At 38.2% G+C, this 60948-nt stretch overlaps 2 protein-coding genes across 7 annotated transcripts; one reads left to right on the top strand and one right to left on the bottom strand.

Moving 5' to 3' along the window:
- Positions 1-1742: 1742 nt before the first annotated feature.
- On the bottom strand, positions 1743-51761 carry serhl (serine hydrolase like). 6 transcript variants are annotated; one of them, XM_039765662.1, is made up of 14 exons: positions 51700-51761; positions 47694-47765; positions 44652-44795; positions 42689-42802; positions 41966-42007; positions 41798-41817; positions 40174-40245; positions 39984-40087; positions 32450-32529; positions 31193-31227; positions 30001-30077; positions 28661-28754; positions 21343-21449; positions 1743-1898 (listed from the first exon to the last, which is right to left on the bottom strand). In XM_039765662.1, exons 1-14 carry the CDS (start codon positions 51743-51745, stop codon positions 1826-1828), a joined length of 1080 nt encoding a protein of 359 aa, XP_039621596.1. In that variant the 5' UTR covers positions 51746-51761; the 3' UTR covers positions 1743-1825. The 6 variants fall into 6 exon arrangements, 5 of the variants coding, with proteins under 5 accessions (XP_039621596.1, XP_039621597.1, XP_039621599.1 ...); XM_039765663.1 differs by having other exon boundaries at positions 51665-51755; XR_005635256.1 differs by lacking the exon at positions 1743-1898 and adding an exon at positions 21666-21992 and having other exon boundaries at positions 21358-21449.
- Positions 4653-18819, top strand: rrp7a (ribosomal RNA processing 7 homolog A). Its single transcript, XM_039765667.1, has 7 exons — positions 4653-4820; positions 11073-11215; positions 12252-12377; positions 14747-14870; positions 15406-15503; positions 17096-17294; positions 17390-18819. The coding sequence occupies exons 1-7, from the start codon at positions 4760-4762 to the stop codon at positions 17473-17475; spliced, it is 837 nt and encodes a 278-aa protein (XP_039621601.1). The 5' UTR covers positions 4653-4759; the 3' UTR covers positions 17476-18819.
- Positions 51762-60948: the final 9187 nt, after the last annotated feature.

Raw genomic sequence — 60948 nt, 5'->3', positions numbered from 1 at the left:
ATTTCTTATTCTTTTGCATGTTTTTCAGACAAAATGTTTCTGATCATCAAACACATTTAACCATTAGTCAAATATAACACAAGTAAACACAAAATGCAGTTTTTAAATGATGGTTTTATTATTTAGGGAGAAAAAATCCAAACCTACATGGCCCTGTGTGAAAAAGTAATTGCCCCCTTGTTAAAAAATAACCTAACTGTGGTGTATCCACAATTTCCGTAGCCACCCCCAGGCCTGATTTCTGCCACACCTGTTTCAATCAAGAAATCACTTTAATAGGAGCTGCCTGACACAGAGAAGTAGACCAAAAGCACCTCAAAAGCTAGACATCATGCCAAGATCCAAAGAAATTCAGGAACAAATGAGAACAGAAGTAATTGAGATCTATCAGTCTGGTAAAGGTTATAAAGCCATTTCTAAAGCTTTGGGACTCCAGCGAACCACAGTGAGAGCCATTATCCACAAATGGCAAAAACATGGAACAGTGGTGAACCTTCCCAGGAGTGGCGGCCGACCAAAATTACCCCAAGAGCGCAGAGAGCGACTCATCCGAGAGGTCACAAAGACCCCAGGACAACGTCTAAAGAACTGCAGGCCTCACTTGCCTCAATTAAGGTCAGTGTTCACGACTCCACCATAAGAAAGAGACTGGGCAAAACGGCCTGCATGGCAGATTTCCAAGACGCAAACCACTGTTAAGCAAAAAACATTAGGGCTCGTCTCAATTTTGCTAAGAAACATCTCAATGATTGCCAAGGCTTTTGGGAAAATACCTTGTGGACTGATGAGACAAAAGTTGAACTTTTTGGAAGGCAAATGTCCCGTTACATCTGGCGTAAAAGGAACACAGCATTTCAGAAAAAGAACATCATACCAACAGTAAAATATGGTGGTGGTAGTGTGATGGTCTGGGGTTTTTTTGATGCTTCAGGACCTGGAAGGCTTGCTGTGATAGATGGAACCATGAATTCTACTGTCTACCAAAAAATCCTGAAGGAGAATGTCTGGCCATCTGTTCGTCAACTCAAGCTGAAGCGATCTTGGGTGCTGCAACAGGACAATGACCCAAAACACACCAGCAAATCCATCTCTGAATTGCTGAAGAAAAACAAAATGAAGACTTTGGAGTGGCCTAGTCAAAGTCCTGACCTGAATCCAATTGAGATGCTATGGCATGACCTTAAAAAGGCGGTTCATGCTAGAAAACCCTCAAATAAAGCTGAATTACAACAATTCTGCAAAGATGAGTGGGCCAAAATTCCTCCAGAGCGCTGTAAGAGACTCCTTGCAAGTTATCATAAGCGCTTGATTGCAGTTATTGCTGCTAAGGGTGGGCCAACCAGTTATTAGGTTCAGGGGCAATTACTTTTCACACAGGGCCATGTAGGTTTGGATATTTTTTCTCCCTAAATAATAAAACCATCATTTAAAAACTGCATTTTGTGTTTACTTGTGTTATATTTGACTAATGGTTAAATGTGTTTGATGATCAGAAACATTTTGTGTAACAAACATGCAAAAGAATAAGAAATCAGGAAGGGGCAAATAGTTTTTCACACCACTGTATATATATATATATATATATATATATATATATATATATATATATATATATATATATATATATATATATATATAGTAATCAAATGACAAAAAAAATGAAAAAGGTTTAGAGGATCCACCCTGTATATTAAAAGGCAACAACAATTAAATACAAAGAGTAGTCACAAAAGACTGAGTCTCAGTCGACTAACTGAAAGGTGGGGGTTTTTATAGTGGCTGTGCAGGAAGAGGCGGTTCCGCACCGGGAATGGTGGACGTGAGGTCAGTAGGAGGGTGTGGTCTGAATAGGAGGGCAGAAGTTGTTGCTGGTTTTATTGGGCTTCCCTTCTGCTGATCTGTGGAAAAGGGAGAAGAGATGTTAGTGCACTTCATCATTCCTCGAGCTGACATCTTACCTTGAGTTAAGCCCTTTGACTGCCTCCCATGCACACATGTGTGACAATACATATATTTATAAATGATATAAAGTACCTGCCAAATAATACAAAGAGTACACAACACGTGTTTCGCCCTAATTAGGGCTCATCCGGTGTACGCACTTTTGCTTCCCCGAACCTTGTACATCGGCACTAATGCCTCAGACGTTGTGCCACAGCAGCTGATTTGCTTACTTGATTGGGTGCCTCAGTCTTCTCTCTTCCAGAATGAGCTTGCTTCAGTCGCTGATCCACAGCCGCTGAATGTACCTGATGAGGAGGGCTATCTATTCTTTTAAAATGAACAAGAGAGCTAATACAGGATAACTGACAACATCACTGCTTGCTGCTGTGTTTGTCTGTGCTGAAGTGACAGCTCCCATTTGAATAAATTCTGAGATTGTTCTGTTTATACAACAAAATCCTGGACTTACCTCCTTCTCTCTCTAATTAAATATAGAATTTAAAGGAACCCTTTTGAATCCAAGTATAGCATCAAGTCAGTGAAACTTGTGGGCTATTGATCTGGTCACTTAAGTAGCAGAGGGGCTTGTTCATCAGTTTCAGCTGCTTTGGTGCACTAGAGGGGCAACAATGAGACGACCCCCAGAACAGACATGAATGGTTTAGCAGGTGGAGGCCACTGAAATTTTTCCCTCCTCATCTGTTGTTTCACTAGTTTTGCATTTGGCTACAGTCAGGGTCACTACTGGTAGCATGAGGCGATACCTGGACCTTACAGAGGTGGGACAGGTAGTCCAACTTCTCCAGGATGGCACATCAATATGTGCCTGTCTTTGCCAGAAGGTTTACTGAGTCTCCCAGCACAGTTCAAGGGCATGGAGGAGATTCCAGGAGACAGGCAGTTAGTCTAGGATAGCTGGACAGGGCCCATCATAGAAGGTCCTTAACCCATCAGCAGGACCGGAGGAACAGGACGAGCACTGCCAGAGCTTGCAAAATTACCTCCAGCAGACAGGCCACTGGTGTGAATGTCTCTGACCTTGGACAAAATGAAACAGACTTCATGAGGGTGGCCTGAGAGTCCAACGTTCTCTAGTGGGCCCCGTGGAGCTCGATTGGCATTTGCCATAGAATACCAGAATTGGCAGGTCCACCACTGGCGCCCTGTGCTTTTCACAGATGAGAGCAGGTTCACCCTGAGCACATGGAGAAGACATGGAGAACGTTATGCTGCCTGTAACATCGTTCAGCATGACCGCTTTGGTGGTGGGTCAGTGATGGTCAGGGGAGGCATATCCATGGAGGGATGCATAGACCTCTACAGGCTAGACAACGGCACCTTGACTGCTATTAGGTATTGGGATGAAATCCTTGAACCCATTGTCAGACACTATGTATCTTATGTCATGTCCAGGGCAACCTTCATGCTGTAATTTATAATATAATAATTAAGTTATCTTAATTTTATAATAATATAATCATATATCACAGCTCCAGCTGATTCAAAACTCAACTGCAAGAGTCCTGACACAAACCACTAACAGCAAGCACATCACAGCCATCCTATCACAGCAATCCTGCTGCACCTTCACTGCTCCCCGTGTCTTACAGGAATGAATATCAAATTCTGTTATTGACCTGCCCACTAAGGTCCTCTCATTCTGTGCCCCACACTAACCAGCACTCTGTGGGTGACAGCAGGGCCTTCAGCTGTATATAGCGCCCTGACTGTGTTATGACCTCCCTAAGTTAATGACATCAGCTGACTCACTTCATTTGTTTTTAACTCATTTGCTTAGGAGGACATTGAACAGACCTGACATTCTGACCCTTCTTTCAGTTTACCCCCTCTATCTGTCCAGGCACTCAGGGTTTGAATTTTTATCACAATTTATGTTATTTGTCAAGATTTTTTTGTAGTATTATATGTTGTATTTTAGTCTAAATGATTGTCTTTTATTCTATTTGAATGTTTTGTATATCCTGTATTTATCTTTATTTAGTGAGATATTATTTGTAGCCAATGTTATATCGGTCCTGTTGTTCTTTGTGAATTTTGGGCAGGGTGCTATATAAATAAATTGTGTTCTTATTAGTATTTTTATTTTTTTTTCTTTTGATGTCCCATCGTTTATAATAATAAGTGACATAAACTAGAGCTGTTCTATATAAGGCAATAGCACAATTCAGTGTAGAATATGTATTGCCGTTTTCTTCACATACATGTTTAAAAATATTAGATTGGCTTAAATGTTTATTCTAAATTGGTTTATGACAATATTGTACTGTACATTTTAAAAAACGTAATCACTTTTATTATTAACGTTTTACTAAACTCTAACGTGGTGCATTGTAATTATATTGTATATTTCGTTTTATGAATGTAAACGAAAAACTGTTTTCAATTAACACAGATCTTGATGATTTTAATTTTGTCTACATGTTAAATGGTTCCCACAGCCCCGAACACAATGTAAATGTTAATAGTGTATTTCACAGAAACTATCCGTATTGCTTAATTTAATGTATGACACGACGTGATGGCAGGAACCCTCTGAACTTCACAATGATACGTATTATTTGCTTTGATGTACTGTTTTTCCCTTCTCATTTTTATCACTTACTTTCTGAACGGGTCCTTGACCTAACGTTACTTTCCAGGCTCTGTCGATACCTTCCAAAAGTAAAGTTGGTCTTGAAACGACAGCGACGTCACTTCCGGGTCTGTAACGCCGGGTCTATTACTGTCCCGTTGAAAAAACCGGCCCACGTGTTCCGATGACGACTTCCACTTCCGGCTCAAACAACTGCGAAAAATGGCGGCCCCCGACGTGAAACATGCGATTGGTTTGCGGGAGATTCCTGGAGGGTTTACAGGTATTAAGAGAGCAATTGTGTAACTGTATGGCGTGAAGTGTTTTTGTGTTATCTAGCCAGGGCTGGGTTTTGGTAGTCCCGTGTGTTGTCAGCCTCAGCTCGGTAGTGCGACTTCCGTTTAAGTTTACATTACTTTAAAATGTAGTAAAAAGACGCATGCAGTTTCTTTAATCGCGAATACCACCCTTAACACATTTGAAAGTTTCCGTTATCCCCAGAATTTCGACTGTTGATTTTGCCTTGGCTTCAGTTTTGAAATGAGTACGGCTGTTAGCTTAGTTTTTGAACTCTTAACGCAAGTTAGTGCCTTTTTGTAGATCTAGTTTTAACTTGGACGGTTTTAGTGTGATGGTCAAGGCTTTGAAACGTAAACCACCCGGTTACGTGTTCAGCCCCCACCTCCGACTCACTGTGTGATCCTCAGTAAGTTACTTATCCGGTTTGTGTGAATGCTGATGTTGTATATGGCTTTCATTTAAGACGACGGTCAACTATTTAATAATAATATTGGCTCAGCAGAGTGGTCTAGCCGATTGGATAACAGAGACATAGGGCCACTGTTGAATATCTCTGTGTAATGGGCAGATTTTTTTCCTATTGATTTTATTAAAATCAAATAACATTCCATACATAACTCCAGTTTTACCAAAAAAAAAAAAAAAAAGGTTCGAAACCAACCAGACTGTTTCTAAAGTGTGACACAAATGTTGCATTGGATTGTGGCATGCAAAGCTCGGCGTAGCTCTGTGACGTTTCCCTGTCAATCACCGGTTCCGCCCCGCCTTATTTTTGCTCTAATATATTGGCTACTACAGTACCGTCTGCATGCACGACCACTTGTCTGTTTATTGTAATGTTGCTTGTGATTCACGTATGCATTCTTCTCAGCACGTGGTGCACTGGTCTTTATGCACCTGTCTTCAATCACACCAGCTGCTCCAGGAAAACCAGTGGTTTGTATCGATAACCTTTAACGTAAGATCCTGTGAAGTCCTGGCGTGGGCCAATGTATTAATCCGCATATTACGTCGCATGTTGTTAGGGTGTTCAAAGTTTGGTGCTAAATTTGAGAAATGATTGATTGTGACCTACTAAATCAATGCTATTGCAAAGCTGCATTTTCCCCCTTTGGCCAAAAATCCTAACGTTTCCAGTACTTTCATTATGGCTGACAGCACAGGGCTTCTCTGCATAGATGGATCAATCGCATGATGTTCAAAAGTTGATGTGAATATTATTCCGTCTATCAAGTAGGTATCTTTTTACAAGTTCATTGTTTGTCCATCGTTAACATAATGTCCACCTTTCCCAGGATGCCTCATTTAGTTACTTGAAATTTATTTCATCCTAGAAAATGTATAGGTTTATGGTGTGCATGTTGCCACGTGTACAAAGTACAATGAAATTCTCATTTGTTCTAATCAACACACAGCATGCTAGCATTCTCTTCTGTCATGATTAGTAAACAGAATTAGTGTTAACCTCTATTTATCCGATACTGATGCTCTGTGTAAGAAAGGTCAGAGCCGACTATACTTTCTTGGAAGGTTGGCGTCCTTCAACATCTGCAATAAGATGCTGCAGATGTTCTACCAGACGGTTGTGGCAAGTGCCCTTTTCTACAAGGTGGTGTGCTGGGGAGGCAGCATTAAGATGAAAGACGCCGCATGCCTGGACAAACTTGTTAAGAAGGCAGGCTCTATTGTAGGAGTAAAGTTGGACAGTTTAACATCTGTGGCAGAGCGACGGGCATTAAGCAAACTCCTGTCAGTCATGAAGAATCCACTGAACAGTTTCATCTCCAGGCAGAGGAGTAGCTTCAGTGACAGACTTTTGTCACCGTCCTGCTCCACTGACAGACTGAGGAGATCGTTCCTCCCACACACTATGCGACTCTTCAATTCCATCCGGGGGAGTAAATGCTAACATTACTCAAAGTTGTCTGCTTTTACTTGCATTTTTATTACTATTTAATTTAATATTGTTATTTGTATCAGTATACCACTGCTGGATTATGTGAATTTCCCCTCGGGATTAATAAAGTCTCTCTCTCTCACCTTAAATGGCTCTTCTTCCCTTGAGAGATCAGTATGACCAGTGACATATTTAAATTAATCTAGGGACCCAAATGCATTCACTTGCTTCTAAGGATTTACTTTCTTGTCTTCTTAAAATTAATTTTTCCACCTAGTTGGAAGGGTTTGCAATTTTTTCCACCACACAAGCTTCTCAAACCTCAAAGCAGTCATAGAGTAGCACCTTCAGAGTATAAAATGGAAGATGGTGCCTGTTGCTTTGAATTAGCGTAAGGTCGAGTGCCATAAAACAGTATTTATAGCCGCTGTCTTTTTTTCTGTTTTGCTGCTTATTTTCACAATGAGCGTAATGAAGATCAACACGGATGCACCACAGACGTTTTGAGCATGTAGGTATGTTGCCGCCAGACACTGACAGTTGGGTAGTAGAAAGTGTGTTGGTGAAAGCAGACTTGGCAAATATCGGAGGGATTGTGTCTCTCTGGATACTCTCAGGGATTACTGCTGTATGGTGCTTTATTTATCGATCAGGTGAAGTGTGAATTGACAGAAATCTGCATGTTTCAAATAACATTATTTGGTTGCTGATTTGATTAGTATTGCAAGTTTTAAGTACTGCAATTTATGATTTTTTGGGCAATTTGTTTTCTGTTCTTCCTGGAAAAAAAGAGAATCTTGCTTAAGACTTAAAGATGCAGTGCATCTCCAGAGTTTTGACATGTTTTACAGCTGAGTAATGCAACAGTGATGGAGACAAACATGTAAGTTAAAGATTTCATGTTTAAAAAATTAAGTGCTTCATTACATTTTCTTTAAGAAAAGAACTCTGCAACATTTGCAATATACAAACCTTTTTGGCGTTAAATCACTGGAGGTTTATAACATTTCTGCAAGCATTCCAGTTACTGTATAAACATGTAAAGTGTATGCTGTAAGGAGCCAGCCCAGCATTTAAACATCTGAATTCACTTTAAACATGCTTTAGCACAAATGCATAACTTTGAAGTTAACATGGGCTGAAAAACTTCTGTTCTAAACACACTGCATGTGAGCCTGGTACTTGAAGATAGCTGGTCAACATGGTCTGAAGCGAGTCTGCTTGTTTGGTCAGTTAAGTGCCCCCCATAGTGGAGAGCACACGCTCTGCAGAGACACTTGTTGCTGGTACACACAAATATTGTTTTACCATTCTTTGGTTAAGTGATGTGATGTTTCTATGACATAAGGCTGCATTGCATGGTCCTTAAAGTCCACGCTTTGCATTTCAGAGAAGCTCTGTCAATAGTGCTGAGTGACTGCCTTGTTTCTTACCCTGTTTAATTGTAGACTACAGGAACCACTGTATCAAAGAAAAAATGGCGTAATTTACCTCCTCTTTAATGTACAATATTTGTCTTGTTGCAGAAAACATTTAAGGTCCTTGCAAATACAACTGAAATATGCAATGGTCTCTCATTATCTGGTTTATCTTGTCACTATTACCAGGATGTTTAGTGTTTTTTGTCTAATCGGCTTTGCCAGAGCTTAACTCCAGGTCATGTTGAGTAAGATGTTCATGTACAGTTAGGTCCATAAATATTTGGACAGAGACAACTTTTTTCTAATTTTGGTTCTGTACATTACCACAATGAATTTTAAATAAAACAACTCAGATGCAGTTAAAGTGCAGACTTTCAGCTTTAGTTCCCTCACATTTTTATGCAATCTTTTTGTTCATCCCACTGAATTAAAGTATTTTTTTAACACAATCTCTTTATTTCAGGGGCTCAAAAGTAATTGGACAAATTAAATAACTGGAAATAAAATGTTCATTTCTAATACTTGGTTGAAAACCCTTTGCTGGCAGTGACAGCCTGAAGTCTTGAACTCATGGACATCACCAGATGCTGGGTTTCCTCCTTTTTAATGCTCTGCCAGGCCTTTACTGCAGCGGCTTTCAGTTGCTGTTTGTTTGTGGGCCTTTCTGTCAGAAGTTTAGTCTTCAACAAGTGAAATGCCTGCTCAATTGGGTTAAGATCAGGTGGCTGACTTGGCCATTCAAGAATTTTCCACTTCTTTGCTTTAATAAACTCCTAGGTTGCTTGGCGCTGTATATTCTGAGTCATTGTCCATCTGTATCATGAAACGCCGCCCAATCAATTTGACTGCATTTAGCTGGATTTGAGCAGACAGTATGTCACTGAAGAGCTCAGAATTCATTCGGCTGCTTCTGTCACATCATCAATAAACACCAGTGTCCCAGTGCCACTGGCAGCCATGCATGCCCAAGCCATCACACTGCCTGACTCCACCGTGTTTTACAGATGATGTGATATGCTTTGGATAATGAGCTGTTCCACGCCTTTTCCATACTTTTTTCTTGCCATCATTCTGGTAGAGGTTCATCTTGGTTTCATCTGTTCAAAGAATGTTTTTCCAGAACTGTGCTGGCTTTTTTAAATGTTCTTTAGCAAAGTCCAATCTAGCCTTTCTATTCTTGAGGCTTATGAGTGGCTTGCACCTTGCAGTGCACCCTCTGTATTTCCTTTCATGCAGTCTTCTCTTTATGGTAGACTTGGATATCAACACACCGACCCCCTGGAGAGTGTTGTTCACTTGGTTGGCTGTTGTGAAGGGGTTTCTCTTCACCATGGAAATGATTTTGCGATCATCCACCACTGTTGTCTTCCGTGGACGTCCAGGTCTTTTTGCGTTACTGAGTTCACCAGTGCTGCTTGCTTTCTTTCTCAGGATGTACCAAACTGTAGATTTTGCCACTCGTAATATTGCAGCAATTTCTCAGATGGGTTTTTTCTGTTTTTGCAGCTTAAGGACGGCTTCTTTCACCTGCATGAAGAGCTCCTTTGACCGCATGTTCACAGCAAAATCTTCCACATGCAAGCACCACACCTCAAATCAACGGCAGGCCTTTTATCTTTTTAATTGATAAGACATAACGACGGACTTGAACACACCTGCCCATGAAATAGCCTTTGAGTCAATTGTCCAATTACTTTTGAGCCCCTGAAATGAAGGGATTGTGTTAGAAAATGCTTTAGTTGCCTCACATGTTTATGCAATCTTTTTGTTCAATCCACTGAACTAAAGCTGAAAGTCTGCACTTCAACTGCATCTGAGTTGTTTCATTTAAAATTCATTGTGGTAATGTACAGAACCAAAATTAGAAAAAAGATGTCTCTGTCCAAATATTTATGGAACTAACTGCATATCTGTGGTGTTTCCACAATAGCTTATGTTTCTGTGGCCGATTTTACGTAGCAGTGTTAATATCATTATCTGTGAGGCCAAGCTTTAGATTTGATTCTAGAAGAGACTGCAACATAATTCCTTTGTCACTGTGACACAGAGAGCACATTTATGGCACCCAATAGCCAAAGTCAACTAAGTGCATTGCATCAGTAAAATCAAATCTTGTACAACAGAACATCAATTATTCATTAGAAGAGCAGTGAAAGTGATAAATTGTGCAACCATGTATTCATTTTTGCTGGTGCGGTAATAAATTAATAATGAAATTCATTACAACAATTTTAATAATTCAGTTTGATCAATTACATATTCTGATCAAATAATACATGGTTTGTCTTAATCAAATTCCAGACTTTATCTGCAGAAAGCGTGGTGGACAGAGAGAGCTCTTACCCAGCCGGGAGGCCCAGAGTATGGAAGTACCGGGGGAGAAAGTATTATCAAGACCCTTTGTCCCCCAGGTCGACAGAGGGCAGCCCTCTTAGTTTCCAGCGGGGCCACAGGTCATGAGCATAGAAGCTCAACCCTGCTGAGGTCCATGGCCACCAGGACTTTTACATGACCCTATTTGTCAGCAAGTACTGTAGGAAGAAGCTCGCTAGGAACCTGGAGTCCTTCTGGGTGCCCTATAAAAGGAGCCAGTTACCACCACTCAATGGCCAGAATTGGGAGGAAGAGGACAAAGCTACACAAAGCCGTCTGGATGATTGTATGATATGGCGAGTGAGTGTGTAGAAGAATGTGATGGAAGTCAGATTTGTAGTCTTTGGTTTATACAGGAATTTTGTGGCAACATGTGTGTCTTTGGCTTTAGCACATTTGCATTGAGAGTAATTATTCTGGATGTACAGTATATTTATTGAGGTGTTTTGTTACCTGCTGATTGCTTTACTTCTTTATTTAACAATTTCTGTTACTGATTTTTCTTGGTGTTTGATGTTGTTCAACTCATGTGTTTCCTTTGTAGCAATTCCTATTTGCTTCCAGAAAACCAGTAGATCCCACCATTACTTGTATGTGAAGGAGCATAAGGTTAGAACAGAAGTTCACACCACCAGACCACTCGACAGAACTCTGTTAGTTCTCAATGTTCCTCCATATTGTGATGAGGTAATTTAATAACTTTTGTGAAATTTGTTATACCAATAAAAAGGGGAGAGCCTATCATACCAAAAGAATTTTATGAAATCATCTATTGAAGAATACACACAGGACAATATTGTTTTTAATTAGTGTCTCCATCAATTAGAAATAGTTGATCTTGCATACTTGAAATTCTATGGAAGCTCTGAACCTCACAGTTATGGGATAGCCTTTATCTCGTATATATATACGTTAAAATATCTTGTACGAGATGTTTTCGCATACATACGGGACAAGTTAGACTAAGAGTTACAAAAGTGCACTTCAGGTTAGGGTTAGTGCTACCTAATTACGCCTTTACCAAGTCCATGGTGCTTCAGTTTGACGTCACATTTCTTGTCTGAATACAGTGGGAATTAAAGTGGCCCGATTTGAATTTAACTCTTTAGATGCCTGTTAAATCCCACTGTCCATCAGTGTAGATAAGCGATCAAGCGATCAAGTGTGCCAGGTTTATTAGAGAATTAAATTAGTGTACCCACATTGGACTGGGTAAACTTCAAATGCATTCAATACATGAAATATGAATTCCTTTTGTAACTTGTGTGAATAAAAAGCTGCAGGCTAGTCAGTAGAAGGCTAACTAATCATTTCCTTTTACTATAAATTAGTGCAATGGTTAGCGGTGCTGCTTCTTGGATCCAACGATCTGGGCATGAATGCATAGCATTCTTTTATAAACTTGCCAATATCCAGTTCTGTGGAATGTAACTGTGTTAGGAAAACATCAAACTGTTTATTGATATTTCCTGTTTCCTGAAAATGATGTATAGTAGCACATGATGGAATTTGGTGCACATGCAGTATTAGTACTGTGAAAACATCTTGTACGTACGAGATAAGGGCTATCCCATAGTTTTTTCCATTGTGCAGTTCAGAACTTCCGTAAAATTCTGTATGAGCAAAATGCTAAGTTTAGGCCACTTTATTTAAGTAATCTAACATATGTTTTTCTCAGACTATTTGCATATAAACCCTTTTCTGTGAATTACTTTGCACTCAGGCTTGCTTGAAGAGGATACTGTCTCCTTGTGGACATATTTGCTCAATAGAAATGAGGGATAAACCTGGACCTGTAGAGAAGGATGACTCTGAACAGTCCAAATTCTTCAAAGCCCCACAGCCCCAGGTTTGTAGTTTTATATGCTTCTACTTATTGGGCACCATGTCCTTGTGTCCAGTACCCATGTAATAAGCTACATATGAGGTATCAAATGTAAGATTAATTGTTATCTTTCCAATGGTTACTGTATGGAGTTTAATCTTGTGTGTGCATATAGGAGTAGTCTTAGAGGAAATCCTGAACCTGGGCAGTTTGTCTTTGTGGCAGTTCTGGCATTTATCCCATCTTGTAGTGACAAGGGAGTTTGGGCCGGCATTGGCTTGGAAAACAAGAAGAGGTCAGTTGGCAACCATAACAGGGTCAAAATTGGGAAAGGAATAGTGAATTAAGGATGCAAAGAAGAACACACTTTGTTTGGGGTTGTGGATTAAAAATAGTATTTGGATTATTTTTTAATTTGGATTTATGTAGTCACTGTACAAAGGGAGTTGTATGCTATCTTTTACTTGGGGATCTGGTTGCTGGCTGCCTGTTTGGTGATCATCTCGTGCTGGCATATTAATTCAATCACAGATAATATAAAGAACTAAACAGAACATTTATGTTTAAGGTAATTTGTGTGTTAAGTAGTTTCTCTTGTGGTTTGCTTGTTTGTCTTTCTTGTTATGTTTGAAATTTTTTTTATTCCTTTTATTTTTTTCAATGCACCAATTGAGTTTGCTTTATTTAAATACGGGTAGTTTTCTGCACGTTTTACCTGAAACCCCCAATCACATTTAAAGGCTTATGAAATGTAAGTGTATGCATGGACAGAGTTTAGAAGCAGGCTGTTACAAAGTATGTGGCTGTTGTATGTCACAAATACTGATCAGGCCCTATGAAGAAGTGTCAATTTTGGTGTTCTTTTGCATCTAAAAAATAATAGAATTTGTTGATCACTGGAAGTAAATCTCAAGGACACAGAGTCTGTGTTTCAGTGACAGCTGGGATTCCCATTTATGAGGTGTTATGGGGTGTTTATAAAATAAGTGCTTATAGATGAAAAACATTTTTTCAGAATGCTGAACAAAGTAGTTCATGTGACATAACTATATGTCTATTACCTTGTATTTTTAAAAATGACGCTTTCCATAACTGCAATCACAATGTGAGTGGACATGTACCCAGTGTTGGAATAAGAGGGTTCAAATTAATTTATATACACTAAAGAAAATGTGAGTCACAATAGTGCAGTGTTTGATGCTTCTGCTATACATCATGTGCCAGGTTGCCCACTTCTCTGTGGATCTTCCTCCAGGTGCACTGCTTTAGCATTTCTGCATCCCCAAAGATGTCAGTGTTAGGTTCACTTATGACTCCAAGTAGGCTTCTCTATGGATGTGAATGTGTGCCATGAGTAAGCTCTGCAATGGATAGTTGTTCTGTCCATGGCTGTTTCCTGCCTTGCATCCAGTCCTGTCCAGATATGCACTGACCACACAAACCCTGATGGGGATTAAGTAGGTGATGTTATTAATAAATAATACTTGCCCATTAATAACTAAGTACTCTCACTTACTGCAAGCACACTTGGGCCTATTCACATTTTCATGCCCAATGAACAGCATCTGTTTTAAAGCATTTGTCATTATTTTTTAGTCCTGCTACTGAGCCCTCAAGAAGTGATGTGCGAGCTAGTTTACAAAACATTCAAGATCATAAAAGTTAACAAACTGAACATTTGTCTGAATTTCTTTGCATTTTCGTTGAATGCCACTTTAAACACTTTAATTCATTCTTCATAAATGGAAATTTATAGGTGAAAGCTTTTAGTGTATTTCTGTTTTTTTGAGAAATTGTATTTATATTAATCACATAGTGCAGTGAAGAAAATGTTAAGCGGCGGCCATATTTGCTGTGGATAAATACATACAGTATTGTGTGTGTGTTTTTTCTTTCAAATAGTTATCAAAACAATGTACTGTACATTGTTAGGGGCCATAATTCATTTTGAAATAACAAAGGTTTAATTTCAAATTTGTATCTGTTCAGTGTACCAATTGGGCTTCTGGACCCTTGAATGTAACTGCTGTTCCTCCCTTTTTTTAAGTAAATGTTCTTTTTATTAATATATATACTGTAGATATGTGTATGCATTATAATTGATTTGTTTTTCCAAATATGAAGAGGAGGAAATTTCAAACTGTAGGCTAACATGTTTGTCTTAACTTGGGGTTGTGTGACTCCTTAGTTTCCCACTTACTGCCATTAAATTACCCAGTGACCGTGATATAAGACCAAAAATGTCATTTCTTCAGAACACAACACAGTATTTTTTCCTTCGTGCACAGTTCCGGTATACTGCATACTTAGGCTATTTGGTATCCATTGTCTATCTTCTTAGTTACGTATAATTGAATTAAGAGAAACTGTTTTCTTTTTTGCTTTCTCTGCAGGGTTTCAGTGTGGCCTATGTAGTGTTCAGAAAGGCATCTGGTGTAGCAGCAGCCAAAAAGCTGCACCCTAAAAAACCAGTAGTGCTGTCCACCGATGATCATCCAATAAAAACCGGAATCAAGAGTGAGTACTTTGCGAGATAGCTTTTTTCTTGCATGGTATCAGTTATGAGAGTCCAGATCTTCAATGACAACAACTGATGGCAAAAGTTCTAATCCAGTAGTTTGACTAATAATCACTTTGTGTTTACATAATCCATATGGAGTGTAGATTAATAAATAGTGACTAGCAAAAATATTTAAGCACTTAAACACAAGTAAAAATTACCAAATAATGCATACATGCACCTTGTTCTATCCTGCATTTGTTTTTTAAAATTTCATGATCAAGGGAAAAAAAAGTGAAGGACAAAATTCCTCCATTTTCAGCACATACCTTTAAATTTGAATACTTTTGCGAGGCTGTGTGTGCACATTCACACAAGTGTTTTGAAAACTCTGTGTATTCACAAACAGAAAGGTTAGCTGACTAATGAAGAATGTGAAAAAGTCAGTGGATTTAAGATTCTGTATGCACATGGATGATAATTTAAGAGCTGTGGTGGCCTGACTGTGTGGTGAAATTTCACTATCATTTAACACTTTACTGTTTTTTTTAGAGTGGATTTCTGAATACAGAGACTCCCTGATTAACACAGAAGAGCTGCAAGCTGAAGTGGATGCCTTCATGCAGGAGTACGATAAGAAAGAAGCTGAGGTAGAAATACGTTTGTCTAAGAGTGAAAGTTTAGTTTTGGGAGTTTTAAGGCTAGAGAAGACGCTTGGTTCTCTGGAGCGTCAAGATTGACCCATCAAGGCAAATACAATTTATTTTATTTGTTCAGAATGGGAAAGCCGCAAGCAAACCATTCCAGTTATAAATCCCATCTTGCATTTGGACCCTCCAATCAGCACACGCAATATTACTCGTAGAACTCAATTTCAAAATAAACAAGTATTCGTGGAACATTTTACAGTGCCAAAATTTCTCAGATGATACGTGGAAAACGGCTAAAAGGTTATTATTGTCCATGAGATGAAGATCAGTGGCAATCAACAGAGGCCACGAATTAAGTAAACTGTTTTTTTTGTACTAGTGATTCCAAAGACTTTATTGGATTATGATGTAGTCTTTAGTGACGCCTCTTACCAGATGTTCACTCTGTAACGTTCCCAGTATTACTGGTGGATTTTAATGGCAGGTTTTCACTGCTCTGGTTTGATTGGGGGGAAAAAATACAACTCTTCACTGCACACTGACCTTCAACTCGCTCACATACTTGCGTTCCTCTTTCTTGATGAAGTTTCACATTCACTCACCCATAAGATTCATTCATGTCTGTCTTATTCAGCACTGATAGCCTAGTCGTCTACATACAGAGAGGGAATTACACTGGAAAAAAAAAATCACAGTAATGACGTACTGTTAAGCCCTGTCATGGTAGCTGATTATGCCTTTTAATTACTTGGATCAATAATTTCACTTATGTTTAGCCAAATTAGGTATTTATTTGACCTACAGTCGTGTGAAAAAGTAATACACCAAAGAAATGTTTTTATTCTTTTTTAACATGCATATAGTAAGATTTGATCTTCATTTAAACAGTGTCTATAGATAAAGGTGATATAATAACGTACATTATGCCACATTTGTATTTTGTAGTCTGTTCTATAAATTTAGTCCAACCCTACATTTATCACTACCTCAAACGCCTAAAATTAGAATCCGGTGCAAATGATTAGAAAATTATTAGAGAGGAACTCTGTCTGAACCTATGTTATTTGAAAAAGAAAGAAATGGAGGCTTCTGGAATGGCCAAGTCAAAGCCTAGTTTTGCCGTGCACGCCAGACACCCCTTGAACATCACAAAGCTGAATAAATTCTGCACGGAGGAGCTGATGTCAGGGACTGGTAGACAATTGGAGAAAATGCCTACTTAAGGTTGTCTCCATGTCTGCCAGAGGGGACATCCAGCTATTAGAGTCAAGGGTGTACTTCCTTTCCCCACTGACTGAAATGTCATTTCTGTTCATTTATTGGTTCAATAAAATATAGCAAAGTAATTTTTTTTTCGTTTCAGTTATGTAACCTTTATCTAATCCTGCTTTTTAAATGAAGAACAAATCTTTATATGTCCTCTTTTTTTTTTTTAAACATATTTCATGGGGTAGGTGTACTTACTTTTTCACATGACTAAAGTTTACTGTGTTATGCATTGGCAACAGTACTTAAACTGTGGTCAGAGGCTTTCATGTCCTAGTCTGTCTGTTGTATAACTAAATGTTAATGAAGACTTGTTCACAAAAAAGGAGAAACAGCGTGCAGAGGCTGAAGATGGTGTACCTGATGAAGAAGGCTGGATCAAAGTGACCAGACATGGAAAGCGGCCAGTCATGCCACGAACACAGGCAGCAAGCCAGAAAATCTTGGCACGTGAGAAAAAGAAGAGAGCAAAGAAAGAGCTGCTGAACTTCTATGCCTGGCAGCACAGAGAGACCAAGCGAGAACGTGAGTTTTTCTACTCTCTATGCTTTTGACTGAACTCCAGATATTTTTGACCTGCCAGTTGTGCTCTGAAACCTCATTCTTTTTTCCCCCCTTAGATATCGCTGAGCTGCGGAAGAAATTTGAGGAAGACAAGCAGCGGATTGCATTAATGCGTGCCCAGAGGAAGTTTCGGCCATATTAGCAGAACTGATCAAGTTAACATGGCAACCTTCAGCCGGTACTGAAGAACCCTTTCTGAGGATCAGAAATAGGATCTGCCTAAATAGGATTTTCAGTCCTTTAAAGGCAAACTTCAGATGTCATTTTGAACCGCAAAAGCCATATTTTTATTGATACTGACCAGCTGCAAGGCCCTGAAAATCTTAAAAGCAGAAGTCTGTAGTTGGAGTCTGCCTAAGGCACAATGAGCACATACAAACTGCTATGCCACAATTTCTAAGTGGTTTTTAAAACACTGTAGTAGTTTAAAGCAGAAACCATAACCTTACCTTTACAATCGTTTTTTTTTTTCAACTGAATAAAAAAGGAAAACCTTTTATAACAGTACAGATTTTTGTAAGTTTGCATTGAAATGATTGTGCTATGGATGGAAAACCATTGCTTTTTTGAGCTTGTGATGAAGATGAGTTTTATAAACGAGAGGAGAACATTCCCTTCATGAAGCTCGTTTGGTTATTTGATAGTTAAGCTGACCGGCGTGACATCTCATCCAGGCACTTTTTAGAAAGCCTTCTGCTTCATCTCCATGTCTGTCCTTAATGTAAAGAGGTACTTTGTGGCTTCAGTTTTAAATGCACTGTGTGCTTCTTTATTAACTGGAAGAACTCAGCTGTGTCAATTCATGGATACCTTTTGAAATTTTGAAAACTGGATTGGGTCTCTTGTGCACCTTCTCTGAGTTTCTCAGAGTAGGATACGATCATCTGTTAAGGTAACTTAGTTGCGTTTGTGTACAGCATTTTTTTTGTAGAGATGTCAATAAGACTACTGGAAGAATTCCAGATACAGTCTGAGGAGAACATCAGTTTCTTTCCATTCAAAAATGTTTACAAAACAAACTACAGTAAAAATGCAGACTGTACCCCCAAATGAATTTTAGAGATTGGTTTCTCTTGGTCTCTCTTCAGTTGATAATTAGCGTTCTCGGAGTGTAGCACTCTGCACATGTCTAAACTAAACTGCAGGTTTCCAAGTCTCCACTCAGTTTTGAAGACTGGCCAAGTCTTTTTGTATTATTTTTGCTGTCTGATCAGTACTCGGTACCCCCTAATATGAATTAGAAAGACTGAGTCCTAGCACAGACCCCCGAGGCACTCAACTGATAACTTCAAGACCCTGTGTAGCATTTTCTACTTACCTATAGTGTTTATCTTAGGCTTGTTAACCAGCTTGAAATCCATTTTTATTTAAGTTACCTTTGATGTCAGAGCCTCCTTATTGAAGGATTAATGATCAGTTTGGAACTGTATCAAAGGGTTTTTGAAAGTCTAAGTAAAATTTGTAATTGGATATATTTGTTATTCCAGTTGCCTGTCTACCTGATTTGTTTCACAGGATCTTCGCTGTCAATAACCATATTTTCATGTCAGTAGGCTTCATAAGTTATTTCTCCTGATAATTTTGATAATTCTGCATGGGACAGATGTAAGGCTTATTGGGCTGTAATTAACTGCTAGATTTGGCCTCCCTTCTTGTGGATTCGAGTCACACTGGAAACTTTCCAGTTATGGGATACTTCTCACATCAGAAGTGATTGCCAGAATATGTTTAAATAAAGTTTTAAGCATACTTTATTATATTATAATCACAGATGTTAAAGTGAGATTCTTCAGTTTTCCTTGTTGATGACCCTGCATATCATTTTCAGCAAACAACCTGTGGAGTCCCTTTTTAAATGAGAGATTTTTCAGATTCTTTAAGAGAAATGTTGCCCACTTGGATCAGGTTTTATTTGATTAAAATGTTCTGAGAGTTGGCAGCACAGTGCCTCAGTGTACTCTTCAACCAAATTCAAAAAGGTTTTCCAAGAGTAGGTTCTTTGATTAGATGAACACTTGGTTAAACACTGACACATCCTAACAGGGTCTCCTTATGTGAAATGACTGAATTAGACTGCAGTACTGCAAGCCATGTTATTCTTTCGCGATTACATCAATCCCAAGTCATTTGATTTACTGTCTTAAATCCTTCCTTTGATTTTATTGCACTTGTCTGGTAGAAGAAGCAGCAGGATTGGAACCTCACTGAAAGGACTTTCAGTGCTTAATTATAAATGGGTTCAATCAGCCTTGGGGACATTCTCTTAAATTGGAAATTCTACAAAACTCAAAAATTGATTTTGAATGTTATGTGGTTTAGTTGTAGTGCCAAAGCAATATCAGTGATGCCAGACAGTGCACAGCCGAGCTTAGTGCTGTCTGTACATGATAAGAGTGGCAGAGTCACACCGTATGTTCTGTGGTGTTTATAAGGCAAACTGGTGTGGGTGGGTTTTAGATGGGGGATCTTCAGGACAACTGCAAACTCCTTCCTGAAAATTTGGATTCATTTTAATTAAGTTTGCACTAGTTAATATTACACTTTTTACTTTAATGTTGGATAACATTACAGTAGTTATGTGCATTTTGAATGCCACCTCTTAATGGCTCCCACAAATGTAGGTGGATGTGTAATCTGCACACCTGAAGAAGCCGCTACACAGTTTGGACATGCGTGTTTGGAGTGCGCCACTAAAGCATGAATGTTTGTCGGAGTGTGTGCACTCATCTGGATTGATGTAAAAATAACTTGGTTCTCTCTGTGTGTGTGTGTGAGTGAGAAAAGTGTGCTCCATCCCCATATTTTGTGTGTGTTGTACACCACTTGCAGTTTGGGACCACAGCAGAATGCATATGGCTGATTTAAGCATCACTTGAAACTGTTTCTTGCGGATTCAATTAAGGAAGAAAAGTCTCCTATATGTATGTTTTAAGGATGTGGCCATAATCCCTTACTGGAACTGTTTCAGACTCTCAAATTTTGAAACCCATCTGTTGATGGACTGGGGTGGAATCTGCACGGCAGCGGTTTATTTCTGACAGGGAATACGGCGAAAAGTCTTTCAGAGCTGATAACTTTTGTCAAAATTGAGGGGTAGAGGACGGTAATTGGCTGTAAACTGTGACAAAACTCGCCCTTATGTTTTAGTTAGACTCTCATTGCTTGAAGGAAAGGTACGTAGCTTTGCTGATTTGACCTCGATTCCCTGCATATGCAGGAGTATTGAAGAGCAAACAGCCTCTTAAATGGCATCGACATCTGGTGAGACTAAAGCAAAATACGACATGGATGTTTTATTTATTATCGCTGAATCGGACTCTGAGTTTGATGGAAGTGATCTGGAGATGGATATTGAAAATGAAAATGTCAGGTACCAGCAACAGCCTATCGGTCCCCAGCTGATCATTTTGCTGAACACATCTGTGCAGCTGATACGCGTACAGCAGCGTTTGCCTAGGAGGACCACCGCTTATGATGACAAGACTTACAAACCATATTGCATCACACTGCGATTGCCACCTGCCGTGCATTCCTCCTAGCCACCGAGATGCCCCTGCACACCCACTGCTGCCAGAAATGCCAAACAGGTGCCAACAGCAGCCACAGCACGTAGCAACAGACGCTTTATGTTGATTTATGTGTTAAACCAGTGCATTGTGTGCTTTTCAGAAAACAGTTCTTTGGAAAAAATATTCAGCCCTCAAAGACTTAAAGCAGTCATCTTAAGCATCATGGAGTTAAGTAAAATATATTGCACAACAAAGCTGGCTTATACTGGAAGACATTTGTTTTACTGCAGTAAGGATAGGTTCTTACATGAATATAAATCGATAACCACATTTAGAATTTTACACTCATGTTTTAGAAATTAAAATTGCCACTCATTTGCTATTTGAAACAGAATATATACACACGCACTCGCACACAGAGTTCCATGTCTTGTCTGCATTTAGGCAATTTAAAGAGAGACAGGATTTGAGATGATGCTTTTCCTTGAAGGCCAACTTACAACTTGGCGGGCGTAGGGGTGTTGAGAAAAGAGGAGATGATTTCTGCTACATTCTCTGGGCTGTTCAGATGGACGTGGTGATATCCAGGAACCATTTCTAAATGAAACTGAATAAAGAATAATCAACTTGAGGCTTTTACTCAAGAAGATGCCTTACTGTTCATGCATCACCCAAATTCGCCTCACATTAATCCACTTTAAAGTTTTTTTTTTAATTCACTACTTTATTACTTTGAGTCACTAACAACCTGATATGAGAAATATCTTTTTTTGGCAAAATTGAGGATTCTGGTGTGTTTTGTTTATTTTCATGACTGCATTACCTTTCCTTCTGTGTGTACGTCTGTACTCGTCTACACATTCTTGTGCCTTTCTGTCTGCTTCACTGAGTCACAAATTGTGTCAAAAGAATGCATCACTTCCAATGGTCAATCCCAAATTAGTCAGTAGACATCACCGAATATTTACTATTTGCCTCCTTTGTTCATCCACATATTTAAAAAATATCTAAGGCTGCCGTGATAGCAGCATAGCTCCAGCATCCTGGGTTAAATGCCAGCCTGGGCACTGCTTGTGTGAAGCGTGCATGTTCTCCCAGTGTCTGCCTTGTGCCCAGTGCTGGGACAGGGTAATGGCTCTTGCAGTCAGTCCTAAAATGGATAAACAGATAAGAAGCCAGATGGATGGATACAACATTTACCTCCTAAACTTTAGTTTTCTGCAACAAATATGCGCTCGCTACCTACATTTGTATATTTTTGGCATAAATATAAAAATGTGTACAAATTTACTGAATGTAGAATTAATACCTAATAAGGTGAGAGGTTTGTTTATCATGTCGGATACAGTTATTTATTAGTACTCCGCATCATAAGGCAAACTCTGAGCAGGTGAACAGTACTAGCAGAAATCCAGGAAGATGACATCATAACTTCCAGAGTTCCGCTTTTAGGTTCCTCCATTTTAGGGCTGTGTCTTTGACGCCATTTGGATTCCCTTATGTAGACTTGTGCTTTCCAGTCCCAATCCTTCCTATGATGGCAGTTTTTGTTACCACCATTTTTTACACGAGGGGAGTCATTTTACCTGAAGGTGATTTCTTGTTTAGGGAAGATTTTTGCTGTGAGACAATGTGTATTTTTTTTATCAGTGTTTGGGGAATAATTGCCCTTAGGGGCAAACAGAGTCAACAGAGTTGAAGAAATGCATTTGTGGAACTGGGTCTACAAAGTGTACTAACCGGACGGCGTGACAAAGGAAAACAGAAGTGTTTTGAAAACTTCAAAACATAGTTATTGGGATATATATATATATATATATATATATATATATATATATATATATATATATATATATATATATATATATATATATATATATAATTTACAGAATTTGGAATATTATAGAAATACATACAATTGGAAATTACTATGTTTCAATTTTGAGGCCAATGTGTAACTATTGCGTTAAACACCATTTCGATGATATTTCAATGCCGTCCGTTTAGTACACAAGTAGCGAGAATGGTCCTACAGTAGCCTGGAGTATTAATGACAAATTGTAAGTTTCAGTACAAAAGAATAGAAAAGCATGATATTTACTTTATTGTTGGAGAATGGGCTGCACACCTCCAAATTTGGTTCAATATTTTTTCTGTATTAAGATATGAGTGGTAGTTTCACAGCAGCTTTCATAGCATCTGGGACAGTCTGAGCACTCCCACTGCTTTAGTGATGTTTGAAGCTTTGGACGTCCTCAGTCATATGGTTGTAATGCTCCAATAAACTGGCACAAGCTTCGAAACCTCAGTGTCAAATGTAGTAGTGGGAGATTTAGATTCATAAGAAATTCAGAAATACTTCCTCTCTTAAGAGTTCTTAACTCTCATTTTCCTATTAATTCACATTTTTTGTGTGGAGATTACTGCTTTAATTGGAAGCTAAGAGTGAACAAAGTAGACACTGGATCAAACAATGCTGAATGATGAAAGGTTTGACACCAGCAATGTCTACGCTGGGTTTGCTAAATTTTATTTGAACATAGCAAGCATTTGTGTAGACTACATGGAGATCACTTAGTGGTTTATTTTATGTTGTCCTAGTAAACTTATCAGTAACATCATTGATATTTTCATTCCAGTGTTTTAGTTATTCATAGTTTTTTCCTAGTGATCAAAGTAGTGGATTCGACACCGACAGAACTGCATCATTCTGTATCGTTTGCCTGAGTGTCTGCTGTGCTTGTCTTGGTCATTACGAGGATACAAGTAAGTCAGTTAACTCCACATAAAAGGTAAATGAATAGGACATTGGAAAAAAGCTATTTAAAGCCACGGCAAAAATACAAATGAATGTTAATCTCACAGTACTGCGCTTCTCAAAAAGCAGACTTAAGAGAAGAAAATCAGACCAGCTAATTAAAGCATGAGATCAATCAAGGCACAATGAATCATTGATTGAAAATCTGGTTGAAATAAAACACTATGGGGTCCTTGATACTGAACAAGGAAACCACTGACCTTTGGAGGACTTTCAAAAATTATACTTTATGGTTAAATAAAGAAACAGAATGTGGACAAAGAGGAAAGCTGTACCAATGCATACAGATGTAGTAAATCTAGTACCTTGAAAAAGTATGTCAGCCTCAAAACTCTCTTCACTTTTTTTTAATCAGATTCTAAATTTACTGTAATGTATTGTAAGAATTTTTTCCAGAGTGCAGACCATGCTAAATCAACAAAAACAAACTGTAAAGTCTTCAAAAGCTGAATATACTTAAAGTAATTTCTAGATGATGATGTGATCGAAAGAATTGTTGAGACGAACAGTCATGGTGAACAGTGTTGGTTAAATGACCGTACACCTAAGCTAGGGTTGCCAGACGTGCCTTATATATGGGGCATGTCCCATATTTGATCATTTTGTCCCCTATTCTGTAATGATCACCCAAATGTCCCTATTTAGTTCATTTTCAAATTTCATAATAAAAATATATTTTTACTACCTTCTTACGGTACTTAGTTGTAACTTTATAAGTAATTATACTTTCTTTTCTCAGATTCTCTTGATGAAAATAACCCAAATGTAACGAGGAAACGACTGTTTGCAACTTGTTCAGTTGCTCTCACCGTTTTGCTCTCCAGCTGCACTGCTGTGCACTTCTGTATCAGCATTGCAACATACAGTGACTGTCAACAAAGGGTGTTGTTACTACTTGACACGGCCCACTTCTTTTTCTAACTGCCTGTATTAAATAATAATAATAATAATATTTCTCTGTTGTCTGTATTAAATAAATATTTTCAAACGATTTCACTTTTACAGAATTTTTTTTTAGCTTGTATTGAATCATTTTCAAATGATTTTACTTTTCTTTTTTTCATAATCCATTAAAATCCTTGCTTTATGTTTTTAACTTTATGTCTCTACTTTTATATAATACTAGCGACTGGGAGCCAGATTGAATCAGGCTACAAATTCTACGTTTGTGAAATCCATACTTTCTCTGCAAAGATTTATTTTTTTAAGTACTTGAAATGATTTTGTTATCATGGCACTGATTTGTGCTTAAAATAGACCTTTTCGGCTGATGTAATGAAGAGCTTCCTGTTTAAACGTGAACTCAGCTCTTTGGCGCACCTAATTTTATTTTTTCTGGCAAACAAATTTTCAAAACAAACCGTATTTTACGACTCTAGTCAGAGTCGGAGTAATAATTATGTTGGCGTAGTCATTTTAGATCTGAGATCAGCTAAAATTTAAACAATGACCGTTGTTAATACCCAGCTGCCATTACTCAGTTTGCCAATAGATGTCAGAAGGACAAAACCGAACTGCCCAAAGATAGATTTCGACGTACCAAGCAAATGCCGATACGTTCTAAATTACTTACGGTTCATGAGCTGTCAAAGGGTTTAATCAGTCGACAATGTTAGTACTGGAAAGTACGCCCCACCAAACCAACATACCAAAAACCAACCGAACTTACTGTTATCTGTTCGAACCAACACCGACTTACTATACTCAGCCGTCCAACGGCGCCACTGAAGCATTCGAACATTCTTAGCCAATCATGCAATACTGCGTCCACATTTGCCACGTTATGTTCTAACTACACAGGCAGAGTCCCATTGCATGGTTCTAACTTGTATTGAGTCGAGGTATTCATGCAAACACCATACTGGGTATTGACGCGAACACCATACATACAGATAGTATCAAATTATATACAGTGGAACCTCGGTTCACGAACGTCCCGGTTCACGTACAACTTGGTTCACGACCAAAAAGCTCGCCAAACTTTTGCCTCGGTTCACAACCACACACTCGGTATACGAACAAGCCAGTTTCCCTTGCCTGCCTGAGCTGAGCTGAGAGAGAGAGAGGAGAGCAAGAGCGAGCGAGCACATGCCTGCTGGGGAGGGGGAGGAGGAGATTGCTGCACGTGTTGGTCTGCCTATTTGCAGGCTGTACCTGCTAGCGCACCATCCCCCCAGCACAGGCAGCCTGAGAGAGAAAAAAAGAGAGAGAAAGAGAAAGCGAGCGAGCCGCGTGGCTGCAACAGCTCTCTGTTCATTGTTCTCCTTCCATTGGCTTCGAAGCAAGTGAATAGTGGTGAAAAGAAAATTGAAATCGAAGTAAAGAAAGAAATTACAAGAGGTGGAAAAACTGTTTACCAGTTTACTCATTTACTAATCTGAGAACCCTCGTGCTTTCAAGCAGCACAATGTAAACAAATCCAGACTGCCAGTAATGTGGAGGGCAAACACGAAGGATTGGGTCACAAGGAGTTTGTTTTTGGAATGGCTGCATGAGGCTTTCACTCCCACCAGCTAAACAGCTAAAAACACCAGAAACCCAAGAAATCACAAGAGAGAAAACACCTGAAGGGAAACACTTCATGCCAGAACTCGACTCATGCAAGGTTAGTTTTCTTGGTGGTTTGTACTGTACTGTACAGTAGTTTTTGTATTACGGATTTTTCAAAAGTTAGTTTTTCAGATCATGCTGTGATTTGTTGCAGTGTTACTTTTCTCTTTTTTCAAATGTTCGGTTTTTTCCCTGTGCTTAAAACTCATTAAAAAAATTGTTTACATGGAGGACTTCATCGTGTGATTTGTTGCAATGTTACTTTTTTGGTTGCTTGTGAGTTGGTTTTTAAATGCACTTCAGATTTGTCCCTTGTTCGTTTTTTTCTGCTGTGCTTAAAACTCATTTTAAAAACAGTGTTTACAGCGATCAGGCTTTAAGTTTAATAGCGTGATCTCCTGCAATCTTTCCTTTTTGGTTGCTTGTGAGTTGGTTTTTGCATGCACTTCGGATTTGTTTTAATGTTCGTTTTTCTGCTGTGCTTAAAACTCATTTTAAAAAAAATGCTGCTGACACGTGCTACAGAGAGATTAGAGAGGCGAGCGAGCAAGCAGAGAGAGAGAGGGCAGCTGACAGGGAAGGGATGGGGGGAGGATAGGGTGGGTGTGTGTGTGTGTGTGTGTGTGTGCGCTACAGAGAGAGAGAGAGAGAGAAAGCGTGTGAGCCAGGCTGCTCCTGTAGCTGAGGGAGGGAGGGAGGGGCTTTGGTGGTGTGTGTGCTACAGAGAGAGACAGAGCGCGATCGAGCCAGCTCGTGCAGCTGAGCAAGGAGCCTGGGTGTTTTGTGTTAGTGTTATTCAATGTTTTTACATTAGTTTACTATTACACTGTGCATTCTATGGTGTAATTAACTATATTTGTGCTTAATCTTTACATATTTTTACATATTTACATACAGTTTGTACGGTCTGGAACGGTTAATTGTATTTACATACAATCCTATGGGGCAAACTGCTTCGGTTCACGACCAACTCGGTTTACGACCAAAGTTCTGGAACGAATTACGGTCGTGAACCGAGGTTCCACTGTATAAGGATATTGGTCTGGGTGTGTAGGGGCATGTATAAATTTATATATATAGTAATATAGAGAGAAATTTTAAGAGTGTCCCGTGTTTCAAATTTTGTAATCTGGCAACCCTAACCTAAGCAGTTTTCCTGTTCAAATATACAGTGTACCACACAAAAGACATATTTTGACAGTACATAAGGAATTGGCATTCTTCTTCTTTCGGCTGCTCCCGTTAGGGGTTGCCCACAGCGGATCATCTTCTTCCATACCTTCTTGTCCTCTCACACCACATCCATAAACCTCCTCTTAGGCCTTCCTCTTTTCCTTTTTCCTGGCAGTTCTATCCTTAGCATCCTTCTCCCAATATACCCATCATAATCATTATTATTATTCATTTCATATTATTATTTGTATCATTATACTTTTTACACTTCTGAAATTGTACTTTCAGTGTTTTACATTACAAAAGATGAGATTTAATAAAAATGTAATTTCTCAAGCCAAGAAATGCCATGCTTTTTACATTTACTTGAGAAGAAATGTAATGCTAAGGAGATTAAAATCCAAGCTCTGCATTGTATTTTGATATTTATGAATGCCAATACTAGTTTGCTTAAATGCTAGTGGGGTAACTTCTTGATGGATATACAACTATGTCAAGGCTTTTGTTACTGTTAGCATTTATTTTATATTCTATTACAGAAAAAGGCACAATATTGTTCACTTGGGAAAACGAGGTAGGTTAAATAAAGCATCATTGAATGGGATTTCCATTTTTGCAATTGTATATCGAGCATCATGTAATCTGACTGCTACTAATATCGAAAAGAGTACAAAAATGATTTCCCTACCTGGCACAACCTAAGCAATTCTGCAAAGAGGAACGGGCAAATTTTGCTCCATTACATCCCTCAAGAAAAAGAACAGAATGGGGGGTGAGTACCGTTAAACTTTTGAATGTCACTTGTTAGAATAGAATTTTTTAATGGCTTGTAATTGTCCTTCTTTTTTGTGAAGCACAGGCCTTCCCCCCAAAAAAAAGAATGATTTCCAAAAAAAAAATTCCCATCAAATCAATCAAAATTTCATATTGTAACAATCATTTATGTGATGAAAAATTTGGGGGCTGAATACTTTTTCAAGGCACCACAATTGGCACATACCGTAGCTGACACTTTTTGTTCATTTCTATTAATGACATACACGGCCTTTACATTTCAAATGTGAAAATTTGCTAATAACGTGTTAAGAGTGGATGATGGTGCTTCTGTTTCCAAAAAGGCCAAGACCTGGACTAGGTTTGGACATTAACACTGTACATTTTTTTTTGCAGTCACATGCATTATTTTCTGTATGAACTTCTTTGTTGTAAATGTTTAACATTACTTACAGTACACTTGGTAGCTTTTTTTTTTGTCACTTTTATCTTCCCAAACTTACCTCTCTGACACTTTCTCTGTAGCCGTTAAGCATCTTGTCCACATCTGATTTATCAAGCTGCATCTCCTTTATTTTGACCATCCCGTCATTGGCTCTGTAATAAACATGAGATGAATTAAAAAGATAATCTGAGCTGTTTAATGCCAGTATGTGTAATGGATGTTACAAGCTATTAAAGTACTGGTGACATTTCTGCTCAGTTTGCTGGTGTGAATACATGGGTGGGTAGAGCTTGGTGTCACCGCTCTTTAACTTATGGTTTATACACTTGTGAGGTGTTTATGTGGGCAGAGACTTCAAAGTCGTGAATTCTTACGATTTCATTTGAGCTTCCAAATATTGCAGTCCTTGGATATTGAGCCTTCTAGCTGCAACACCCACCATCATCCTATTAGTATCAACAATTAAATATGATTTATGAAAAACATAACTTTGCTACATTTTGCTGCTAAAACACTTTTAATATTATGCAGCTACTGATTTAAATGGCATACTTTCAATGTGAATAACTGTTTAAATATTCAAAATGTTTAAGTTGGAGTAAAGCTCCTATGTTTTATAGTAAAAGGTTTGCTTGCAGCGGTGTGGTGGCACATTGGGTTAGCACGACTGCCCCTTTGCTCCAGAAGTTTTAGCTTGGAGTCCTGGTCTGGCACAATCTTTTTAGAATTTGTACTTTCTTCTTTTGTCTTAGCAGGCAGCAGAGTCGAGCTGCAGATCTTCACACCTCTGTTGCACCTATTTGATAATGTTTAGCTGCCTCTGCATCACACGTCGGTCACGTTACGAGACGCACACAATTGCAGGCTTACCTTGCCCGCCACTCTCCTAAAACACTATGCCTAAAGTTATGCCTGTGGGATGGCTGCCTTACTCAGGAGTAATGTTAACTATCGAACAGGTGTCAGGTGGTATGCTGCTAACCACAGTAGCAACAAGCAGGACATTTCCATCCCAGAATAAACGACAGACCCAATTCTTGAACGGTGTTCAGAGGGCAATAGTGATGCTACCACATTATGGGCTGGTTTTTGCACAATGATGCTAGGTTGTCTCCAGTGTCCTCCACCCTGCAATTCTAAACTCAAATATGTAGGATCAGAAAATGGATTGTATGAAAACGTCAGAATAATGGTGACGTTTTTCACAAGACACCATAAATGTTGCCTTAATCACAGCTATCAGATGTTATGCTTCACTCTTCAGTTAATAAAAGACCACCTCCATCATTATCATCATCTGTAGACTTACTATATTTCACGTAACTAGAATAACTAGGCTATGAGGCGGTTGCTGCTTAATGCACAGTTAGCAAATAATTTTAAAGGTAAAGTCCTCACAAGATAATCAGTAGTTTGGCTGTTATTCTCTTCTGTAATTCCAGGACCTGTTCGATAGTCATGCGTACAATTCCAGGCTGCAACAAAAAAAACATGTATACACTGAACCGGGGTTAAAGATTTGTACAGGCACACACACACACACAGTCAGTTTACAATCAAATAATCAAACACATATTTTTGTGATTTGCTAGGAAAACCAAAGTACCTGGGGAGAAACCTATATAGACACACACCACAATTAAAGCACAAAAGTCAATAACAGGAAGTTGGATCTGTTAGGCACTGAATCATCATGCCACCTACAGTGCCTATAGAAAGTAACTGCCCCCTTTGTAGTTTTCACATTTCATTGTTAAACAATATTGAATCATAGTGGATTTCATTTTTGTGTGTGTGTGTGTTTTTTTATTGATCAAAAGTAAAGGACACTTTCATGCCAAACTGAAAACAAATCTCTGCAAACTGCTTATAAAGATGAATTATTTTGTGTTTTATCACATAAGTATTCACGTTCACCTTTGTCAGGTAGGACAGCCTTGTGTCTGTGTGCACAAGTCTTTCTCTATGAGCTTTGCACATCTGGACACTTTTTCCCATCAGTTTTTGCAAAACAGCTAAGGCTCCGTCAGTTTGCATGGAGATATGATTGAACCGCCATTGACAAGTTCAGCCAGTAATCTCTGAAACTCTGAACTGGCAACTCCATGACATAAACTTTGTTGTTATTAAGCCATTCCTGTGTGGCTTTGTCTTTATGCTTGGTGTTGTTGTCTAATAAATGGAAAACAAATCTTCTCCTAAGGTGCAGATTTCTTGTGGGCTAAATCAAGTTTTCCTGATGTGACTTTTAAAACCAATTGGCTGCACCAGTGGGTACTAATACCGTTAATTATTTTATGTTTTAGATTTGTAATTAATTTAGACCACTTTGCACAGATCTGTGTTCACTTTGACATTAAAGGGTCTTTTTCTGTTGTGTCAAACCGCCAAATTAAATCTACTGAGACTCAACATTGCATAACAATAAAATGCAAAAACGTTCAAGAAGTGAGTACTTTTTATAAGCAGTGTGTGTCACAAATGTATATCATTTAAATACGTGAATGTGTTTTACTGAAACTTATATTTCTTTTTACTTGATTTCCGTTTTACAGTTGTTTAAAACTGAATGGAATAAGAAAGGACTCACCAGATTAATCCGAAAATCTCTGTTGAAATGGACACCTGAAACAAGTGTAAAAACTCCGTAAACACAAGGAAATGAGAGCACCTTTGCATAGTAAATGAAAATAGGATGGTCTACTGAAATGAACGTGAACTCAGAAAAAAAAAGTGTCCACACATTTCAAGTGTATTTCTACATTACTTGCCTTTTATCATTATTTTATATACTGTTGCTCCATTCACAGTAATTACATCACAAGGCATTTTACAGAGCCAAAAGATTAAAGCTTTGATGGACTGTGCAGGACAAAATTCTGCATTGTGTTCACTGCTTCCACAGACAAAGACTAGCCTGTTCAAAGGAGTACAATACATAGTAAAACACTCCATTCATCATATGACCTGGTTAAACCAGTTCACGGGTACAGGTGCCAATAAACTTTAAGGCACATTAATGCACACATCCACATATACCCACTCTCTAGTCAGAACCCATCATGCAACATTGGCAGGTGCTAGAAGCAGCTTGAAAAGGACAACGGGATTAGCAGCAGAGCAAAACTAAACTGTAGATACAGAAGAGCAGCTGAACACAGTCATGAGAGAGTATGGTTAAACACTTAACGGAAAATCCTGCATAGCAAAATTTCAGATGGACAGCTGAATAAAGAATAACGAATCAACACTTACTTTATGTCCTAACCTCAATATAACTATTAATGGAAGCACACAGGAAAATGAAAACTAGAAAGATTCAGATAACCAGCTGCATTTATAAAATGCCATTATCCACCCATTTTCTGATTTCACTTATTCCCATTTCAGAGTTGTGAGGAGTGGAGCCTATCCCAGCAGAATAAAAAAAATGATGGTGGAATCAGCATCTAGGCAGGAACCAACCTTATATGGGGCGCCAGACACGACACTAATGAAGAGTGACCTATCAACCTAAAATACTACTCAATTGGATGTGGAAGAAAACCAGAGTAATGTAGCATAGCATTATTGTACCTGCATAATTCAATTCAGGGTTGCAGGAGCCGAAAGCCCATCCAGGCAGCACTGAGAAAAAGGCAGAGAGTGCCAACCGAGTATGGGGCTCTCTCACACTCCAACTGGGACAATTCAGAATCATCAATTATCCACACCATCACATCTTTAGGGAAGTGGGTGGAAAACCCATGCATACCCAGTGAGAATATAAGAACTCCACAAAAATGAGTTACTGGGCACAGAATTCAAACTGAAATAAATATGAAAAAAGAAATAATTGCAGCTTTACCTCCGTCCACCTTAGTGGTGCCTCTTTCCAATAAGATATGGGCAGAGCTCTCAGACAGAGATGGGTTAGCACTCATCAACCTAAAAAACAAAAGCATGATGGAATCCATACTATAAAATGAACACTCGAAAACTTGACTAATTGGAAAAGTAAACTGCCGCTGCCTTCTTTAATATCCCCATATTACCATAACTAAGCTCAAAATAAATTAGAAACAGAAGTTTAGTTTAGTGACAAGTGAGCTAAAGTAACAGTCATAAGGTCACAGTTCCTCCTGTGGTTTACAATGCCTTTTAAGAAAGATTGGATTCATTTCTAACGTTAAATTGGCCTGGTAGGAGTGTGGTTTTGTGTATGAAAGGACATTAATAAGGGCCTGCTTCTCCATGACCCAAAATTTGAGAATCTCATAAAATATTTTCCACTTAATCAACACTGGTGATAGTTGTAGTCTCACTAACATTTAGCCATTTTAAGATTAATGTTATATAGTGCTTCCATTTAAATTTAGGGGGATTGTCAGGGCCTGAATTTCCTTTGGTGTGGGAGGTGTGGTCCGATGTAGCAAGAAATGTTAGGATGGTATTTGGGGAGGGAAGATTTCAGCCTAAGGTTTCTGAAGAATTATGTGATCATCATCGACTACCAGATTTATCTTGCCAAGTTCACATACTCAAATTTATTCACTGAAATTTTGTGTTCAGTAACTAAAAATAAATCATGCTTAAAATACATCCATCCACTCAAACCCTCTTATGTAGGGCAGAGCTGTGGGGCAGCTGGAGCCTATCCTAGCAAGCACTGTGCAAAAACAGGAACAACACATGGACAGGGCACTAGCGCATCACAGGTTGTGCTTAAAAGCAATATTAAAAAAATGAAAATTTTCTTATTACATCATTGCGACATAAAGTAGTGAATAGCAAGATTTTTCAGAATATTTTCATTCACACAAATCCTTTAATGCTGTTTTTATAAAAGACTTTTAAAATCAGTTTTGTCAGCAAGTCCCTTTGTCAAGTTTGTGTTTGCAACAGTGTATGGAGGAACCATTAGCGGGTTATTAGCACTTACTGAAGAGTAATAATTAATGCACAAGTAAAATTTCAAATATCACAAATGAATGATGCTTTAATTCTCCCAATATTAGAGCTACATACCGTACAGTATGTGAAATCAAACTGGTCAACTAAGGATTGATCCATTATTTCAGAATATCTATAAAATGACCTTTGTTGTTGTATTTTTAAGGAGCCTCACATAAGTGCTCAGACTTTATTATTGCTTATGTCTACGTACTTATGATTCAGAATTAGTCAATGAATTGGTCTGACAGATCAAGCCATTTAATTACTCCTAACTGGAGCCTTCATCCTGTTTAGTCCTGTCCCATTAAAACATGTGTCTTATAGTATGCGCTTTGACCGTATTTGTCAAATTTTAGTTGCTATACTAATGACCATTAATTTGGCTTCAAATACCCAATTGACAGCACAAATATAGCGTTTACTGATCTAATTTCAGCAATGAGCTGTTCTGTTTCAGCAGCCATCGTGGCCTATGCATTTCTGCGATTCCGGTCTTCTGTTACCTATCATTAGAAATTTGCTATGTCCTTCAAAGCATTATGAGCTGAGCCACATGGATGACCTACTAATGTGGAAGTTCTGAAACCCTGACTAAACATATTTTACTTTGGATTGAACATACAGCTGCTCATCTCATCACTAGTGTAGACTAGCCACAGGTACAGAGATAGCAACTTCATTTGAAACCTGCCTTAATGTTTAACTGCTAAAACTGTAGCAGTCGTGGCTTGTGTATTTAGCCTCCTCAGGATACTCTAGTTTTCCTTCAGCATCTTAAAGTCATGGATGGTAGATTTTCTGGTGACTGCTTCCTGCCTCGCACTAAGTACACTGGATAAACTGGGCAAAAATGGATGGAAGGTTGAAAGAACAACTATAGATATGCCTATTACACAACAGAATTAAAGCCTCCATTCATTTATTTGGCTATATTTGTAGATGTATTAAAATGCTATTAATCTTTCAAATTCCTGACACGACAGGGTAAATGATTGCAACTCACAGGTAACTACTTACATCATTATGCTCTCAAAGCAAGCACAAATCATGTAGTTTTGTTTCTGAACTAATTTCATCATAGGATACAGTGGCAATGATGAAATTATTTTCTTACCTCGAAGGAGCAGTGGTAGTATCCCTCTTTATCAAGTTAAACCATATACAGCTTTTAAATACAAACCAGATTCCAAAAAAGTTGGGACACTATACAAATCGTGAATAAAAACTGAATGCAATGATGTGGAGGTGCCAACTTCTAATATTTTATTCAGAATAGAACATAAATCACGGAACAAAAGTTTAAACTGAGAAAATGTATCATTTTAAGGGAAAAATATGTTGATTCAGAATTTCATGGTGTCAACAAATCCCAAAAAAGTTGGGACAAGGCCATTTTCACCACTGTGTGGCATCTCCCCTTCTTCTTACAACACTCAACAGACTCTGGGGACCGAGGAGACCAGTTTCTCAAGTTTAGAAATAGGAATGCTCTCCCATTCTTGTCTAATACAGGCCTCTAACTGTTCAATCGTCTTGGGCCTTCTTTGTCGCACCTTCCTCTTTATGATGCGCCAAATGTTCTCTATAGGTGAAAGATCTGGACTGCAGACTGGCCATTTCAGTACCCGGATCCTTCTCCTATGCAGCCATGATGTTGTGATTGATGCAGAATGTGGTCTGGCATTATCTTGTTGAAAATGCAGGGTCTTCCCTGAAAGAGATGACGCCTGGATGGGAGCATATGTTGTTCTAGAACCTGAATATATTTTTCTGCATTGATGGTGCCTTTCCAGACATGCAAGCTGCCCATGCCACACGCACTCATGCAACCCCATACCATCAGAGATGCAGGCTTCTGAACTGAGCGCTGATAACAACTTGGGTTGTCCTTGTCCTCTTTGGTCCGGATGACATGGCATCCCAGATTTCCAAAAGAACTTTGAATCGTGACTGCCTGACCACAGAACAGTCTTCCATTTTGCCACACTCCATTTTAAATGATCCCTGGCCCAGTGACAACGCCTGAGCTTGTGGATCTTGCTTAGAAATGGCTTCTTCTTTGCACTGTAGAGTTTCAGCTGGCAACGGCGGATGGCACGGTGGATTGTGTTCACTGACAATGGTTTCTGGAAGTATTCCTGAGCCCATTCTGTGATTTCCTTTACAGTAGCATTCCTGTTTGTGGTGCAGTGTCATTTAAGGGCCCGGAGATCACGGGCATCCAGTATGGTTTTACGGCCTTGACCCTTACGCACAGAGATTGTTCCAGATTCTCTGAATCTTCGGATGATGTTATGCACAGTTGATGATGATAGATGCAAAGTCTTTGCAATTTTTCGCTGGGTAACACCTTTCTGATATTGCTCCACTATCTTTCTGCGCAACATTGTGGGAATTGGTGATCCTCTACCCATCTTGGCTTCTGAGAGACACTGCCACTCTGAGAAGCTCTTTTTATACCCAATCATGTTGCCAATTGACCTAATTAGTGTTTATTGGTCTTCCAGCTCTTCGTTATGCTCAAATTTGCTTTTTCCAGCCTCTTATTGCTACTTGTCCCAACTTTTTTGGGATTTGTTGACACTGTGAAATTTTGAATCAACATATTTTTCCTTTAAAATGATACATTTACTTGGATTAAACGTTTGATCTGTCATCTACGTTCTATTACAAATAAAATATTGACATTTGCCATCTCCACATCATTGCATTCAGTTTTTATTCACAATTTGTTTAGTGTCCCAACTTTTTTGGAATCCGGTTTGTAGTAGGTGTGATTTACACATTTCCTTGCTGATATTCAAGCGCTGATTATGACTACACAATGATTAGTGCTACAGCTCCAACAGCATCCTTGACCCGTCACTCACTGTATGAAGTGTGCATGTTCTCTCTGTGGCCATATGGGGTTTTCCTCTATATCCTAAAAGACATACATGTCAGGTTAATTAGTATCTACCAACAGGCTTAGTGTGAGTAAGTGTGCCCTGTAGGAGACTAACACTCAACAGGAAGCTTACACATTACACCAAATGCTGCTGGGATGGGCCCTGCTCCTGTGACTCTGAACTGGATTAAATGGGTTAAAAAATAAACCAATTTTAATTCAGTAATTAGGGCATACTATTATAATTAGGATTTTCTTTTATTATTAAGAGTAGATAGTGTTGCATTTCATCTATCACTTTCTTATTAACATCCGTAATTAACACTTTCATATGATGTACGGCTTGCATCAATTTCTCTGTATACAGTACACACATTACCTCCTTAAAAAGTGAAAGGAGTGCCCTACTTGTATGCAGCACCACGAATCTTACACAGTTTAACGTAACATTTTCAGACTAACTTGATTGATTTCAGGGTCGCTGTCAACATCAGCAATTCATTGTTGTGGGAATGACGAGTCTATTCCATCAGCGGTGGAAGGCAGTGACAAAAACACTAAAGAGGACACCAGGTTATCACAGGGTCCACTTCGCACACACCAGTACGCACCAAGCCAATATTCAGCAAATAATTAACCTAACATGCAAATTGGCATAAGGAGATACTTCTCATTGATACAAGGTCCAAGGTTTAAAAACCTTGTTTGTCCATGATTGTAGCGATGCATGAAATGTGTATCCCATTTGTGCACTGAAATTTAGATCTTGCTATGTTATCTTTAACACTAGAATTCCTGAAGGCTATGAAAAAACTCATAATTCCGGCCCACCTTAAAGCCCTTCGTACCACTCCATCAAAAGTGACTTTAGCTGCAGATGAAAGTCCTATTTTAGTTATGGTGCCAAGCAGAGTTGTGTTATGGTGCAGCAGAATATTAGCCGGAGAAAGCACTATGAAGAATCTGTCTATTGCTACAGTCCTGCCTTTGTCCAGTCTGATAGCGGTCACAGGACATTGTATCGTTGATTGCTAGTACAACAAATAATTCTGAGCAGGCATCAGCCACAGTGCTGTTCTTGTGAAAAGAATGGAGATAAATGCCATCAACTCAGAGAGGGAGAGGTAAGTTCATTGTACTACGTGAATGCCACTGAAAGAATAAAACTGAATAATAAAAAAAACAAGCGCTAACTTTTACAAGTAGCCAAAATTTACACCAGGTGTTACAGACTCAATTCAAATGTATGTTTTTATTATATTGTAGAGATAATAATAATAGCAGCTCACTACTCAAAACACAGAGCACTCGGTCTTGAACCCGGGACCTTCAGGTTATAAGACAGCAGTTCTTACCAGTACACCATTCAAGAACATGTATAGAGCTCCCTGCAGACTGTCAGTTGGCGTTGAGTTTTTAACTCATTGACAGCCACATGTAAAATGCTTTTTTATTTCCTTTGGTTATATTCTTGAATAAAAGCGCACATGTTTATTTGATATTTGGACTAAAGTCTTCACACAATATACACTACTCGTCATTATTAGAATAACATGGAAAAAGGTTTCTGCTTTAGGTATGTGTTCAGCATTTCTTTTCATCCTACACTTAGCCAGATCTTTGTAGATGATGGAACACACATGAAATGCATGTATTCCAAATAATGATATACTGTATTATTTACCCTAAACAACTCCAGGCACCTCACATGCAGATAAAGAGCCTTGGCTTGAGTTGGGAGAATTTTTTTGCCAGAGCTGAACTCCATCAAGGCAGGGGATGGGACAGCAGGCAGCTTGCTGCTTGTGTTCATTGACACATTTACAAAACAAAAGACGCTGATCGAGGGGTGCGAAGGAACTTAAGGTGGGCTGGGATTACAAGTTTTTTTTATAGGCTTCAGGAATTCTAGTGTTAACATTCACTAAATGTAAAGGGGTCAATATTCTCAATTCCTGCCACTAAAGTTTTCTTATAAATTATTACAACTACTTGTACGTTTAGCCCCAGGACTTTTCAGACTTTCCACCATTGACCGTGAATGACATATAGTTGAAAGCTGAAGTGTTGGAAGAATGAGCAGTACATTTCTTGTAATGTTAAAGTGGACCTTTAAAAATGTTATAATAAGCCTGTTATGATAAAAGCAGCTTGTCAAATATACTTTGTCCACAAATGCTTTGGTGTTTGCTTAAGACTTGTCTGAATGTTTGATAATTAGTATGATTAGTGCTGCTATTTTGTGAATAAAACTGAAAAAGCTGTTTGAGTAATAAAAACATGCCGTGTTGATGGCTGAAATTTATTATGTCAGAACCCTGAGCTAAAGCTGCCCAGATTTTAGAAATAAAAATACGATTTTAGTTTTATGAAATTTGGATGCACACAAAGAGCGTTTTTTACAAGTTCTGTTTCTACTTAAACATGCATGCCACACAATATCCTCTTGACTCTAATGACAGAAGTGTGAGCTCTGAAAGCACGTTGGGAAGACATTTAATTCTAAAAAAGGCAAATATGTCTTTGAAACAGGATGACCACATCATGTCCACGTTAGCTTTATAAGATCAGTACAATTGCTGATCTGGGAAAAGTCATGACAAGAATGCATACTCTCCACTGATATTTTAAGCAAGGTAAGAAATGTACCACCTGGAAAAGACTAAGCTTTTAGCAGTACATGTTGTATGGTGTTCACTTTTTATTTCGCTTTTGGTTTTATGGCACTATCTATTTGATCTAAAACACATTAATAAATATATAACTTTTCTCCTGTCTGTTATGGTGCTCTGTCTAATTGATTGGGGTTACAGTAAGGGGGAAATGCTGAACTACAGTACCTGACAGTGTGGTAAAAGTTTGGGATTTGAGGCATTCTGTTAAGGTCTGCATAATAAAGAGAATAAAGGGGTACAGGGTTACCCTACGACCCTCCCACTGCAAACATTAAGTGCCAGTCCAGATTATCTTTTGAACTTCTTTTTGCAATGCGATGAGCAAAATAAAGCAGAATTGAGGTGACCATACTATGTTTAACTGCTGTCACACTCTGCACCATTATTATTTGAACAATAACCACAAACTGTATTACTTCTCTTTTTTTCACTAATTAGATCCATGAAACTGAAATACTGGGCTCCACTGACATTTAAAAGTAATTTCAGGACTTGCTGGTCCTCCATTTCCATCGAGCAGGCAATCTCTATTGGGTCAGACTGACTCACTGCTCTCACATAACTGGTTTCAAATTTTAAAAGCTACACTGTGCGTATCCTTACATTTTACTCCTCAGTCAATGGCAGTGGAGTGGGATAATTACAAGGGAACAATTTATTGAATTGAAAAACTTTTGGTTTAAGTGTTCAGTCTTGAAATTTACTTAAATTTCACTTAATAATGACACTCATTAGTATGTACTCTATACACATTTAGCAAAGGAGTATGTTGTGGATAATTACAGTATTCCTCATTTTTGTGTTTAATATAGGCCACTACAATGAAAGCCACTTTAACCCACCACTCCCCATACCTACTACTGCATCTCTGAAGTTGGACATACCTTTCAATGGCTGCTTGCTCGCTGTACACTTTGTTTGGCCTTTTCTGTTTTTCATATTTCAGTAATTCTACAATTCCTTTCTGTACTACATCTGGTAGGCTTGCCTAGGAAAAGGAAATCAACTAATAATAATAATAATAATTAAATAAATTAAATGCATGATGTTAAAGTACAGCAAGATAACAGGTACCTTTGTGGGTAAAAATCCATAGGAGTCTATGAGAATTACTTTGTCTACCATGTCAGGAAACAGAGCACTGAACTAGTGAGACAAAGATGTAAAGATTAAAATTCACATCGATATTTAACAATTAAGTTTAACATTTTTTTAATTATAAAAGAAGACATTGCCTCTTACTTCCTGTGCAACATGAGTCGTTCAAGCCTGGCTGAGATACAACTTTAAAGAGACAGATAGGAACGAGGTGGCAGTCATCTTAGAATTGGCTGTCTTAATCTCCGACTCTCAGTCTCAATACCAAGGTTGTGAAAATTGTGGCCTGTTAGGGCCTCTCTTCTGTCCCTCAAATCATGTTTTGAATATGAACAATGTAATAGAATTGTTAGGCCACGATCACAAGATATTTTTATGCAGTACTCTTAAAATCCACTAGGGGTTAATATTCATGACCTGCTCTTCCGAGTCTTCTCAAAGGGACCGACCCAGCAAAGGTCATAAAGAAAATGGGGCAGGATGAAAGGAGCCTCTTGGACAATAAAAATAATTGGTTTAAAGAAAATAAGCACAGGTTTAAAAGTGTTGTAATTATGTAGCCTGTATAATCTAAAATGCTGTGCACCGCTCCTTACACGTTTGTGGAATTATTATATGTGCAAGTAGAGCTAACAAGTGCGTAATATAAGGATGTACTTTCTATTAGCAGCCTTTAGAATGAAAGCAGAGAACTAGAAAATATGAAAGAAATTAAAATTACCCATATGCTAATAAAGTAAATGTTTTCTAACACATTTGCTTATTGTGAAGATATGTGAACATCGAAGATACGTCACAGCACACTGCATAGCAGAAAAAGGACAACACTTGCATGACTGTGACGAGCAGATACTAAAATGACAATTGTCAATTTTTGTCACTCTTCTGAGTTGAACTAATAAGTTACTCAATTTATTGGTGTATTTTAACAAAGAAATGAAATAACAATTTGTAAAATTTGCCCAATGCACCGTTTGATTGATCATTAAAAATCTATTTTCATATGACCTTCAAACGAGTACCTTGAACAAATAAAAAGACAGAACCGTGTTCAAACAGAAAACACAGCTCAACCTCTGTTTGACCATTGCAGATTTCATTTTGGCTAATAAGGTCAGAAACATTGGGCAGTCTGACTTTCAGCTCCATAGAAAGTCTTGTGTTATTTACAAGTCACCAGAATTATGGTCAACCGTTGTTTTAACTCAGGTCAAGTCCATGTTATTGTATACTTTAGTCACTGGCCATTTCAAAACACTGCTGAATCAAGGTATACTTTTATTGTTGTCCATTTAACAATTCTTGAATGGTTAGTGTATAATTAGTGTTGCACTGTGGCTTTTATGTTTATGTATTACATGGTTTCCCTTTACTTTTGTTTTGGAGTACAGTAATTCCACATTTCAGACAAACTTGGTGGATCTGCCTTGAAATCATCACATCGTTCCACTTTGGTATGTCTTCTTACCTCAGATACTGATCGATTGGATCATTTTCATAGTTTCACATGGTATATAAATCTGCACACCCAAACAAGGAATTCAGGTTACAAAAATGAGTGGACAGGACTGTAAGGAGAATAAATTGAAACAAAACTTACCAGACAGCCAACACTGCCACCTAAATAAAAACAAACCAAAAACTAATTTACTACTAAAATCCACTTACACACTAATCAAACAATCCAGAAGATCTAAAGGTGATAAGCATCATTTACAACTGAGAGGGCATTAGCATTGTAAAATAAACACAGAAAGCTGCAGCTTACCCATGCTATGGCCAATCACAGAAAATCGTTCCCAACCTAAAACTATAAAACCAAAAATTAAGAACAGAAATTTTAGTTCAGTAGATATATCAGCATTTGATAAGTATAAACAATTTTAACTCGGTGGGGCTAATAACACAACAATCTGCCACTTTGGGTCTTCCTAATATAGCATTTTGTACCACTTTCTATGGGGTTAGCGTGTTTACTTTTCCATTTTCTGTACTATTATCTGAAGTCTCAATCTGCCTAAAATCTTCTTTTTCAATTCATTTGAGGGATTCTGTTCCACTCATCACACCTTCACAGTAAAATAGGTACTAGCCAAGAGAAGTTTTAACTTTGCCTCATCCATTAAGGAACTCCATGATACAACAGGCTTTTCTTCTTCTCTCTCAATATATAAAATAAATAAATAGAATCGTCTTTCCTACAAGGCAGATCTACAATTATTTTCTTTTCAGAGACTAAATGTTCTGAGGATAGACACCCTCTGGAATATACCTGTAGTCTGAGAGTTCTATTATTTAAATTCTCACCTTTAAACTTTTATACTTAAAAGCACATTCTCAGTTACAGACTGTTATTATGTCAGCATTAAATCCACTCGCATGAAAAACTTACTTCATGCTTGGAAAAAGAATGGTGTACTTTCACCACAATCTTTTTAAACAGCATAATAATCACAGAGAACAACATGGCTTCATGCCTTGACTCACTTACCATTTGTCACTCTGCATATATCACTGATGTACTTTGGGAGGATATAAAAAGTGCCTGCTGGTCTGTGAGATGACAAGCCATGGCCTGGGAAATCAATGGCCACATAATGTCGATCTACCAAAAAAGGAAACTGGTAAATTTTATAAATTGACAGATTTAGCACTGCAAGATCAGGTATTTTTAAGATAGTGGTTTGGGAACAAGGACTGATACTGTTTTCATTTTTTTATATATATAAATGTGGTTAATCAAGCTCCAGATGAAGACACTGGAAAAAACTATTTGCAAAGCTTACAATTTTTCATGCATGCAATTAATAAAAAAAGAAAAAAAGAAATCACAACACAGATGTATAGCAGTTAACCAATATTTATTTTATACTGGGCTGAATAGGTTAGATGATTGAACTGTTTCAGGATGGTGACTACATTCTTCATCAAGAACACGGGGCACTTACGAAATCTGTGTAGGGGTAAAATACAGCATATACACACGAGAAATGTTTTATGCACAGACAGAGAACCACAACCACACAAAATAAGTTACTAAGCAGTGGTAGTTAATAATTAAGATGCCATCAAATCTCACTTTCACCTTTTTTATATATACTTTGTTTTTTAAAATCAGTTAGGAGCATAAAGACTGGTAAACTAGGTTAGGCTGAGTAGTTATGCATAGAATCATCAGTTTTTGATGGGTTGAATTAAGTAAGGCCATTCATTTATTTCAATTGATCGGCTTTCAAGTCCTGTAATTACTGGGCAACCTAAAATGCACTTGTATACTATTGTCAGCTTGGAACTGGAACTGTACCATTAAAAAAAACAACAACAAACAAATCATAACACAAATAATTTATATAAAACATATAGACTGTCCAACAGCTCAGCCCAAAAACTTTCCAATTCCAAATATGTGAAAACAAAAATAACACTTTTGATCTTTTCTTTACACATTTATTTAAAAAGAAAACGAAACACAATTACAAAATAATCTAAAATATACATACAGTATACAAGTAAATGTTATGTGTGGGTTTAGTCAGTCAAGTTTTGGTTTGAGGCCCAAAGTATTTGCCTCAGGGAATTTATTTATTGACCACACCTGCACTTTATTCCACCCTGGCAGCATGGGGTAACCCTTCTAGTCTTAAAATAAATAATAAGAAAACCAAAGTAAATGTTTGCTGAAATAATCCTTACTTACTCAGTGAAGAGCTTACTATGTCATCAAATCACAAGTTCAGAGACTGTTGTGACTGGAACATGGACATTTAAGACCCTGAAGCAGCAAGACCTCATATACTTTTGAGATCAGTAAGAGTGTAACATATAGCACATTCATTTCATTTTAAATTGAAACACATACATTTACAAATATTTTATGTTTTTACATACACTTTCACCTCAAGAAATTATATTTTAGATGACAATACCAGCTGGCCCCTGCACTAATGCTTTCAGTGACTTAAATGGAAATGCAACACCAATTTAGCATCACTATAAAGACGACACTGTCTCCTCGGTGCCTGATGTGAAATTTGGTCATGTTTTGCAAATATACAGGGTGGGCAAAAGTAGGTTTACAGTTGTGAGTATGGGAGGCCGGCAATTTGAGCACTTACCAAATTGTACCTAAGTGTGCTGTGCCACTGTCACATGCTTTTCAGTTAATAAAGCTATTGAGTTAATAATCATAACCTGCATGTCCCTTTTTCCATTAAAATAACTGTAAACCTACTTTTGCCCACCCCTATATATATTAATAAACACCAAAAAAAAAAAATACTGTTGGTTTACACATTAATTTGTACCAAAGATATAAATTGTTCCATAACATGGCATCCACATAGTTTATATATACAGGTATACTTAATATATATGTAATATAAATAATGTATATCACACCAGACTGAGCTAGCAGTGTGAAATAGAAAAACAGAAAGTATTTTTAATGACTCTACCTTGAGGAAGCAATGGGATCAGTCTGCTGAAAGAGTTGGCATTATCTAACCAGCCATGAAGGCAAAGTACAGGTAGACCATCTTTACTACCCCAGGACTTGGCTGCGATGTGACCCCATGGGACAGGAAACTGGCACTCTTTTACTGTTGAGAAGGCAAACAGCACATAACACATCTGGAGAAGCAAAGTATCCCAGGAACCGATCACCCTAATTATGCAAAAATAGCTTGCCAAAAGAGAAAAATGTTAATTTTGATTATTGATATTAGTCTTTAAATATGAAATATTTAGGTTTATCTCATCAGTAGCAACAGATGTTTTGATCACTGAAATGCAACCATATACGTGGTTTACACTTTTTACATAAAAGACAGTGTCAGGGATGCCAGGGGCAACGACCCGGCCGGGATGCCTTGAGGGACCGGAAGAGGGGGTATGCCCGCCCTGGATCACGTGGGGGCCGCCATCCTGGTTGCTTTGGGGGCCACGGGTAGAGGGCATGGAAGCCCAACCCTGTAGGGACCCATGGTCACCGCCGGGGGCGCCCCAATGCCTTGCGGACCCTGGACCTCTGGGGGAAGAGGAGCAGGGACACCCGGAGAGCTTCCGGGAGAACAGCCGGCACTTCCGCCACACTGGGGTGTGTCCAGGGAGGATTGCCGGGAAACACCTGGAGCCCATCCGGGGTGAAATAAAAGGAGCCGTCTCCCTTCATTCGAGGCTGGAGTCGGGTGGAGGCAGGACAAGGCAAGAGAAGAGAGAGTGGAGGCAGCCCAAAGAAAGGCGTTGTGTGGCCAGGACTTTGGGGGGTTTGTGTGCATGGGAACTTGTAAATAGTGTAAATAAACGTGTGGTGGTGACTTAACAACATGTCTGCCTGTCTGTGCCCGGGCCGCGTCCACATCAGCTAGAAAAAAGTTTAACAGGGACAAAAACCACTAGACGAGCTAAACACCAGTGAGCACCAGTAAGTACTTCAACAAAGCTGTGTGTGCCTAGCGAATTCCTCAGTCCTCTTCTGGCTGCACTACATTTTCAAATGCAACAATAATCAATATCAAGAGAGATTTAAATGACAATATTTAAATCTGTTTGTTAGGTTTAGAAAATGTGTTAGAAAATGGATGGAAGGATATTACGACATTTTCTGAACTTTTTGGCCCAGTGATCAGTTAACAACAAGGCCAACCAAGCACAAATAAGACAATGTAAAAAGTGTTCAATGGCCTTTTAACAAAAGTCATATTATGTGTGTCAATATGATAATTCAGTTTTTTTTATCTACAGTACGCTTGCTGGGATAGGATCCAGCTCTCCCAGGACCCTGCCCAGGATAAAGGAGGTTTAGAAAATGGATGTGTGGATTTTTAATGCATTTGCAAAAATTTCTAATATCTTTTTCATTATGCCATTCTGGAGTGCTGAATTTTGCTTGAGAAGGGAGAAAAATAAATTCAAATGATTTTCAGCACAAGGTTACAACATAAAATGTGGAAAAAGTGGAAAGGGTCTGAATACTTGTGACAAGGGGATATTTCAGTTTTTTATTTTTATTAAATTTGCAAAAAATTTCTAAAATCCTGTTTTCACTTTATCATTCCCAGGTACTGAGTGTTGCTTGATGTGGGATTTCAACCACTTTAGCGTAAGCCTGCAACATAATAAAATGAGGAAAAAAAGAATACTTTTTTTCTGAATGCACTAAATATTTAGCAAAAATACTTTTACATATAGTGGTTTGGGGTTGCTACAAAAAAATCCTTAATCAAGAACTGAACTGGGAATCAAGTTTAAAGTTTGAAAAATTCATTCCTACTGAGGACGAAGACTCTGAATCCTATCAGACAGTTTCAAACTGGACTGCTAAGTACACAGAATTTTACTACCTGCACTTGTGTGATTAATAAAAACTACAACAACTTTTATTTACAGGGCACATTTTCATACAGGAAAGTAGCTCACAATGCTTTATAAGAATAAAGTAGAACACTTTTTGATAACAAGAATAATAAGAAATACATCTCAGTAAATATCCTACTGTCCATTTTCAAACCTGCTTGAACCAAGCTGGGGCCAGCTATTTGGGCATCATTGTGCGCAATGCTGGAGGCAACCATTGCAGGGCATTCTCACCACATTCACCCACCTAGACAAATCATAACACATAATGGCAGAAATGATTTCAAACATGTTTTTTTTTTTCCCTCCACATGTACAAACTAGCTGGATGAATCAAGAAGGGTTGCATCTCTTTTTGCTTTGTGGAAGATGCATGTTCATGTGGAAGCATGGCTTTCCATCCAGTTTCAAAGATATAATGTGAGTGCATACAGATATGAGTTTGACTATGTATATTTCAAGAAAGACATTTGGCTCAAGGTGAGTGCTTGTCTGCCCTTTGCCAATAACTGCACCAGTAGAGTTCAGTTCATACAAGACCCCCAGCTGTAAAAAAATGCATGTGAAACGGCTGGATATGTAATGTAGAGTATACAGTTGTCCTCACAAAAAGCTGTGAAGCTTACCTCGAAGAGACTGAAAATGCAAGAAAGCCATAGTACATTAACTGAGAAACGTGAAAATTGGATCAAAATGTAAGCATACAGTAAGAGCATAAAATCATTTAGATAGCACCGTTCAGCGTTGCTAGACACACCACAGAAGCTGAAAAGCATTGAAATTGTAGCATCACAGAAGCAAACTGATTTTTATTAAAACAAACAGAAGAAGGCTGAGGCTCAAGCATGGTGAAAAAATCTTAAGCTCTTGTCTTTTTGTAAGTCAAATGACATTGAGATCAGATTGCACCAACGAGCCTACAATAGTAAGACTTCAGCTCATATAAGATGCCAGCTGGAAGAAACACATGGAAAATGGATGGGGAAGTAATCAAGAGTATACAGTTTTTCTTACAAAAAGCTGTGAAGAAACTTCCAAGAGACAGAAAATGCAAGAAAGCCATAGTAAAGTAACAGGGGTATACGATAACTGTATACAAATGTGAGCATGGAGTAAGAGCATAAAATTATTTAAAATAGCACCTTTTATCATTGCTGGGCACACCACAGAAGTTGAAAAGCGCCGGAATTGCAGCATCACAGGAGCAAAGTGACCTTCATTGAAAGAAGCAGAAAAAGGCTGAAACATTTTGAAACAGTGTTAAACTTCTGTATATTTGCAAGTCACAGGACATTGAGATCAGATTGTGTAACGCACTAATGAGCCCACGTCAGGAGTACTGTATGTCCCTCTCGTCACCATGCTACCAAAACAAAAAATATGGAAGCTCTCTAGTGGAAAGTTACCAAGTTCATCTCAGGGCTTAAAGGGATTCTTTGCTCTGAAAGGCTTAAGGAATTCAACCTAAGGGAAGGTGGCGGAAGACATGTTTGCTGTTTTGTCCTGATGGACGCTGAAGAATGGTGGTCGGGATGACAGCCAAAAGATGCTTATCCTTGTTGAGTAGAGCTCAAAGTAAGTAGAGTGGACTGGTGAGAGACAGAGAAAGAGCACTGGAGTTCAGTAGCAGGTCTGATTCAGATTGGTTTTAGCTTTTATCTCTTTTAGAATTAACTTCCTTCTTCAATTTTAAGATCCTTCACTAGGGTTTTTCTTACTTATTTATTGAAGATTTTTGCTCCTGCACTTTGAACACTGTTTTGAACTATTTGTCAATAAACTTCCGCTAAGCTCGCTGCTTATGTCCTCACTGAACTAATCACTCCCAGTCATGACTATCAGTGTCCCAGGTTCAAGAAGACTCCAAGGCTACGAGCAAACTGGGGCATAACAATGAACAACAGAAAAACGTTAAAGTCAAAATGAAAAACCTACAAATTATTGTTATTTAATTATATATATTTCTAAAACAAAAAACAGCTGGACACTGCAAACTTCGCTTGTTATTTGAAAAACTGCCTAAGCTCAGTGAAGGTTGATTGGTCTACTGGTGAATACCAATTGAGCTCTCCTTTCAAATATTCTTGGCTTCATTAAAAAAAAAGCTCTCTTTTAAGCCACTGTCCTGTAATTTTCAGTGCATATTTTGAATCCTTGCTCTGTCCCAAAACAAACGTCCTGCCAAGCCCCGGGTCTCTAGTGCATTCCAGCTCTTTATTCTCCAAGATTTTGGTATTGATATTTTCATCAACTATCATAAATTCTTCAGCCCATGGCATATGGAGACCTTTTAATACAAGCATGGTTTCATTGAGTGAAAATGAATTGTTCCGGTGGTGTTTCACAATTTTACATTTATAACAAATACGGAAATCAAAGACATTATCTTCAGACCACACACTTGTCTTTCACAAAGTATAGCGCAGGGATATACAGCACTGCTGTGGCTGCAGGTTTTCATTCTACCCCTTTCTCTTAATTAGTGACCAGTTTCTGCTGCTAATTAACTCTCTGACTTTACTTTTAATCTACTTGCTATTTAATTATTTCTTTTCTCCTTGTTTAGGAGCCTACAAACATGAAATACAAAATGAGCCAACACATGACCAGAAACCTGTGCCCATCATACAATATCTGAAAATAAAGAAAGGTGAAGGTCTCATTATTGTTAAACTGCTCAGGTCCACAAAACATTTTGATGGCATTCTTTGAAAAAAGAATCAACAGTTTTGTCTGCTGTGGCAGAACGAGAGCACCAACAAGCCATAGAAATAAATGATGGGTTTAGCAATGAGAATCGGCTTCTAATTAAAGAGACCGGCTGGAGCCTGAGGTCCTGACTGAGCTGGTCATCTGTTGACTCGCTTCACGTCTCCTTTCTATTTGGGTGCCGTTTAAAGAAAAAATGAAGCATTTTGGATGACTGAATCTTAAAAAAAAAAAGGAAATTAAAATGAATGGGTAGAGAAGTTAATTGGTAGCAAAATATGATCACCAATTAAGAAGGGGGTTAGAATGAAAACCTGCAGCACAGAAACACTCCAGGAGAGGAGCTGAACGCTCCTGGTTTAGTGTCTTGCAAGTTGCTGAAGTGTAATGCGGCTGGTTATGCTTTTCCCCAGTCTCATGAAGTCTATTCTTCTGAAGCAGTTTATCCCCCTCTGCTCTGGAAGTGTGCAAGATCTTAGAAATTAAAATAGGCTTTTTGGCCTGGCTAACTCCTTATCACAACGTTACACTTATCACCAAATGTTTTAAAGGACAGGTTTCATTTTTCAAAATAGATTTTAATGTACTTTTGCATATGAAAGTTACTGGAGTGGTTCATTTCAGTTACATCTTCACACTTTTCGTTTAAATTTTGTAAATTTTATAATACATAAATTATTAAAACCAGTATAACAAAAAATCCCAGAAATAACATTGGTGTACTTAACATAAATTCATGCAAAACCTATTTGCTGTGTTGGAGTCGATTCAACTTGTTATTCTACTTTTAAAAATCAAATGTCTACTTAAGGGCCAGGGCTTTACAAATGGTTACTGGACAACCATACCCCTAAAGAATTCCTAAATAGATGCTTTCCATCAATTAATTTTGTGACACAATTAAGTGAAGACAAATCTTCCTATCAAAAGGATATGTAAGATCTACAAGATATTTCTGGATTCACCTCTATGGTATCTCTCTAAACATGTTGTGGGCAGAGTGGTGGCTCTGAGGCTAGGGATCTGCACTGGCAATTGGAAGGATGCCGGTTCGAATCCCATAAATGCCAATAGGGACTCTGCTCTGTTGGGCCCTTGAGCAAGGCCTTTAACATGCAATTGCTGAGCACTTCGAGTAGTGAGAAAAGCACTATATAAATGCAAAAGAATTATTATGTTTTAAACAATTATTATATGATCCTTCCATTTTCAAAATGTGCTTATTTCAATTCTTGATCATAACAAGACAGAGTCTATCCTGCAACATCAGGTACAAAGAAAAAGGCAACCCTGAACAAGATCTGTATGTAGTTCTTAGTTCCAATTCAAGCTAACAAGTGCATTCTTGGGATGTGGGAGGAAAAATATAAATGCCAAAAAAAAGTTAAGCACACACAGAACAACATGCAAATTTCATTGTAAAAGACCAAGATTAACTCAATCACTAATTGTAACCACTACAACATTTTGCTTTATGATGCAAATAATACCAATGTCACTACCACTGCCGCTAGAACTAAAAAATAAAAGGTGTGACATTAATCGGTTGGTTATTAGCTTTCTAATATGTAAATGCTCACCAACGGATCGAGAAAAATAAATCAGGGATTCAGTCTTAACAAGCAATTAAAACAAAAAAGGTAGAGGGCGAAAAGTAAACATGCTGACAGCACCAAAAAAATCAGTAAGAAACTCTGGGTTATTTCTAAAACTTCACAGAAAAGATAAAACGATAACTTTAAATCACGATGATGTGACAGCTTAAACATACATCCATCCATCCATTTTCCAACCCACTGAATCCGAACACAGGGTCACGGGGGTCTGCTGGAGCCAATCCCAGTCAACACAGGGCACAAGGCAGGAACCAATCCTGGGCAGGGTCCACTGCAGCACACACTAGGGCCAATTTAGAATCGCAATTAAATTCAAATAAGTGCAGGGTCTGACTTCAGTTCACGAGACTCTGCTTTTAGAGTGTTATAGACCTTATTGTGCAACAGGACCAATATATCGAATTTGCAATCTATCAAGTGAACTAAAAAATATTGAATATATTAATAATCTACAACAGAAACACTACAAGGTGCTAGCCTCTGCACCCTTTGCTGACTTGATAGCATTAAAAGTGGTTAGGGTTGATGAAGGTCTAAAACTTAGAAATGCCAGCTTAAATTTATAAAATTGTAAACATGTCGACTTTTTTCGTTCTTTAAAACTTGCTCAATTTAGAGGTTCAATGTATTCAAACCGCGAGATATACAAACAATGTTTTTGGCTATTTTTACGCTTTCTACGTTATATTTAATAAAGGTAAACCTTCTCATGCTTATTCACCGAATATAACCACCGCTCAGATATGCATGCCACTTTTAATCTATCTGTTCTTTCGAGAACTACTTACGGTACATTAATTTAACTCCTAGGTCTCAACTTTACCCGCGTTAGTTGTAATAGCGAAGGAATGACGGAAGGAGTTAGCCATTTCCGTTCGTTTCCAGCTCTAGACCAATCACAATGTCGCAATCGGGGCATCGCCGTAAAGACCCGCCCTTTCATGACAGCCAATAAGCGTGTGCCCTGCCCGGCCAACAGTTCAATGAAGACGGTGGGAATGAAAGAAGAGGGTTAGCAGTGAGTTCGGTTTCAAGAAAATGGGGATAGCGAGTGTTTAGCATACTATACCTACTTAAGCATTTTGAATTGGGCGAGTAATTGTTACCTTAAAAATAGCAAAAACTTTGTATTCTGTCATTGAGATGAGGAATAAAGCAGATGCCACACGTATTACAGTTCAGACTTTTAAGTGCATACACCTATTTGTTTGGGTGAACACGAATACTAGTTTAATTCTAGTACACTTCGGGCTATGGGGGACGCCTAAGAAACAACAAATGCAATACGCACGTTCACACAAAAGTAGGTCGCAGGTCACCTCCCATATCTGTTGAGTGGTCGTCACTAATAATTAAGTAGCTTTAGGCAGTTTAAACGTCTTACGTCTCCCCTGTTTGAATCCATGCTGATTTGTTCGACCTTCCTGGTTAACAGCTTTATAGTACTTGTAGAAATGAACTGTGTTTTCCATAAAGGTATTGCCAAACAGCTGACCATACTCGCCCAGTCTGCCTGACATGACAGTTCACTAAACCAAAGTTAGAATTGATTATTTGGGCATATTTTTTTTTTGGTAACAAAAAACAATGAAGATAAATCAGAACATACACAATTTAGATTTTTATCATTCTGAAAATGATGTGTGGTTAATAGCAGTAAGGATAACAGTGCCTGTGATACAGCCTACAACAATAATAGCAGCAGTCCTGCCAGTGATTTTAGGAACGTATGAACATACTATATATAAGAACATAAGAAATTTGGCTGATCAGTGGAGACCATTCAATCCTTTACGATTGTTTGTTTAGCTAATAGCTAAGCCATCCCAATTTGTCATCCAGATACTTATTAAAGGTTGTCAAGGTTTCTGGTTCCGCTACATGTATCCGTAGTTTGTTCCAGATTCCCACAACACTTTAAGCAAAGCAGCATTTTCTGGCTTCAGTCCAAAATTTAGTCCCTCTTAAATCTCCACTGGTGCCCTTGAGTACGTGATTTATTATTAAGTTGAAAGAATTCCTCTGGATCTGCATTATCAGCACCCTTGAGGATTCTGAAAGCTTGGTTAAGGTCCCCATTCAGTCTCCTCTGCTTGAGACTAAATGGGTTTACCATATATACTCGCGTTTAAGTTCTCCCATGGATAAGTTGGGGCTTGATTTTACCGTATAATTTCCGTATTATTCGTATAAGTCGAATGCGGAAAACTCACGCTATTAGTCCAAGAGATTATGATATACTAACTCCCACCTGAGAGAGTAACCACGGAGTACACAGCCTTTTTTTTCTATCCATTGTGCCTACGTGACCACATGGTAATACCCAAACTATTCTGAAGCGACGTTTGCACTGTTTAGTGTTTTTTGTATCTCATGCCCTCATACACCTTTATCGTAAGAGCATTCCTACGATGGAGCATTCGATCAGAAGAAAATATGAAGCTGGTTTTAAATTAAAAGACGTTGAAGTGGCGAAAAAAATCTGTAACTGCAAGTGTCGTATTTTAGAACGGGCATATATAGTCAGGTCTGATTTTATGATCGATTTTTCGGGTTTCAAGAAACTTATACACAGTACATACGGTAATTCTCTTTGTCTGTCAGAGTAAGACATGTCCTTAAGTCCAGGGATGCACTTGGTTAGGGTTACTATATTTCCTGAGACAAAAAAGAGGATAAAAAAGTAAGAAAAGACAACGGGGGAAGTTTTTCTCCATTTCAGATCAGAGGATTGGGTGTGTGTTTGGGAGTGGTGTCGCTTCCCCCCCTTGGAATTTTTCCCCAATCTAAGACCGTGGTGAGGGGCATTTGTAATTATTTTCATAATGGGCTTGGTGCACCATTTGAGTACCACTCATCAGTGGTACAGTATCACCATTGTGTGTTCATCTGATGATTTTTAGTTACAATATTGTAGGTAATACTTTTAAAAAAGAAGGTGAATTGAAAAAAGTAAACCAGGTTGGGGACGATGGACCACAGTGAGAGAAACCCACACAAACTGAACGTTTTGTAAAATTCACCTGGATTGGCACCTAAAAAGAGGCACCAGAGACTCACACGATGACTTTGTTCTCATTTTCTCTGTACTCTGCCTTCTGCTAGTTAACCAACTCAAGATCCAGTTTTATAGGTTACCTATGACATGAGCAGCTTCTAGTTGCAGAATTAATCTTCACTATAGGACTGTATCAAAAGCATTTTTAAAGACTAAATAAATTATTTGTCAACTATTACAGTTGACTGGCCAAAAAAATCTAAAAGATGGGTTTGGCAAGATCGTTCTCTCATAAACCCCATGCTGGTTGTTATTTAGTATGTTATTTTCATATAGGTACTTTGCTAATTTATTTCTTACTATAGTTTCCATAATTTTGCTTTGCACGGAAGTGAGATGTATTAATCTGTAATTACCAGGATCCATTTTGTCTTACTTCTTGATGATTTGAATCACATTTGCAACTTTTCAGTCCAGCTGTACTTTTCCTTTCTCAAGAGACTGCTCAAATATAACTACTAAGGGTTTACAGATGACATATGTCATTTTTTTCTGTACAAATAGTAAAATCCGATCAAGTCCAGAGGTTTTATTAGTTTTCAATGTATTGTGGGCCTGAAGCACATCTGACTCTTCTGTTTTAAAGTCTGTGACCTTGGAGCTTGTACCTGAGCAGCCCCATTTGTACCTCAATGCCAATGCTCTCGCCATGCTAGATGCTGGATGGTTTGTCACCAGATAAGATCAGATGGGGTGGAAAAGGCAGGGTGAGGAATATAAATGAAGACTGATTAATGATAACAAATTGAGCAAATTATAATTAAAATGTGTTATCCACTAATTGAAATACAAACTGGATGTTACTGCCCAAAGGAGAAAAGAAATGATTCACTCTGTACTAATATACTAATGAATGAATCCTTCTGACCCTGGAATGTGGTTGACATAACCAAGGGGACATTGGAGCAAACAAACTTCAATTACCACTTTGGATTCATTGACACCACAAGCTGGACTTACTCTATTTGAATGTCAGTGCCTTTAAATGTAAACCTGCAGCCCAATCAAGCAGATCTGAGTGCGTCTTATTGTCACCCACAAGCCTGTGATTGACAGATGTAGCTCCCTCAGACAAGCCAGAAATGTATATGTGTGTTTGGAAGGCCATTTTGTTATAATATTTTTACCATATAATATTTATATGTAAATCTGCAGTACTGTTAAAGACCAAACATGATGTAAAAGTAACTTAATAAATTGTTGGTAGAAATGAATAAATAAATTCTTGCCATAAATAAAATAATAAGTAAATCTGTAGATTAAATGAATGAATAAAGAAATAAGATTTCTTGGTTTATTTATGCCAAAAATGTATTCATTTATTAATTTCCAGATTTATTTATATACATTTTTCTTAATCTCTGTGTTAGTTTGGTGCGCAGTCCTAACCTTTTTCTAAAGCACTATTGGTCAGGAGTGCAAACCAAGCAGAAGCAGCAGTAACCGATCGACTATTTCTCTTCACCTCTCTCTAGTCATACAGTGGTTTCCATTAGGAAACCTGTAGTGAAGGTGGTAGGCAAAATCTGGAATTTTGTCCAATAGTGCTGAGTCTACATCTACAGGTATATCTAACTCTGCATTTAGCTGTGCCAAACTATCTGTGAATCATAATCAGTTGGTGCTCTGTTTTCAGCTTCATTAGCTAATAACCTAATGTCAGTAGTGAGAACTTGTAAAGCATTCACCATCAGCTTAAAATTGTTTCAGTTCTTCTTGCTAGCTATCTTTAGCCAACAAGAAAGCCAGCTAGCATTTCTTCTCATCTCAGGAGGTCCAAGGTAATGCGCTTTAGGAAAAAATTAGGGCTTCCCAACTTCATTTACATAGAGATGAAGAAATCCATAAATAAATAAATCAATAATTCTATGACATGAATAAATGAATAAATAAATCTTGTTTATTTATTCATTTATTCTACAGATTTATTTATTGCAAGGATTTATTTATACCAACATTTTTCTTTGTTTATGCCAATGATGGATTTGTTTATTTACTTTTGAGTCACATTTTGCCCTCTGTACAGTACAACTAAGCAGATCTGACCATGTTCTACTCAGCAGCAGCAGCTCTTTTAGTCAAACCAGAAGTTCTTTTGTGTGTTTGGGGAAGTCATTTGTTATGTATATAATATTTCTTTATATTTTTTTCCTTGAGCTTCTGTAAATGTTTAATTTCCCTGTGGGGACAAATAAAGTATCTGCATATCTTGTCCAATCCATTTGTAGTTATGCAGCTAATTTTTGGATTAGAAAGTGGTGTTGGTTAAACCAAAAATGATAGACCATACAGTATTGACCTGTTTTTGCATTCAAATGTAGTGCTATGCTGCGGTGGGCTGGCACCCTGCCTGGGGTTTGTTTCCTGCCTTGCGCCCTGTGTTGGCTGGGATTGGTTCCAGCAGACTCCTGTGACCCTGTGGTTGGGATATAGCAGGTTGGATGATGGATGGATGATGGATGGATGGATGGATGGATGGATGGATGTGGTGCTATGGGTGTTGCTTTTCTTAAACTATTAAATGTGAGTTTTTTATTTACGGACCCCCTTTCATTTGTCTAACCTTGTATTACCTCTGTTGATTTGCCATGAGTTGGTCTGACCTTTCCACTGTTGGTGCATAGCTGGTCTCAAGTCGGGCTTTTGTTGTCACACAAACATTCCAATTCTCAAAACTGCCAAAATCAAATTCTTTTCTTTTTCTTATAGTTAATTCCCATCAAAATCAGGTTATTAATGTTGAAGAGCAAAAGCTACATTCTTTCTTTGACGCACTTGCTAGGAGTATACTTTCTGTCTAGCAAAATCTTTTGAAAAGCCAGTCGATTCTGATGAACAGAAGGAGGCAAGTAACACTGTGTTCCATAGACGAGCAAATAATACACTGTAATTCAGACCTGAACCACAGCACCATCATTACAAATTGCCTTCTTCAAGAATGCCATTTAGAAGAAACGAGAGCAATTTACAGAATGAATGTGTCACAAAGCCCTTTGCCAGATTACAAAAATAGGCCTCACACTGTGCAAGAAAGATGTGTAACACATAGGTGTTGTAAGGAAAGCCTAATGTAAGATTCACTGGCAGAACAGCAAAAAAGAGCTCCTCTATGACTTGCGGGGTTCCTCTGGCTACCCAAGGGCATCTGATTTGGTCCCTTTGAGACTCTGCACATCATTATGAAAGGCAAATTGATCACACAGAGAGATCTGTTGTCTGGATGCATTACGTTAAATGTACAAAATATGGGTTGTACTGCACCTAGAAGCCTTCAAGAAGCAATGTCCCCTGAGGACAATGCAAGGTTGTTCATTTTTCAGAGCCTTTTCGCCATCAATGGGACAACCGTGGAGAAGGTCAGCAGTCTGAAGTTCCTCGATGTGCATATATCATTGAAGACCTCACATGGACTGTTCACACTGAAAAAGTAGTGAAGAAGGTGTAACAATGTCTTCTTTCATCTTTCTGCCTGGTATGGGAACTACACTGCCCTCAGTCACAAAGCCTTGCAGAGGTTTATGTGTTCGGCCCAACAAATCATTGGCAGTGATGTTCTTAACCTACAAGACAAACTGTATGTGTTAGGCAGTGTCTAAGAAAAGCCAGTGAAATCATCAAAGACCTCAGTCATCCGAGTCATGAACTGTTCGCATTATTACCTTCAAGCAGATGGTGCCATAGCATCAGGTCCCAGACCAGCAGGCTCCAAAATGGTTTCTTATGTCAAGCTGTTAAGATATTGACTTGTGCATAATGGCTGCTGCCGGTCCTTATCACCCTCCTCCCAGCACCCAATCAGTTCAGGTTGCTGTTCCTTCATTACATTAGTTTTAGTATTACAGCTGCTTTGTGTCATGTTAGTGCATGAATTGTCAGTATGTCTAAGTGTTTGCTTATGTCATGAGAATATTATATACAAAGTGTGACTGTTGAGTTGATATGTAAATGTGTTTATTATGTGTATACACTGTTGTGTAAATGTGCACTCAAATTAAAATTGCTCTTCTGCTGTGGACCTTGAATACAAGTTTTTCAATCACCAGTACACTCATGTTAAGTGATGTGACAATACATTGACTTCACTTCACTTGACTTTTGCCACAGACCTACAAGATTTTAGTTATTTTAGTTTGATTTTAAAGAAATCCACAAACTGGGGGTATACATTTTGTTAAATGTTTGTGATCTATCAGTTGAGATGGTGTTTATTACATGTTCCTCCAATCTCAAGAGGGACCTTTACAGTACCCTGACTAATGGCTCAGGTAAGTTACAAATTAAATCATTCTACTTTTCAATGCCAATCATTTTTCCTTATTTATTTTCCTATATACACTACCGGTCAAGAGTTATAGAACACCTCTGTTTTTCCAGTTTTTCTTCAAATTTAATATGTTGAAATGTAGTCAATGACCTAAAATGGTGAAAAAGTAAGCAGAAAACTGATAAAGGATTAAATTTAATGTTTAGTTTAGCAAAAACTGAAAAGAAATGAAATTTCAGATGTCACACACGCGCGATTAGGGAGCAGCTGATGGGCTCAACGATGAGTGATGCCACAAAGAAAGCAGGTTTGGAACAAGGCAATGATTTCACTCTCTTATTTAATAGAAAAACAGAAGAATAAAAGTACCTTTTGGAAGACTGGCAGATGATCTCGCTTCCACATGCACAACAACAATGGTATTCTTTCCAGCCCCACCTGATGACTTCAAGTTTTCCACGTCATTTCTGCCTTTCCGTTGCTTCCCGGCATTCCCTCTGTATCTCATTTCCTGCTGGTTCATTAAAAAAATCCACTCATTTCCTGAAATTTTGTCCTCAGTTCAATTCATTTATTTGTATGTATCAGTCTGGAAAAACTACTCTGGACCTCGCATTATACGGGGCTACCACCCCAAACCTTTATGAATGTACTGTCTCTATTTGTATCTTCACAAAGATTATTACAAATGGGCCTACTTCAGGGAGCATCTAATAGGTTACAACCTATAGATGTTCTGCAGAAGATAAAATAAATTAAGCCTTGCAAGTTAAGGCAAACAATTTGCACAAGTATCCAAACTTCTGTTGATTACTTAAAAACCCTGTGTCTGTCTTAAAGTAGAGTTAGAGCAGACTGTGTTACTACACCCTCTGAAGTAAAACTTGGACAATATTCCAGTGACAATGGCAAGAAAATGACAACTAACAAATGAAATGAGACCAAGCATCATACCCTTAGAAGTGTAGGCCTTTCATTTAGAGAAATTGCAATAAAAATCAAAGTGTCAGTGAGTTCCTACACAATCCAAAGGCAATTAGAAAACTGGAAGAAACTTTAATAGGAAGAGATCTGGCAGAGCCAAAGTCACAACCCAATCAGAAGACAAATTTCAAATGGTCACCAGCTTGTGTTACGGGCACCTCACAGCACAACAGCTACAAGCACAGCATCACAGTGGTCAGAAAAAGCAAGTCTCAGTTTTTACTGTGAAGTCTGAAGAAACTGAAACCCTCTGCAGACCTTCATGAATCATAGTTGATGACTAAGTGACCAGTAATGCTACACCACTGCAATAAAGCACATCATTTGTACATTTTGTATGTTCTCCATTAGTACTCTGCATTTGTTTCAATTAATGTTATTATGTTTTTTTCTCAATTCAGCTGTCTTGGCCCTGTCTTGACAAAAAAAAAAAAAATAATAAGCATTTAAATCTTGAGTCATTACAGAGGGACTTGGACAGCATACAGACTTGTGCTGATTTGTGGAAGATGAAATTTAATGTAAGTAAATGTAAAGTGTTACACGTACAAAGATAAAAAGCTAGGCTTGAATACATAACGGGAGGTGTGAAAATTGAAAGTACACCTTATAGGAAGTGATGTAGGAGTTATAGTAGACTAGACAGTGTTCAGAAGCAATTAAAAAGGCTAACTGAATGTTAGGGAATATAGCACGGTGTGTAGAGTACAAGTCCAAGGAGGTTACGCTGAAGCTTTATAACACACTAGTGAGACATCATCTGGAGTACTATGTGCAGTTTTGGTCTCCAGGCTACAAAAAGGACATAGTGGTGCTAGAAACGGTCAAAGGCAGAGCAACTAGGCTGATTCCAGGGCTACAGGGGATGGGTTATAAGAAAATATTAAAAGAGCTGAGCCTTTTCAGTTTAAGCACAAGAAGATTAAAAGGAGACCTGATTGTGTGTTTAAAATTATGAAGGGAATTAGCACAGTAGATCGAGACTGTGATTACAAAATGAGTTCATCAAGAACACGGGGACACAGATGGAAACTTGTTTAGAGTAAATTTCGCACAAACTGTAGGAAGTTTTCCTTTACACAAAGAACGATAGACACTTGGAATAAACTACCAAGTAGTGTGGTAGACAATAGGACTTCAGGGACTTTCAAAACTCGACTTGACATTATTTGGAACAATGAAGTGGATAGGACTGGTGAGCTCTGTTGGGCTGAATGGCCTGTTCTTGTCTGCATTGTTCTAATGTCCTAATTTAATCAAACAGAATGTGTGAAACAACATAATGTAAAAAAGAAGCCTTAGCCAGAAAAATTCTGTTGGTTTATTTATTTATTTATTTAATTTTTGCTTAGAATTACATTTGCTCCATGTCATTGCAGATGGATGAAAGTTAATTTCATTCTGAAATATTGTTCCCATCTTATATATCGGAATGTCTGACACATTATATTCCAAATCATAACCTTAGATCTTCAAATGAGTGTCTGCTTAGAATTCCAAAAGCTAAACTTAAAAGAAGTGGTGAGGCGGCCTTCTGCTGTTATGCACCTAAAATCTGGAATAGCCTGCCAATAGGAATTCGCCAGGCAAATACAGTAGAGCAGTTTAAAACACTGCTGAAAACACATTACTTTAACATGGCCTTTTTATAACTTCACTTTAACTTAATACTGATACTCTGTATGTTCAATTCTTCATAATAACTATTCACAGTGGCTCTAAAATCCGTACTGACCCCAACTCTCTCTTCTGTTTCTTTTTCCGGT

Source organism: Polypterus senegalus, chromosome 10, assembly GCF_016835505.1.
Source record: "Polypterus senegalus isolate Bchr_013 chromosome 10, ASM1683550v1, whole genome shotgun sequence".
Taxonomy (NCBI): domain Eukaryota; kingdom Metazoa; phylum Chordata; class Cladistia; order Polypteriformes; family Polypteridae; genus Polypterus; species Polypterus senegalus.
Note: the sequence above shows the minus strand (reverse complement) of the source record. Positions and strands in the feature narration are given on the sequence as shown.

Coding starts and splice junctions, on each gene's coding strand:
- serhl (XM_039765662.1), bottom strand. CDS start 51,745: ATGGCTAACTCCTTCCGTCATTCCTTCGCTATTACAACTAACGCGG. Junction 41,818..41,965: donor TGTGATTGGCCATAGCATGG/GTAAGCTGCAGC, acceptor GTTTTTATTTAG/GTGGCAGTGTTGGCTGTCTG. Junction 30,078..31,192: donor GAGATTTTCGGATTAATCTG/GTGAGTCCTTTC, acceptor TTTTTGTTGCAG/CCTGGAATTGTACGCATGAC.
- rrp7a (XM_039765667.1), top strand. CDS start 4,760: ATGGCGGCCCCCGACGTGAAACATGCGATTGGTTTGCGGGAGATTCCT. Junction 14,871..15,405: donor AATAAAAACCGGAATCAAGA/GTGAGTACTTTG, acceptor TGTTTTTTTTAG/AGTGGATTTCTGAATACAGA. Junction 17,295..17,389: donor CAGAGAGACCAAGCGAGAAC/GTGAGTTTTTCT, acceptor TTCCCCCCTTAG/ATATCGCTGAGCTGCGGAAG.